The sequence below is a fragment of the Schistocerca nitens genome, chromosome 5, assembly GCF_023898315.1.
Source record: "Schistocerca nitens isolate TAMUIC-IGC-003100 chromosome 5, iqSchNite1.1, whole genome shotgun sequence".
NCBI lineage: Eukaryota > Metazoa > Arthropoda > Insecta > Orthoptera > Acrididae > Schistocerca > Schistocerca nitens.
Window position 1 is genome coordinate 666376549 of NC_064618.1, and position 72089 is coordinate 666448637.

Here is a 72089-nt window from a genome sequence, read left to right on the forward strand (position 1 = left end):
CACTCAGCTAAAGGCTCTAAATTTTATCGATTGTTCAATAAAACGAAAACTCCGTCCACAGGCTCTGGTAGGGGCATCGATACCGACCGGCACCCGTGTCATCCTACGCCAATAGCGTCATTAAATGCGGTACGACGTGGTACCAGCACAACGATCTCCCGGTTGTTGACAGTTTTCGTGACTTGGAGCCGCTTCTGTCCGTTCAAGTAGCTCTTCAGTTGGCTTCAGGAGCCTGATTGCTCCTCGTTCCAGTCCTCCCACCAAGGAAATATCCATGGTGGTACCGGGAATCGAACCAGGGCCGCCTGCACGCCAGGCAGCCGCACTGACCACTCAGCTAAGGAGGTGGACTCGACTGTTCGGTACAGTGGAAAATCGTGAGAGTTCACTGAGAGACTTACTGTACAGACTGTTTTTTTTTTGTTTTTTTTTTTTGTTTTTTTTTGTGGTGCTCGACTGCGCGGCCATCAGCGCCCGTATAAAATCCCAGTATTTTACACAGCCCAATTTTGACACAGTCAAATCTATCCACTATCATGAATGATGATGATGATGATGATGAAATGATGAGGATAACACAAACACCCAGTTGCCGGGCAGAGAAAGCCCCCAACCCGGACGGGAATCGAACGCCGTGATCCAAAGACCCTCAGCTGTGCACCTGACTAGTGTTATACAACATACAGACTATCTTTTTGGAACTTAGTGTTACCAGTCACAATTTGTTTCATTTCCACTAAGCGCTTCAGTGATTTGAAGATTACTCATTAGGTGGTTTTATGTCATTTAGCACAAATTTTATGTGTGGTGTTTACGGCTTTGGGGTATCGTTGGCACTGTCGATTTATTTATTGATTTATCCGACCTTAGACGGTTCAGCATGGAAGTATCGGACATGTCAGCACATTGCAGAAATAATACTTACATACACAAGCGGCAGGAAGATGACCATTGCCTTATCAATGGAATCATCCCTGCATTCACCTTAGCAATTTAAGAAAAGCATTATGAAGGACAGTAAAGTGGCTCACATATCTCTGAGTAGGAGATATTTTGCTCGTTCTACATGGAGGACCCACAGTCGTAAGCGTTACATATGATAATCGCTGTTAGTTTGTAGGTCTCCAAAATTAGCTCTTGTTGTCAACACACATTTGTATACACTCCTGGAAATGGAAAAAAGAACACATTGACACCGGTGTGTCAGACCCACCATACTTGCTCCGGACACTGCGAGAGGGCTGTACAAGCAATGATCACACGCACGGCACAGCGGACACACCAGGAACCGCGGTGTTGGCCGTCGAATGGCGCTAGCTGCGCAGCATTTGTGCACCGCCGCCGTCAGTGTCAGCCAGTTTGCCGTGGCATACGGAGCTCCATCGCAGTCTTTAACACTGGTAGCATGCCGCGACAGCGTGGACGTGAACCGTATGTGCAGTTGACGGACTTTGAGCGAGGGCGTATAGTGGGCATGCGGGAGGCCGGGTGGACGTACCGCCGAATTGCTCAACACGTGGGGCGTGAGGTCTCCACAGTACATCGATGTTGTCGCCAGTGGTCGGCGGAAGGTGCACGTGCCCGTCGACCTGGGACCGGACCGCAGCGACGCACGGATGCACGCCAAGACCGTAGGATCCTACGCAGTGCCGTAGGGGACCGAACCGCCACTTCCCAGCAAATTAGGGACACTGTTGCTCCTGGGGTATCGGCGAGGACCATTCGCAACCGTCTCCATGAAGCTGGGCTACGGTCCCGCACACCGTTAGGCCGTCTTCCGCTCACGCCCCAACATCGTGCAGCCCGCCTCCAGTGGTGTCGCGACAGGCGTGAATGGAGGGACGAATGGAGACGTGTCGTCTTCAGCGATGAGAGTCGCTTCTGCCTTGGTGCCAATGATGGTCGTATGCGTGTTTGGCGCCGTGCAGGTGAGCGCCACAATCAGGACTGCATACGACCGAGGCACACAGGGCCAACACCCGGCATCATGGTGTGGGGAGCGATCTCCTACACTGGCCGTACACCACTGGTGATCGTCGAGGGGACACTGAATAGTGCACGGTACATCCAAACCGTCATCGAACCCATCGTTCTACCATTCCTAGACCGGCAAGGGAACTTGCTGTTCCAACGGGACAATGCACTTCCGCATGTATCCCGTGCCACCCAACGTGCTCTAGAAGGTGTAAGTCAACTACCCTGGCCAGCAAGATCTCCGGATCTGTCCCCCATTGAGCATGTTTGGGACTGGATGAAGCGTCGTCTCACGCGGTCTGCACGTCCAGTACGAACGCTGGTCCAACTGAGGCGCCAGGTGGAAATGGCATGGCAAGCCGTTCCACAGGACTACATCCAGCATCTCTACGATCGTCTCCATGGGAGAATAGCAGCCTGCATTGCTGCGAAAGGTGGATATACACTGTACTAGTGCCGACATTGTGCATGCTCTGTTGCCTGTGTCTATGTGCCTGTGGTTCTGTCAGTGTGATCATGTGATGTATCTGACCCCAGGAATGTGTCAATAAAGTTTCCCCTTCCTGGGACAATGAATTCACGGTGTTCTTATTTCAATTTCCAGGAGTGTATATATGGGGAGGGTACTGTAACTACACACAACTTTCAAATAGGAGTTTGGAGTAAGCCCTTATAGGGCATTATGACAAGATTCGAATAGTCCTCCTCTGTAATGTAAAATTTTCGTTTAATAGACTATTAATTCTACCCCAAAAGCTGTTCCATAATCTATTAGTGCAAGGAACTGGAAGTAAGAATTGTTTCACTTTCTGGGGACCATACTTTGTAAATTATTATGGTCTTTCCTTTTTAAGTAGCAGAAAATGCACACAAAACACTGTTTTAATAAATGGCTCATAGTGTGGTTAATGTCTTTGATTGCACAGAAGAACAAAAATTTAAAACTAAAAGTAAAAATACCTCAAGTTCTCAGAGGGTCTATTTTCTGTGGGCAAAGATGGCATCTAAAACTAACGAAGGCAAAGAACATTTACAACAACAGTGTTGCCAACAGTGTTAAGAAAAGAGTTTTTTGGAGCAAGTCTCACTGCGTTCTTTTGAGACTTGTCCCAAAATAGTTTATTTGTTTCAGTCAACTCAAAAGCTGTTGAATCATTACAAAACCATTCCTGTAAGGTGCTAAGATGTGAGTGGTAAAATGTTTCCAGAAGTGGTTCGAGCGTATGCTAAACTGTATAAAGGTGAATAGTTTTAGAAGCAAAGGCTGTTTTTCCTTTACTTTACTGAAAAAATTTATAATCGCCGCCACATATAAAAGGATATTACGTGTAGTGTAATTATATACATGTGTATATGTAACTTGTCTGTGTGTGTGTGTGTGTCTAATTGTAAATGAATGATATGTGTGTAGCGCAACTCTATCGCGTTGCACAAAACTGTCTTTTTAAAGAGACAATGGTTAATCATTTTTATCACAGATCTTCTTACAATCTTTTAAACTGTAAAAATATTAACACGGACTTATTACACGCAACACTTCGTTGTGCTAAATAAATGATAATAATTATTTCCTTTTACTACAGTTACATTATTGCGCAGATAGTTTATTGCACACCAAAGCAATAACAGTATATGAATATGTCTCAGGGGTTGAACCCTTGGGGTTCTTTTGTATGTATATTTATTAGTAGCACACTGGTTTGTTAATTTTAATTGCCTGAAGGATATTTAGTAACAGCTTTCTCTGTAATGGTGTCTATGTGAAAAATAACGTACTCGATATTAGTATCCCAGGACGGCAAAATTTGCAGCAGAAAATGAAAATAATGACGGAGATGCTTTACTACTTGAATACGTATTCTCAATAATTTCAGAGCCAGAAGAGCCGTAATTACCAAAAGTAGTTTTACCTACCGTAATAGCGGACAACTATAAGGTAAGATCGTAACTAATAAAACTTTTAATAACTGCAGGAAAGGACACAAATCTTCTACAACTAAAGTAGTTGCAATAGTAACAAACAACATTTTGCATTTTTTGCATTCTGAAAACGATTAGATAAATTACCATTTGTTACACTTATTACAAACCTCTTAATGCGGAATGTAGGAAGAGTGCGTCTTGCTAGATCAGCGGTACAACTCTAGAAGGTACTATATCTTCTCTTTTATCAGGCAAATGAAAATTATCAGAGTACATACTGTCTTCTTTAGTTATAGAGTATAGAGATAGTAAATCATACTTATTGTCTTTCTCCTTTTCACTAGATATACTTCAGATGAAAAGAGGCCATTGTTTTTCACATATTACAGGGAAATATTACGTTCTTTTTTCAAATATATTCACAAGGAAAAATACTCCAGGCGACACTTAGCCCCCTTGACTGTTTAAGACATTTACATGAAATGTTATGGCTTAACAGGCCACATACGTCGAACTGGCACAAGTTCATTTCGTATATTACATATAGTCGCATCAGTTTTCATAAACGAGTACAGTGAATTGTAAAAGCAGGTTTTATATTACTTGAGTTTGAAAGGATAGATAACTTTTGTATTTTGTTTAGTGTAAAAGAGGTTTTTGGTCATTGCAGAACGTATTTATATTATTGCTGTTGGTTACCAGAGATTTGTTTTATAATGATGTACGTTGGTGAAGTAGGGTGTATTATCGGAAATCACTGAGTCGGGTTTACCGACGGACAGGAAGTAATCAGAGATGACCTTGTTCAGAATGGAAGTGGAACTTGCGGACTTGACAGGATATAATTTAATACGTTTACTGAAAATGTCGTACAATGCTACATGATACTTTACCTCTTCTATAGCTATGGGTAAGGGACTTGTAACAAGGGCAGCTAATTGTAAGGGTGTCGTGGGTAAATACGATGTCATTCAGTTTCTGAGCATACACTGTTGGGCTTTGGTTTCTGACAAATGACACAGGTTCAGATTAACTGTTGTACACGCCTCTTTAAGTTTGGTTTATAACAATAGCTGGCTATTTTGCTTGGACGTTTGTTATTATCGAAATGGCCCCGGCATTGGTATGTATACCTGATACAATCGTCTAAATTTCCTGTTGGTATACAGACGCACCAGTTGTATGTGTTTATGTCCTGTCGGAAGGATAACACTTCTTCCTGCAATTGATGCTGTAGGTTAAATACGCTCATGGGATCCGCTCTTTTACGTTTCGCCACAGTGGATCTGCGTCTTGCAGTTGTATTATGTTCCTACACACGTTTAAGAATCGCTGTCTGTAAGCGGCGTCTTTTATCAACAGTACTCGGAATTCTGTCGATAGATCAACCATATCTGCAAGCTCCAGCAAACCCTATGGAAGGTGAGACAATGCGGCTACAACGACGTCGTCCTGCCCATTGATGTAGCGAATTTCGAAATCATAATCCTGGAGCGCCAACGTCCAACTTGACAGTCGTGTATGCAATAATCGGCATGATAGGAGGAAACCTAAAGTTTGGTGGTCACAAAAGACCTTCACATGCTTTCCATACGTGATAATGGTACTTTTTGAAGGCCCACACAATCGCCAATGATTGCAACTCTATCACTGTGTAGGCCCTTTCACATCCTGACAGCACTCTGCTTGCAAACCCGATAATTCGCACTCCCATCTTGCCCGACGATTCGTGGGTCTGCAAAACACAAGCAACTAAACCGTAAAATGAGGCATCTGTTGCAAGAAAAAACAATCTTTTGTCACATCGAGGAGTTGTAGGATGTCAGAATTTACAAGTGATTGTTTGATTTTATCAATTTTTTATTTCATGTCATCTTTACACCCATTCATCCAACACCAACGCGCATTCTTCTTTAGAAGACTCAGTAGTGCCTCACTATTGAGTAACTGCCCGGGGCGAAATGCCAAAGAAAGAAGCAAGTTCCATAAGAGCTTTGAGTTGCCTCTTGTTTCTTCGGTGCGCTAACTGTTTTATTGTGTCCATTTTTCCCGGTTTACGTTCAAAATGGTTCACCTAGGGATGTTTAGGAGTGAAGAAATCTCGAGTTCGGACGTGTGACACAAGTGACACCCAGTCACCTGGCCACGTTCGAAGTCCGTGAGTTCCGCGGAGCGCCCCATTCTGCTCTCTCACGAAGTCTAATGACTACTGAGATCGCTGATATGGAGTGCCTGGCAGTAGGCAGCAGCACAATGCACCTTATATGAAAAACGTATGTTTTTGGGGGTGTTCAAATAGTTCTCAGAACTATGGGACTTAACTTCTGAGGTCATCAGTCCCCTAGAACTTAGAACTACTTAAACCTAACTAACCTAAGGACATCACACACATCCATGCCCGAGGCAGGATTCGAACCTGCGACCGTAGCGGTCGCGCGGTTCCAGACTGTAGCGCCTAGAACCGCTCGGCCACCTCGGCCGGCCCTGTTCACGTACTATACCTTGGGGCGAAATAACATATTTTATTTCATGCTCTCTGAACTTAGGTTTCTTTAGGTAGGCGGTTACACCAATGTCCGCAAACCTAGCCAACACTTTGCCAATGAGTTCTAAGTGTTCCTGCCAAGTGGCAGTCACAGTAAGCCGATCGTTGACACAAACTGTTGCACGATCTAACAGCTCAGGTCTCAGCACTGTACCGAGCGCGGCGATAAACACACCTGCGCTTACATTCAAACCAAAGGGCAGAACTCTAAACTGGTAACTTCTATCAGCGAATACGAAAGTAGTACACTTCTTCCATCATTCGGACATCTTGATTTGCCAGTATGATGCCGTAGATCGATAGAGGTAAGGTACTGGTTCCGAAGAATTTCTGGAGCTGTTGTTCCAGGTTCTCAGGTCTTTTCCTGACGGGCAAAATGATTTTATTGATGTTTCGTCCATCCAGCACCAAGCGAATGCTATCGTCAGGCTTAGTTAGTCACAGCTAACAGCGGGCTGCTATACGGTGAGAAAGAAGTCTTGATCACATCCCAGTCTGGCATTTGTCGTAACTTCTTCGTCACTGGCTCTTTCTGAGACCACCTACCAGAATACGTGGCACGACTATAGGTTTGATGTTCGTACACTTGCATGTATCCTCGTATCACACCTGGTTTTTCCGAAAATAATTCCTTGTAATGGTGGAGTAAGCTTACTAGCTCATTCTGTTGCTCGGCACTTACGTAATGCGATTCTGCTTCTTTATCCTGCGCTAAATTATCCACATTATGTGCAACATTTATTTCGCAATGTCCTTCCTCTGGTCGCTTATTGTGCAAAAACAAAATAGTCGTTCATACGCATTTCACCGTGACACCATGGCAGTATTTAGCACGAATATCCAATTGTTTTCACAAGATCCAGTACAATCTTTTCTCCACGGTTTGTTATGCAAATAAGCCCACGTGAGAGATCGATCTGTCTGTCCTTCTCGCACGTAAGGTCCTATCCCAGGATCACAGGAACTATTTACTGATATAAAATAGCAACAAATGGCTCTTTTTCCGACAACGACCTTAGCCTGGACCCGGTGTTTTATCACTTGGCTTTTAGCACTAATAGCCCCACAACCTTACAATTTTGTACGGGGAGTATAGGTAAACGATTGACCTGGCTCATTCGTTTGAAGAATCTGTAACCCACAACTGAAATAGACACTCCTGTGTCTGTAACTAATTGCACATCAACACCGTTGATAGACCTGCTATCAGCGGCTTGTACCGCATACCACTTGGTCTTTCGTACAATTACGGGTTTCCTGAGCCATCTCTTGCCTCAGGTAATCACTGTCATTGTATCGCAACATGGCTAAGTGTCGTTGTGTTGTGCCTTCATTCTGTCCAGCGACCGACTGATGAAGGCCTATAGGTGTCGCCCACAGTTTGACGCCTACGATTGTGAACTCTGTTCAGCTTCCATTACATCCACAACGCGTGCACTGTGTAACTGTGTCTGATTCGGTGATGCACATGTTTACGACGACTACTGCCTGTGTTGCAGTTGACTACTGTCTGGCATCGGTACCGCCGACATCTGATTAATGTGCATTTTTTGTGGCTGCCGTGGTGGCGGCGCTGTATTTTGCATCCAACCACTAGTCCCGGGATTCTGCCATGCGCCGTTTGCAGTCCTCATATTTTTATTACGGTTGTTGATATCAAAACCGTTATTATTTCGTCTTTTTCTGTTATAGTTGTTGGTGCAACTGTTATGGTAGTTTCCATTGTTGTTATTGGTATCTTGGTAGTTATTACCATTGCCACTAGATTTTGGACGTTGTTTCCGGTGTTATTTTGCCTGAAACTACCGTTTCTGTAGTTATCACCATTGCAGTAACTGTTTATTGTTCCAGTTATTGTCGTTCGAATCCTCGGCGTCCTCCTGTATGAAGTCCAAGAAATGGATAAGAAATGGATAACGGACAGGAAATTCTCCACGTCAGTGTCACGAACATCGACTAATTTCTCTCGTAATTTTATGGAAAGAGGAGGTTCAACCCAGTGTCTGGTCATATTAATATGTTTCTCAAAGTATTTTCTGAGATTTCCCTCTTTGCAATTGTTTAATTCGGGGCTGTATACAAGCTTCCTAAGACGTTCCTGCACACATGTGGACCAGAAACGTTCTAAAAAGCATTTCTCAAATTCCAGAAATGTGTTGAATGTCTCTGCAACTTGGGGTGCCCATAGTGATGCATCTCCTGTTACATGTGAGATGACAATCTGAATATTCTTCCTTCGTGTCCATGATCACTTCGGAAATTCTGTATGGATACCATTTGGTAGATGTTCTTTTTGTCATCATTGAAAGTTGGAAACTGGCTACGTTTGATCAAACTTTCCTCTTGCATTAAGCTTGTCCAAAAGGGTATGTCTGGTTCCGTGTAAGTCATACTTCGGTTTGCCTCACAGCCGGTGTTATAATACGGCAGCATTTCATCCATAGTCAGTAGTTCATACACAGGCGGTGCTACAAGCGTATTACCATACTGGGGAACAGTGTGGCTTACATCATTTCACTCTGCTTTGTTTTCATTTGCCTGCCAAATTCTCCGACCTACGTCTGTCGGTTACCTTGCCACATCGGGAGGTAGAATGAATGATTTCTCTAATACTAGTTAGCTCCTCACGTGTCATGGCATGTTTCACCTGTGCCAAAAGCTACCTCTAATGTGGCATTCTTTCTATACCTCCCTCTGGATAGTCTCTCTCATCTATGTACACAGTCTGTCTACAGCTGAAGTGACTTTTTTCACTTACCCTTCTGCAGGGTCATGAGATACTTTCATTTCCTCCAGATCTGCCATCACTTTTTTCACTTCATCAGGCAAGTCTTTGCAGTTAATCTGCAAAGTATTTATGTCTTCGCAAATACTTTCTAGATCCTAGATCCTACGTAACTTTATCGTGAGCATCTAAATTTAGTCTTGATACTAACTCCTCATCTCGAGCAGCGAGTGCTTGATTTAGTTGTTTGATCAGTCCTTCTCCCTACACTCCTGCTTAACATCTCGCTCTTTTCCTAATAAAGCCTGTTTTCTATCTCGTTCCTTTTCAAATTCGATCAGGAGTTGTTTTTCCCTAAGAGCCTGTCGTTCTTCACGCTCTTTTTCTAATGTAGCCTGTGTGGCTTCACGCTCGTTTTCTCTTACATCCACTTTTTGTAACAGTATAATAATTAAACCTGTTCCTGGTACATTCTGCTTAGAGGAACAGCTGGCGCTGCCTCCTTCACAGAAATATCGTTAACATTTTTACTACTGTACGTCCTGTTCCGAATCCGAAATGCTTTTGTCTATGTTTTGGGTTTCTGCTTCCCATGTGGGAATTACAGTTGTCGGCAAAGTCTGAATCATTGGCGCATCTGTTCCCTGCACACTGTTACACCGCTCAGCGTCAGGGATTTCCTTTCGCTTTGGCCTAACCATTGTGCTAAGCTTTTATTAAACTTCACATGCAAGAACATAAAATACACAAAATACAAATAAGAATTTATAACTAAACAAACAAATATTTGCAAAAAATTGTTTATCGGCTGCTCCTAAAGCCGCTGCAGCAGTGAAAGACTGTCTCGCAGCTGATTTTTTGCACGTGACTGGTGCTGCGTTTATCTATGGCCAGTTCAAAAAATATTCTATGCGCATTCAGCGTAAGCTTACTGGCAAACGACATGAAAGTGAGCACACGCATATATGTTCTTACCTGTGATAGCTTCTCTGAATAATACTGTGATATAGTTTAGTATAAGTGGTCAACTCCAATTTATTTATTATTATTGACGTATGTGCCCGATAGGACCACGCGAGATACAATCAATCACCGTCGCTTTTGAGGGTTGGCGTTCCGTTGTGTCCAAATTTGTTTCATCCTTTCAGAATAAGTCTCTTTCTTTCATCAGACCACAGTGTTCCAATCCGTTTTCTAATTTCCCTGTGACCACCTTTCCAATCAAAAATATTTTGTCTGAATGTTTTTCTATCTGTAACGTCTGCCTGAGATACGGCTACTTCAAGATCCTCCTTAATCTCAGCGACCCATTTAATTGGTTCAGTTTTGGCCTTACTTCCGTTTTCGTAGAATTTAGAATTCTGCGATTTGTTTTTTAGCCTAGTGGATGGCATTCTTTTAATGTACCCATAAAATTTAAGTCTCCGTTTTCTCATGTCACCATGAATGTCTATCTATTCTTCTATTTCCTTATTACTTCTCAGCATATAAGTTTCTTCATCAGTAATTTTGGGGCCTACTATTTTCCTAACAATCTTTCTTTCTTTATTTTATATTTCTTCAATGTCCCTGTATCTATTTAAAATTAAAGTTTCTGCTCCACAAAGGCATCCAGGTTTGATTACAGTGCTGTTATGCCTAAGTTTGCTGAATTTAGAAAGTAATACTTTTTATTATAAGCATTTTGTGTTAATCTGAATGTAGTTGCCGTTTGCTGTCAGGCAAATTTCGTTTGCAACTTTTTCCAGATCGTTTTCTTGTGTGATTTCCCACAAGTATTGAAATGGACGAAAGCTTTTTATTTTCCATATTTTGTGTTCAAAATATTTGTGCTTGCTTTTTACATGTCATATATTTCGTTTTTTTCGACTGATATTTGTAGTCCTACTTTTTCCGCAACTTCTTTAGGAATTTCAATTTGTTTTTGAGTTGTGGTAATATTCCTAGTTAAAATTACCAGATCTTCAGCAAAGGCGTGACAATCTTCTCTAATATTACTTGTACCTAACGTTCTTTACAGACGATTGGAAAAACTGGTAGAAGCCGACCTCGGGGAAGATCAGTTTGGATTCCGTAGAAATATTGGAACACGTGAGGCAATACTGACCCTACGACTTATCTTAGAAAATAGATTAAGGGAAGGCAAACCTACGTTTCTAGCATTTTTAGACTTGGAGAAAGCTTTTGAAAATGTTGATTGGAATACTCTCTTTCAAATTCTGAAGGTGGCTGGGGTAAAATACAGGGAGCGAAAAGCTATTTACCATTTGTACAGAAACCAGATGGCAGAGTCGAGGGGCATGAAAGGGAAGCAAGCAGTAAAGGAAGCAAAAGAAAAATTTGGAGTAGGTATTAACATCGATGGAGAAGAAATAAAAACTTTAAGGTTCGAAGATCCTCCTTAATCTCAGCGACCCATTTAATTGGTTCAGTTTTGGCCTTACTTCCGTTTTCGTAGAATTTAGAATTCTGCGATTTGTTTTTTAGCCTAGTGGATGGCATTCTTTTAATGTACCCATAAAATTTAAGTCTCCGTTTTCTCATGTCACCATGAATGTCTATCTATTCTTCTATTTCCTTATTACTTCTCAGCATATAAGTTTCTTCATCAGTAATTTTGGGGCCTACTATTTTCCTAACAATCTTTCTTTCTTTATTTTATATTTCTTCAATGTCCCTGTATCTATTTAAAATTAAAGTTTCTGCTCCACAAAGGCATCCAGGTTTGATTACAGTGCTGTTATGCCTAAGTTTGCTGAATTTAGAAAGTAATACTTTTTATTATAAGCATTTTGTGTTAATCTGAATGTAGTTGCCGTTTGCTGTCAGGCAAATTTCGTTTGCAACTTTTTCCAGATCGTTTTCTTGTGTGATTTCCCACAAGTATTGAAATGGACGAAAGCTTTTTATTTTCCATATTTTGTGTTCAAAATATTTGTGCTTGCTTTTTACATGTCATATATTTCGTTTTTTTCGACTGATATTTGTAGTCCTACTTTTTCCGCAACTTCTTTAGGAATTTCAATTTGTTTTTGAGTTGTGGTAATATTCCTAGTTAAAATTACCAGATCTTCAGCAAAGGCGTGACAATCTTCTCTAATATTACTTGTACCTAACGTTCTTTACAGACGATTGGAAAAACTGGTAGAAGCCGACCTCGGGGAAGATCAGTTTGGATTCCGTAGAAATATTGGAACACGTGAGGCAATACTGACCCTACGACTTATCTTAGAAAATAGATTAAGGGAAGGCAAACCTACGTTTCTAGCATTTTTAGACTTGGAGAAAGCTTTTGAAAATGTTGATTGGAATACTCTCTTTCAAATTCTGAAGGTGGCTGGGGTAAAATACAGGGAGCGAAAAGCTATTTACCATTTGTACAGAAACCAGATGGCAGAGTCGAGGGGCATGAAAGGGAAGCAAGCAGTAAAGGAAGCAAAAGAAAAATTTGGAGTAGGTATTAACATCGATGGAGAAGAAATAAAAACTTTAAGGTTCGAAGATCCTCCTTAATCTCAGCGACCCATTTAATTGGTTCAGTTTTGGCCTTACTTCCGTTTTCGTAGAATTTAGAATTCTGCGATTTGTTTTTTAGCCTAGTGGATGGCATTCTTTTAATGTACCCATAAAATTTAAGTCTCCGTTTTCTCATGTCACCATGAATGTCTATCTATTCTTCTATTTCCTTATTACTTCTCAGCATATAAGTTTCTTCATCAGTAATTTTGGGGCCTACTATTTTCCTAACAATCTTTCTTTCTTTATTTTATATTTCTTCAATGTCCCTGTATCTATTTAAAATTAAAGTTTCTGCTCCACAAAGGCATCCAGGTTTGATTACAGTGCTGTTATGCCTAAGTTTGCTGAATTTAGAAAGTAATACTTTTTATTATAAGCATTTTGTGTTAATCTGAATGTAGTTGCCGTTTGCTGTCAGGCAAATTTCGTTTGCAACTTTTTCCAGATCGTTTTCTTGTGTGATTTCCCACAAGTATTGAAATGGACGAAAGCTTTTTATTTTCCATATTTTGTGTTCAAAATATTTGTGCTTGCTTTTTACATGTCATATATTTCGTTTTTTTCGACTGATATTTGTAGTCCTACTTTTTCCGCAACTTCTTTAGGAATTTCAATTTGTTTTTGAGTTGTGGTAATATTCCTAGTTAAAATTACCAGATCTTCAGCAAAGGCGTGACAATCTTCTCTAATATTACTTGTACCTAACGTTCTTTACAGACGATTGGAAAAACTGGTAGAAGCCGACCTCGGGGAAGATCAGTTTGGATTCCGTAGAAATATTGGAACACGTGAGGCAATACTGACCCTACGACTTATCTTAGAAAATAGATTAAGGGAAGGCAAACCTACGTTTCTAGCATTTTTAGACTTGGAGAAAGCTTTTGAAAATGTTGATTGGAATACTCTCTTTCAAATTCTGAAGGTGGCTGGGGTAAAATACAGGGAGCGAAAAGCTATTTACCATTTGTACAGAAACCAGATGGCAGAGTCGAGGGGCATGAAAGGGAAGCAAGCAGTAAAGGAAGCAAAAGAAAAATTTGGAGTAGGTATTAACATCGATGGAGAAGAAATAAAAACTTTAAGGTTCGCCGATGACATTGTAATTCTGTCAGAGACAGCAAAGGACTTGGAAGAGCAGTTGAACGGAATGGACAGTGTCTTGAAGGGAGGATATGAGATGAACATCAACAAAAGAAAAACGAGAGTAATGGAATGTAGTCTAATTAAGTCGGGTGATGCTGAGGGAATTAGATTAGGAAATGAGACACTGAAAGTAGTAAAGGAGTTTTGCTATTTGGGGAGCAAAATAACTCATGATTGTCGAAGTAGAGAGGATATAAAATGTAGACTGGCAATGGCAAGGAAATCGTTTCTGAAGAAGGGAAATTTGTTAACATCGAGTATAGATTTAATTGTCAGGAAGTCTTTTCTGAAAGTATTTGTATGAAGTGTAGCCATGTATGGAAGTGAAACGTGGACAATCAATAGTTTAGACAAAAAGAGAATAGAAGCTTTCGAAATTTGGTACTACAGAATAATAATTAAGATTAGATGGGTATATCACATAACTAATGAGGAGGTATTGAATAGAATTGTGGAGAAGAGAAATTTGTGGCACAACTTGACTAGTAGAAGGGATCGGTTGGTAGGTATTATTCTGAGGCATCAAGGGATCACCAATTTAGTATTGGAGGGCAGCGCCGAGGTTAAAAATCGTAGAGGGAGACCAAGAGATGAATACACTAAACAGATTCAGAAGGATGTAGGTTGCAGTAGGTACTGGGAGATGAAGAAGCTTGCACAGGATGGAGTAGCATGGAGAGCTGCATCAAACCAGTCTCTGGACTGAATACCACAACAACAACAACGTTACTGATTGATCTATATTTTGACTCGACTTTTTCTCTCGCCGTTCTGTTATTACCATTTCCAAAACACTGTTAAGCAGTGATTGAGACAGTCCATCTCTCTGTCTAAAACCATTCTATATATCAAATGGTTCAGTGATTTCTCCCATGAATTTAACTTTACAGCTACTGTCGGTTAACGTTTCCTTAATCCGTGTTAGAGTGTTACTACGTAGCCCCAGCTCCTTTAAAATTTGGAAGAGAGATTCACTATCAACCGAGTCGTAGACATTTTTAAAATCCGCAGATGTACATAGAATATTGCTGCTAGAAATCCTTTGGTGCCTAAGGATTAGTTTTAAATTAAGGATTTGTTCCGGACAGAATCTGTTTTGTTTAAAGCCTACTTGGTATTCACCAATTTTTGGTTCAAAATGTTCTTGGGCTTGATCAAGTAAACATTGCAATAGACTTTTGTATGTTATTAACATTGGTTCTAACCCCTTTTTTATGCAATGGATGAATTAGGGCATTTTTCCAGTCATCGGGTATTTTTCTGTTTGCCAGACATGTCCTATTAGTTGAGTGATCTCTTTTATAGTGTTAGAGCGAGTTGATTTTTGTAATTCTGGAATTACACCGTCATCTCTGCATGCTTTAATGTTTTTAGGTCTCTTAATTTGTTTAGTTATTTTCGTTTTGTCAGGTTCTTTAGAATTAGGGTTGGTGTTATTAGTTTGCTGAAGTTGGGAGTTATTTGCTGCTTCTGAATAGCTTAATAGTTTTTCAAAAAAATTAGCAAGTACCTTACAATTTTCCTGGTTGTTACCAGCCAAACTGCCAGTTTCATTTCTGAAGCAAAGAATTTGATGTTGGTAACATGTTAGGTTTGTTTTGAATGTTTTATAAAAGTTTCTTGTATTGTTTTTTTGAAGTCTTTATCGATTTATAAATGTTGGACTTTTCCATAGTTTCTTTAAATCTGTCGGGTTAATTCAGATGTTTCTTTTCTTAGAGTTAGAAAGGCGGTATATACATTTTCAGACTTGCTGCTGTTCCAATTTTTTAATGTCTCATGCGTAGACTTAACTGCTGTTTCACAATCCGCATTCTAACAAGGGTGTTTTTATTTCTTTCGAAGCGGAATTAAATTTTGTGCTGTTCTGATGAATTTTTCTTTTAGGCTTTATCAATTGTATGATTGCTTTTTATCAAGTCCGCTTATTAAAGTTAGGGTTACTTTAGCAGTGTTAAGTTTTGGGATGACATTTTTTGTTTTGAGGAGTTTTGAGGTTGAAGTTTTACTTTTATTCGCGTTAAATAATGGGCAGAACCAATATTAGCCCCTTTCCTAACTTAGAAATTTACATGATCGATATGAAATTCCCCAATAAATGTATTGGGTGCCCGCCAAGGGTACTTTTTAAAATGTGTCTACATGATTTTAAGGTTAAAATTTTTGCACGCTTCTACAAGTCTTTGGTCATTTTGGTTTGTCCATGTATGGGCAGGAAATCCACCCAGTGCTTTTTTTTATATTTTTTCTCTTTACCTAATTGAGCATTAAAATCACGCATTAAAATTTTACCATGGTTTGATGGAATTTTCTAGTTTCTAACGTTTTCCAAGCTTCATTAATTTCTTCAGGTTTTTTACGGTTATCTCCATTGACTGGCATGTGGACGTTACTTAACATGTAAGCTTTATTTGTGCATTTGAGAGAAATTGTCACTAGTCTACTATTAATGGTTTTTACCTCCATTACTGAATTTAAAATATTTTTGGAGACTGCAAAAGCAACTTCCAGATGTGGTGTATTATAATTTATTAAGAATTCTTTTACCACGTTTACTTTTAAAAAGACAGAAATCCGAGGTGTTATTGTCCGTCATTTGTGTTTTTGGAGTGCCAAAATTTAAATCTTCTCTTCTTTTAATATATCGTCCAATTTATGAAATTTACTTGGTTGAAAAAGTGTTTGTATGTTAAGTGTTGCAGAAAATGTATTTGTTTGGTTTCAGTTAGCCAGAGGTCTCCGACCTCCTCTGTTCAGTCACACTGCATATTAACCTGGCCGCCCCATAATCCGAAAGACCAGTTGAGTCAGTAATACTGGCGGTGGATTGACCACCTGGGCTAATACCGTGTTTATCAAAATGATCCATGATGAAAGTCTAAGAAACCGACCTTGCCTAAGATAATGGACATGTCACAGGTGGTGGATAGTGAACGTTCCATCAGATATAATGGATAGCTGCGGATACGGAATAAGCAGTCCCGGACCAAGGCAAAACAAAACCAAATCCACTTTGCGTCTGTCTAGTAGTAAGCGGCAAAGTGGTTAGCATCTGTTCACTATTGGTGCGGTTGAATTTTATACGAGTATTCTGGAACTAACCCTTCCAGTCTTAACACTCTGAGCTCAGTCAATGAGTATACTCAACCTCCCCCCCCCCCCCCCCCCCCCACCCACCCACCCACCGATTCCAGCTACAGTCGTTGTGGAGAATTTTGATAATCACAACTCCAGTCTATTAGATGATTTCGTTTTATTTCCTTTACTCTTGTTCCTCTCTGTTCAATTGCATGTCGAGGCACATTAAAAGAAAATACATATTTATTAGTATCATACAACTTATGACTATATACATACCAAATTCTGATAAAATTTGTTTATCTGGTCCCACATTATGGAGAGTCGGGAATTAATGATCTGTGCAACGTATTGCACAATGCTGTCTTTTGGCAGATAATGGTTAACTACTTTTATCACAGATCTTCTTACAATTCTTTAAACTGTAAGAATGTTAACACTGACTTATTAGACCCTTCACTTCAGTGTGCTAAATAACTGATTATAATTATTTCCTTTTACTGAAGTTACTTTATTGGACACCAAAGCAAAAACGATGTATTAACTTGATTATTTTTGTCTCAGTTGTTGAAACCTTAAGGTTCTTTTGTATGTTTGTTTATTAGTAGACACAGGTTTGTTAATTTTAATCGCCTGAAGCGTATTTAGTTATAGCTTTGTCTGTAATGGCCGTTACGTGAAATATAACGTATTCGACATTAGTGGCCCAGTACGGCAAAATTTGCAGCAGAAAATGAAAATAATGATGGAGATGCTTCATTACTTTCATAAATGCATAAAAGGAATACTTATCCTCAATAATTCCTGGGATAGACGAGTCGTAATTACTAAAAATAGTTGTACCGACCTTAATGGCGGACAACAATAGGGTAACATTGTAAGTAATAAATCTTATAATAACTGCAGGAAATGACACAAATCTTCTATAAATAAAACATGATTTCAACAGTAATAATGAACAATTCGTATTCTGAAAACGATTTAGATAGATTAAAAATTATTACACTTATTACAGACCTCTTAATATGGAACGTAGGAACAATGCATCTTGCTATGTCAGCGGTACAACTCGAAAAAGTAGAATGTCTTCTCTTTTATCAGACAAATGACAGTTAGCAGAGTATGTATTCTTTTGTTTAGTCATTGTCTACACAGACGATAAATCATGCTTATAGTCTTTGTACTTTTCACTCGATGCACTTCACCTGAAAAAATGTCAATGTTTCTCACATGTTACAGGAAAATATTAAGTCCTTTTTTAAGTAAAATCAAAAGGAAAAATACGCCAGTAGACGGTACAGACGAGATGATACCACCGGAGGAGACACGAATGACTCAGTAAGATTCAATGCGACACTGCGAGAACAGGTGTTACCGGTGCTGCAGCTACTTGCGAAGTCGTTCATGTACAAGTCGATGGATTCAGCTGCGGTGACGACGTCTTTGGTGGTCGTGTGATAGATAGCCCTACCGGGCTGCATAATCGAACGGGAGCGACCAGGAGCAGACATAAATCTTTCGCACTTTGCGGCCTTTCTGGCCCACAAAACGTGAGGGCGGCCAAGTTGTCGCCGATAAGAGCCGCGCCCGCTGGCGCTGCCTGCGTTATCGCACTGCAAACCGCCGTCCCCTGTAATGCCTTCCGGAGGATAGCAGGGTGAGGGCAGAGAAGTGTGGTGCTAAGAGGCGGATTTCCGGCATTCTGCCCTCCCCCCACCCCCTCTCTCTATGTGTGTGTGTGTGTGGAAGCCAGGTGCTGTGTAAATGGAGAGGGGTGACTGCTCCGACTACCGCTATCTACGCTCGGTATCAGTGGTTAAATGCGACCGACTGTTAGACTTTATCCAGGCGAGTACATTTCGTTTGAAACACAAGCTGCCTTGCGCACAAGAGAGTAACAGAGTGACACTTCCGTCGGAAGTCTCTCCGTTAACAACAGAATTTATAGTCACAGTTGAAGTTTTTGTGTAGGGTGAAAGCACAGGCAGACACAATTAGAAGCCTGCCAGACTCGCGTTCTGCGTTGATGCTTTTAACGAAACATGTAGACAATAACTTCAGCAATTACTTGATGTATCGAACAGTAGAGCAAGCAGCAGCACTTTCTGCATCTACATCCGTACTCCGCAAGCCACCTGACGGTGTGTGGCGGAGGGTACCTCTATCGGTTCTCCCTTTTTTTCCGTCGTGGTAAAAAGATCATCATCTTACTGTTGGGGGTGCTGCGGCGTAGGAGCTAATAAAGTTGCCGACTGAAACGCGTACGTCTCATATATATTCAGTACCAGCGATAGCGAGGCATGACAGAATCTCTGACCAGAGAGTTATTTATCGTTGCTAGTCTGCGCTTGACCGCGCGAGAGTTCAGTTGCACTCTGTCTGCAGTAGTAGCCAGTCGCAGTAGTGTGTGTGGAGTCGGCAGTTGGGAGTAGTCAGTTGCGAGTAGTCAGTTGCGAGTTGCACTCAGTCGGCAGCACTAGTAGCGAGTGGACGGTAGTACTGAGCGGGCGTCGGCATGCGTCGGCGGCGTGGTCTCCTTCCATCTCTGGTCACGATTCAGGACGAGGTATATTGTTATCGAAGGTAATGAAGCAGCATTGCGCTCAGCTAATAACATATGTTAAATGTAATTAATTTGTTCAAGAATTGCCCCAATAATAATTTTTCTACAAAGTAACCCTTTTTAAAGAAGAAGATTCATTTCAAGTTAAATAATATTTCCTATGCATTCCCTCTAAGAATCAAAATTAAACATGGGCCAGCATTGCATGGAGCTGTGCTATAATATAAGAGCAGATATTGATGCAGTTTTACTGAGGTAAGAATTTTGGTTTTTGTGTTCAGGTTTAATTATTGCACAGGGCCGAAGGTCAGCGCAGCTGCCCTTATAAAATTTATCAGGTTCATCTTAACGTTAATTTAGTGGGGACTTAACATTTTTGCACATTTTTATTATCATTGAGTTTTATTACTGTGGGAAGCTAACATTTGGCAATATTTGCATTTTTATTCAATTATTTTCATTTAAAATTTGTGTGGGGAGGTTACACTTGGCGACGCGTACGTCTCATATATATTCAGTACCAGCGATGGCGAGGCATGACAGAATCTCTGACCAGAGAGTTATTTATCGTTGCTAGTCTGCGCTTGACCGCGCGAGAGTTCAGTTGCACTCTGTCTGCAGTAGTAGCCAGTCGCAGTAGTGTGTGTGGAGTCGGCAGTTGGGAGTAGTCAGTTGCGAGTAGTCAGTTGCGAGTTGCACTCAGTCGGCAGCACTAGTAGCGAGTGGACGGTTGTACTGAGCGGGCGTCGGCATGCGTCGGCGGCGTGGTCTCCTTCCATCTCTGGTCACGATTCAGGACGAGGTATATTGTTATCGAAGGTAATGAAGCAGCATTGCGCTCAGCTAATAACACGTTAATTGTAATTAATTTGTTCAAGAATTGCCCTAATAATAATTTTTCTACAAAGTAACCCTTTTTAAAGAAAAAGATTCATTTCAAGTTAAATAATATTTCCTATGCATTCCCTCTAAGAATCAAAATTAAACATGGGCCAGCTTTGCACGGAGCTATGCCATAATATAAGAGCAGATATTGATGCAGTTTTACTGAGGTAAGAATTTTGGTTTCTGTGTTCAGGTTTAATTATTGCACAGGGCCGAAGGTCAGCGCAGCTGCCCTTATAAAATTTATCAGGTTCATCTTAACGTTAATTTAGTGGGGACTTAACATTTTTGTACATTTTTATTATCATTGAGTTTTACTACTGTGGGAAGCTAACATTTGGCAATATTTGCATTTTTATACAATTATTTTCATTTAAAATTTGTGCGGGGAGGTTACACGACACGCAAGAGGCATTGTACAGTATGACAAATACAGCATGGCTCCGTATATACGAGCCATGGAACCACTACTGGAAACCCACCAATAGTAACCTAAATTCGTAAAATGCTGTATATTGACCAAGTACTTGCAAATGTGCCCCCAAGGCTCTAACTGCATCGTGAGTTGAAATAAAAATCGCGATTAGTGGCCGAAGGCGGTTTGTTTTTTATTTTTCGAAAATCACACAGTCGTGATAGCAGTGGATAAAATGAAGGGAATGATGAGTTCGATGAAGTAAGGTGTTTTTTTAGCCAGGAGTGTTGTATGCATGCAAGAGGTAGGCAGTGGCTATGAGAACAGTGAGCTTCAGGATCTAAGATAAGAACTTGTCTAAAAGGTTGTTGGTCAACAATCCCGACGTTTTGGAGGAAGATATCTGGATAGGATAAACTCGAATCGTAAGCATAAGCAAACCACCACCTTAACTCCGTTACGGGAAAAAAATACTTGGAAGGAATGGAAGCATTAACAGTGGAGTTGTTAGAATATGTTGTTGTGGTCTTCAGTCCTGAGACTGGTTCGATGCAGCTCTCCATGCTACTCTATCCTGTGCAATATTCTTCATCTCCCAGTACCTACTGCAGCCTACATCCTTCTGAATCTGCTTAGTGTATTCATCTCTTGGTCTCCCTCTACGATTTTTACCCTCCACGCTGCACTCCAGTACTGAATTGGTGATCCCTTGATGCCTCAGAACATGTCCTACAAACCGATCCCTTCTTCTAGTCAAGCTGTGCCACAAATTTCTCTTCTCCCAAATCCTATTGAATACCTTGTCATTCGTTATGTGATCTACCCATCTAATCTTCAGCATTCTTCTGTAGCACCACATTTCGAAAGCTTCTATTCTCTTCTTGTTTAAACTATTTATCGTCCATGTTTCACTTCCATACATGGCTACTCTCCATACAAATACTTTCAGAAACGACTTCCTGACACTTAAATCAATACTCGATGTTAACAAATTTCTCTTCTTCAGAAACGCATTCCTTGCCATTGCCATTCTACATTTTATATCCTCTCTACTTCGATCATCATCTGTTATTTTGCTCCCCAAATAGCAAAACTCCTTTACTACTTTAAGTGTCTGATTTCCTAATCTAATTCCCTCAGAATCACCCGACTTAATTCGTCTACATTCCTGTTTAATCCTCATCGGCACCAATGACCCTGGTAACACAGCAGAGAATCACAACTGGGAAATAGCTACCTGTTTGTTGTAAGCCATATCATGTATCCAGTCACCTGCAACCAGTGATGGAGAAGTTTGATCACCAATTACAAGCCGGTATTTTTGAAGAGAGGGCTAATCCCTGTGTAGTAAGTTGTGGCGGCTTTCATCCTGGCGGCTTTAATTTTGGCAGCATGGCACTCCCCTGGCGCCACTAGCTACTTGGGTCGCGAGCTAGGGTTTCTGATCGAGGCGTGTGTTATTGGTTTGGCGGGGCCGTGACGGTCAGTCAGCTGGAGGGAACGTGGCTGGCAGTTCGTTGCTTTTTGGGGAACCCAGTTGTCCGGTACGGGGCTCGGGAATCCGCGAGTGGTTAAACCGGTCGCAGGCAAGCCTTGCCGGCTCGCTTTAGGTCTGGTAGCGGCGGGCTGCGGGAAGAGCAGCGGACGTTGCGTGCAACCTGGTCGGCATATTTGTCTTGTAATTTAAAAGTAATTTTAAGGAGTGTTAAGCTTGTAACTTGCAGGTGTAGTCGCTTCCGCGATAAGCTAAAATTTCCTACATCTTAGGCGTGCTCGTCTGCAGCCTTATTTGCGCAGGTTGCTGTTCCCTTCTCGTGTGTGTTGGCAGGGTAACTTTGGCAGCAGACGATGCGTTCCTGTTCCCCGGGCCCAGAGCAGAGACGTGTTTTGTTTCTGCTGCGGCGGCACTTCCATCGTCGCACGACGTCTGGGTTCGCCCAAAGGCTGGTGCTTTTACCAGCAGTATCGTGGTGGCTCAAGTTAAGTTGATTGTTTGATCCGTACCACGGCGGAGAGTCGCCGATTAATCGGGAAATAATAATCTCCCCTGTTTGGCGAATTCAGTAATCTTGTGAGGTTAAAAGCGTGTTCTGTGAGCCTAAAGTTCCTCCTCACTATACCTGCTCTTACTTGTTTCAATCATTCACCCTTATTGCTACTTCTGAAGTGCGTTAAGTTTTAAGGCCTTTTATTTATCAGTATGAACTGTGAGCCTTTCCTTTTATCCACAGTCAATTGCTAACCCTGCTAGTTGTGAAACCAGCCTGCTAGCTTCCTGTTAGCTATAATAGCCACCTGTTGTAGTTCTCAGCTTATCTTGTACTTTGGGCAATTGTATATTTATTTAAGGGTCATTGTCAATGTTTCTGCTGATGTGTTCCAGTTGCGGGTAACATTTAAAATCCTCCCAGCTTGTCTTGCATTTTGGGCAATTATATGTTTATTTAAGGGTCATTGTCAATGTTTCTGCTGCTGCATACAAGTTGGGAGTCACATTTAAACCGTACGCCTTTCTAGCTTTGCTTGTATTTGGGGGATTGTGTATTTTATTGCTTAAGGGATTTTATTAAGGCTTATAGATTGTTAAGGGGTTTCCAACAACCACAATCAGCGGCGTTACTTTTTGTCCTTTTTGTATTTTGTATGGGCGTTATCCACTTGCCTACCGTGTCACCAAGGCTTGGGATTTATTAGTACATTTAGTGGCAGCCATTGTAGTCTATTTTACCGATAAAGTTCAGTTTGTTGACCCCGCTTGCAGCCACGACCATTTGGTGTGACTTCTTACTTGTATTTAGGGACTGTATACTCCAGCTTTCAAGCCCTGTTCTTAGGTTTTAGGTTTGTTAAAATTTATTAATGAACTGATGCTGTTCGAGTTATTTAAATTATTGTGAACGTCGATATTCTTTTTAACAAGGTTTTTAATTTGTAGTCATAATGATGTTAAGCAATAAAGTGCATTCCATGAAACAACAAATGACAAAATATGTGGGTCCACCTTCCATGGGTTTTTCCTTAAAATTACCCCAACCCTTTTTTTTGAGGTATCAGGTAGCACTGGTGGTCACAAGTACTGGTGGAATGAAAACTTGTCGTTTTTGCAGTCATTACATATATCTTGTACAGAAAGCAGATGGCAGTTATAAGAGTCGAGGGGCATGAAAGGGAAGCAGTGGTTGGGAAGGAAGTGAGACAGAGTTGTGGCCTATCTCCGATGTTATTCAATCTGTATATTGAGTAAGCAATAAAGGAAACAAAAGAAAAGTTCGGAATAGGTATTAAAATCCATAGAGAAGAAATAAAAACTTTGAGGTTCGCCGATGACATTGTAATTCTGTCAGAGACAGCAAAGGACTTGGAAGAGCAGTTGAACGGAATGGACAGTGTCTTGCAAGGAGGGTATAAGATGAACATCAACAAAAGCAAAACGAGGATAATGAAATGTAGTCGAATTAAGTCGGGCGATGCTGCGGGAATTAGATTAGGAAATGAGACACTTAAAGTAGTAAAGGAGTTTTGCTATTTAGGGAGGAAAATAACTGATGATGGTCGAAGTAGAGAGGATATAAAATGTAGACTGGCAATGGCAAGGAAAGCGTTTCTGAAGAAGAGAAATTTGTTAACATCGAGTATTGATTTAAGTGTCAGGAAGTCGTTTCTGAAAGTATTTGTGTGGAGTGTAGCCATGTATGGAAGTGGAACGTGGACGATAAATAGTTTAGACAAAAGAGAATAGAAGCTTTCAAAATGTGGTGCTACAGAAGACTGCTGAAGGTTAGATGGGTAGATCACATAACTAATGAGGAGGTATTGAATAGAATTGGGGAGGAGAGGAGTTCGTGGCACAACGTAACGAGAAGAAGGGATCGGTTGGTAGGACATGTTCTGAGGCATCAAGGGATCACCAATTTAGTACTGGAGGGCAGCGTGGAGGGTAAAAATCGTAGAGGGAGACCAAGAGATGAATACACTAAGCAGATTCAGAAGGATGCAGGCTGCAGTAGGTACTGGGAGATGAAGAGGCTTGCATGGGTTAGAGTATCATGGAGAGCTGCATCAAACCAGTCTCAGGACTGAAGACCACAACAACAACAACATATATCTTAATAACTGTATGGTCACAGTCACTTATACAACCCCAGGTATAGAGAAAACTTTGGAAAATTTGGGACAATGCAAATGTTTTTGCTCCATAGATCTGTGGAGCTCTTATCAGTCAAAAGTAGCACCAGAGCGCCAGGCAAAAATTGGATTTACTGTTCCTTCATGGCATTACAAAGATCGTTACATGCTATTTGTATTAGAGAACGCTTAGCCAAATTTCAACAACGTTCTATATATGGTGTTTCGCGAAGTTTAAGAATGAGGTAGTAGTGGTGTAAGTGGTGCATTTGGATAACATAACTGAGTCTGCACAGGTTGAGGAAGAACGCATGTTACTGTTACAGGAGGTGTTTAAGAGCATGTGTGTAGAACACTTAACTCTGAGTATAGAGAGTATCACTATGCACAGCACAAAATATAGTATTTAGACCACACTGATTAGTTGTGATGGAGTTTAGACCGATCCTGGATAAGTAAAGGACAGACAAGATTTTCCAGCGCGTTGTATGGAGGTGGAGTTACAGTGTTTTAGGGACTTAGCAAATTGTTATTGAAAATTTGTCAGAGTATTTGCAGAAATAATATAATCTCTCATTCACTTATTGAAGAAAGTAGTGAAGTTCCATTGGTTACCAGAGAGTGGAGATGCATTCAGTAAATTAAAAGAAGTGGTCACAAATGGTCCTGTGTTGATTTTTCCAAACTACGACTAGCAATTCATCTTGTTAAGTGATGCCTATTTGCTATACATTAAGTCAAGAAGCAAACAGAGCAGAGCATCTAGTAGTCTATGCCCCACAACAGTTAAAGCAGAGAGAGATTATCCTACCACGAAGAAGGAAATGCTGAGCCTCATTTATAGGGTAATATGTTTTGATGTTACTTATATGGTATCGAATTCAAGGTAATAATGGAGCACACAGTATTAAAATGGGTATTAGGGCTTAAAGATCCACTGAGCAGATCAACACAGCGGAGACCAAAGCATGGTAAACTCAAATTCGAGATAATCTATCGACCTGATGAGAATTTTGGGAATGGAGTTGGCGTGAGTAGAAAGGTTGTTCTGTTGGGAAGAGTATGTCACAGTACTGTAGAGTGGCAAACAGAAAAAACAGGTGATGAGGTCTGGAAGCTTTACGAAATGCAGTCACAGTTCATTGTGCACAGTGGAATGCAACAAAATGAAACACAGACATAATGTTGTAGTTCGAGCCATGATGTGGGAGGAAGTATTGAGACAGATACATAACCATGAGTTAGGTTATGGGCATCGAACAACCATGGAATAGCATGTGGCCAAACAGTGCTGATGGCGCACACATAAACAGGATGCGGAGCAATATATGGAGAACTGTGTACTGCGTGCACAGAGGACTGGACTGAGCCATCCGCTTATTCCACTGCAAATATTACCAGAGGGTAATAAGCCATTTGAAATTTTTGATATGGACGCCCCAGCTCCTTTTACAGAATCGCTGGCTTAGACTAATTATGTACTGACAATAATAGATCTTTTTTCGCATGAAGATATCTTCGCAGGGAAGATATTTAGTCATGGGAATGGTAGGTATACCAGTTCAGTGAGCTGACACAGCGGCGCGGGTCATGGTAAATAACTGGTTGTTGAAGTTCGGTGTTCCAGACATGTTGATTACAGATCAGGGCACAAATTTTATATCAGAATTAATGATACAGTTTTCTATTTTATTACATATTCATAAGTTATGGATGAGTACATTACATCCACATGTGGCTGGGAGAACAGAGAAAGTTCATCAGACAGCAGGGAAGATACACTCCGGGAAATGGAAAAAAGAACACATTGACACCGGTGTGTCAGACCCACCATACTTGCTCCGGACACTGCGAGAGGGCTGTACAAACAATGATCACACGCACGGCACAGCGGACACACCAGGAACCGCGGTGTTGGCCGTCGAATGGCGCTAGCTGCGCAGCATTTGTGCACCGCCGCCGACAGTGTCAGCCAGTTTGCCGTGGCATACGGAGCTCCATCGCAGTCTTTAACACTGGTAGCATGCCGCGACAGCTTGGATGTGAACCGTATGTGCAGTTGACGGACTTTGAGCGAGGGCGTATAGTGGGCATGCGGGAGGCCGGGTGGACGTACCGCCGAATTGCTCAACACGTGGGGCGTGATGTCTCCACAGTACATCGATGTTGTCGCCAGTGGTCGGCGGAAGGTGCACGTGCCCGTAGACCTGGGACTGGACCGCAGCGACGCACGGATGCACGCCAAGACCGTAGGATCCTACGCAGTGCCGTAGGGGACCGCACCGCCACTTCCCAGCAAATTAGGGACACTGTTGCTCCTGGGGTATCGGCGAGGACCATTCGCAACCGTCTCCATGAAGCTGGGCTACGGTCCCGCACACCGTTAGGCCGTCTTCCGCTCACGCCCCAACATCGTGCAGCCCGCCTCCAGTGGTGTCGCGACAGGCGTGAATGGAGGGACGAATGGAGACGTGTCGTCTTCAGCGATGAGAGTCGCTTCTGCCTTGGTGCCAATGATGGTCGTATGCGTGTTTGTCGCCGTGCAGGTGAGCGCCACAATCAGGACTGCATACGACCGAGGCACACAGGGCCAACACCCGGCATCATGGTGTGGGGAGCGATCTTCTACACTGGCCGTACACCACTGGTGATCGTCGAGGGGACACTGAATAGTGCACGGTACATCCAAACCGTCATCGAACCCATCGTTCTACCATTCCTAGACCGGCAAGGGAACTTGCTGTTCCAACAGGACAATGCACGTCCGCATGTATCCCGTGCCACCCAACGTGCTCTAGAAGGTGTGAGTCAACTACCCTGGCCAGCAAGATCTCCGGATCTGTCCCCCATTGAGCATGTTTGGGACTGGATGAAGCGTCGTCTCACGCGGTCTGCACGTCCAGCACGAACGCTGGTCCAACTGAGGCGCCAGGTGGAAATGGCATGGCAAGCCGTTCCACAGGACTACATCCAGCATCTCTACGATCGTCTCCATGGGAGAATAGCAGCCTGCATTGCTGCGAAAGGTGGATATACACTGTACTAGTGCCGACATTGTGCATGCTCTGTTGCCTGTGTCTATGTGCCTGTGGTTCTGTCGGTGTGATCATGTGATGTATCTGACCCCAGGAATGTGTTAATAAAGTTTCCCCTTCCTGGGACAATGAATTCACGGTGTTCTTATTTCAATTTCCAGGAGTGTATTTAGTCAGGATGTAAATCGTTATCATAATGACATGGATATATGCTGTTGCATCACATAACTCTAAGGTTCACGAAAACTCCGGCTGTCACTGCATGAGGTCGTATATGGACGGAATACTGTCACCATTTGAAGTAGTGAATCTGTAAGCAGGTAAGAATAGTCGGTACAGAATTTTAGAAGAACTTCGTGGGAGGTATGGAAACAAGTTCAGAAAGCCAATAAAAAGGCACTTGAATGTCAAGCACAATGGGCTGACAGAATGCGAACTTACGTGACTTCGATGTGGGATAAAGGGTGATGTTAATAAGGGATAGACAAAGAAATTTTTCACTGATTATCGAGGTCCATAGTAAATGATTAAATGACTTCCCCAGTGAATGTGAAATCACAGCTTTCCAGTCGTACCACAGTCGACTATGTTGGGTTCACCATCCTTTATGGGGTGCACCAGATGCCTTACCACTTTTACCAGTGCCAGTCCAGAAAAGGGGGAGGGGTTAGGAAGGCGAAGATAATAAAGCAGGCAGCACAGACTACGCCTGCACAACCTACGTGCTCTTTGCTTTATGCATTTAGACGTAGGGTTCAGCCGATGTAGAGAGGAAGGGACAGTGCACCGGAAGTGTTTGGGGTTTATTATATTTATTCTTGTATGAAGGGTTTTGTCTAGTTGGATGCTTATTTATATGAGTATGTATTTTGATGGTAGTATCTTGGATTGTGGAGGTAGCTCTATCTCTGCATGTTACTGACTGATGGTCAGCTGTTAATAAATGATGGGTACAATGCTAAGTTACAGTTTATAATGTGTAGATGGGCTTCATTCTTGTTGTGTGTAAACAATAATATTCGGAGAAATGATGCGGGTTTTTGTTTGAATTGATATAGTTAGTGCAGTAATTTGGGACTTTGGTTTTTGCTTTGCAAAGAACTTCAGATGACAGAAGTGTGTTTGCATTGTCAGATGGATAGACTGTAAACGAAAGTTAACTAGGAGTATTTGCTGGTTATGGATTTATGTATAGAAATAGGAGAGGAAGTAATTTGCAGTTGAGACATGGTATGTTAACTTGGTACCGATTTTAGGATTCCAGCATAGAAAACAGGGTTTAAAATCCTGAATCTAACCTGCCATTAATGGAGTCCACATCTCGGATCCCATAATATCTTGTAACTGTTTCTTAGTCAGCTCTCAAATGCAGAATGACTGTGACGTAAGCATGAGTACTCATGAATCATCGCGGCTCGCTAACTACATGTTTCTGTTTAATGTTAACTGTTCATTACGACTAGCGTCCGCCCCCGGTAGCTGAGTGGTCAGCGCGACAGACTGTCAATCCAAAGGGCCCGGGTTCGATTCCTGGCTGGGTCGGAGATTTTCTCCGCTCAGGGACTGCGTGTTGTGTTGTCCTAATCATCATCATTTCATCCCCATCGACATGCAAGTCGCCTAAGTGGCGTCAAATCGAAAGACTTGCACCAGGAGGGCGTATACCCGACGGGAGGCCCTCGTCACTCGCCATTATTATTATTATTATTACGACTAACACTACAAATTCAACTGAATGTAGAATAAGGATGCTGAAAACAACAGAAAATAGTTTGTGTGAGATTCTTCTTGCCTGAACATCTCTCTTTGTGCAACAAATTTTGCAGATAAAGGCTCTGTGTTCCATCAGGGTTATAAAATAGTGAAGGAATATGACTTCAATCGGAAACTACTAAGATATATACTGGTGCTGAAAATCCTGTGAACGAACACAGTTGAATTGCTTGAGCGTTACAAGACTTTTCGTGGAGCTCACTAATGCAGCAAGATGTTGGTTCTGACGTCGAGGGGCAGAGTGGTATCGTACGGGTGTACAAGCCCAGTAAGGTGTTTAAGGCTGCCGCAGTTATGTTGAGAAACAGGGTTTTGTAGCAAAAGAGTGAGGAATAATATGGTGTACTGGAATTCTAAATAAAACCAACCTGCTTTGACCAAAAAAGTGTTGCATCACTTACTGAACGTCCCTCATTTCATTCTGTCCTCCATCTTCTCGTATATTGTGCTACTCTTTTCAAATATATCTACCATTGTATTGCATGGAACTGGGGACCTAGAAACGACGGAGAGGTTTCGTCCCCACCGTAGCCCTCATTGGTACACAACCCCACAACAGGCTACAGCTGTCCACTCACCCCACCGCCGCCCCACACCGAACCTAGGGTTATTGTGCTGTTCGGCCCCCGGTGGACCCCCCAAGGAAAAGTCTCACACCAGACGAGTGTGACCCCAATGTTTGCGTGGTAGAGGAATTATGGTGTACGCGTACATGGAGAAAGTGTTTGCGCAGCAGTCGCCGACATTAGCTGAGGCGGAATAAGGGGAACCAGCCTGCATTCGCCGAGGCAGATGACAAACCGCTTTAAAAACTATCGACAGACTGGCCGGCACACCGGAACTGGACACTAATCCGCGGGGCGGATTCGTACCGGGGACCGGCACGCCTTCCCGCCCGGAAAGCAGTGCGTTAGACCGCGGCTAACCGGGCGGGCAGTATCTACCATACCTTATATCCGTAGTAAGTTCTACTCATTGTCCACCCGCTACCGTTCCTTCCAGCGTTGTACTTGAAACATTTCACGTGAGAAGTGTACAACGTGTTGATCTACATGACTGACGAATATTTGTGTGAAACATGGAGGGACATAAAGCACTGATAGGAACTGAATTTGTAACCAGGTTGCGTTGGAAGAGCATCAATTGCTTAGTATAAGAAAAAAGGTCCGACTTTCTCATATTGAGGAAAAGAATGGTTCATCAGAAATGCAGTGCTACCACAGATGTTAAATCTAAGTGGGCAGATTAAGAATGATACTAAGTACCAAAACGACTAGATGAGGAAAGACTTCAATGGGAGACCCTTACCAGAAGGAAAGACGGGTTATTGAAACATTTGGTATAGCTTCCAGGAATATTTAATTTGGGCTGGAAGGAACGACAGGGATGGGCAAAGAACAGAACTTCTAATGGATGTAAGGTATAGTACGTATTTACATATACGAAAAGATTAGCACAATATAGGAGAAGATGGAGAACGGAATGAAACGTGAGAGACGTTTAGTAAGCGACGCAACGCATTTGTTTTGCTGAAAACAGATTGATTTTATTTAGAATTCCAACACACCATATTATTCCTCACTCTTTTGTCTACAAAAACCTTGTTTTTCAACATAATTTCTGTCCAGTACGACGGCCTCACGCCACCTTGCTGGGGAAGCTTGTACTGTATATACGTATGGTACCGGTCTACTGCTTGATGTCAGAGCCAACGTCTTGCTGCATCAATAAGCTCCACGATCAGCCTCGTAACGCGCAAGCAATTCCTGACAGATGCTCCTTCGTTGCTCTTTATGGTCTTCTGTTAGGCTCTGAGGAACCCAGCGAGCAGACACCGTTGAGTACCCCAACTGATGGACGGGTGTGTCAGTACTACAATAGAGACGTTCGGTTGGGCAGCGAGGTGTTTGGTAGAAATCCGTCGATCACCTCGAAGGACAGTGTACGCACGTCCTAACATTCCTTCACTGCCAGTTCTCCGTAGACACTCTGCAAGCACGAATATCTGCGATGCTCTGGTTTTCCGCCAAAAGAAACTCAGTGATAGCACTGTGGTTGGAACGCACCTACGCTACGAACGCCGTTTTCAAGGCTCCGTATAGGGCCGCCCCCTGTCGGAACTTCATGAAGCTATAAGAGGTGAAGTGGAAATATTCCACGATGTCCTACCACAAATTTAGCATTTTTCAACCGAAACTGACCGAAAAAAAAAGTGTTGTCTTACTTATCGAACGCCCCTCGTAAGCCGAAAGGATGACTAAAATAAAATAAAAAATGTCACGGTTTGATAATGGAGGACAACCCACACACACACTTGCATCATGATTACACTGTTTAAATAATTAGAGTGGGCTGTTGTGTAGGTCAGAATGTCATGTCCCGCCTGTTGAGCAAACATCTTCTTCTTCTTCATCTTCATCACTTTCTGTATTAGTCCAGTTGTGGCCTGTTACGGTTCCCACTTTGTTCTTTGCCTGCCAGGACTTCTTTTACCTTTTAGTGTGAAGTTCGTCTGACTTCGAAGTCTCCCTAGAACCATTCTTTGCAGATTTTTTTTTTATTTCTTCTCCAGTTCATCCAATTTTTCATTCACACTACAGATTTTCAACTCTTCGAATATACTCATTTCGTATGTTGTCTATTTTTTTGCGTCATTTCGCTACTCTAAGAAATTTCATTTCTATTGCTTGTATTTATTCCCCTTGTCTTTTTTTCCGTACCATGATTTATAGGGAGTGCAAATATTTTATGAAATTTCAATGGTATTAGTTTCCATATTTTGTGCTTTAAAGATTTGTTCTTTGTTCCACAGACATTTCCATATCCATTGAACTTAATCTGCATATCTTCTTCGTATTCATACAATATTTTACGTCCAAGGTAGGTAAAGTATTTTCTCTGTTAACTAGTATACGATTTCTGTTTTCCAGATTGCTGTTGTTTCTGTACAGGGTGTTACAAAAAGGTACGGCCAAACTTTCAGGAAACATTCCTCACACACAAATAAAGAAAAGATGTTATGTGGACATGTGTCCGGAAACGCTTAATTTCCATTTTAGAGCTCATTTTAGTTTGTTCTTCAACCTACGCTCACGGTACCAAATGCAGAGACTCTTCGTGCTCGTATTGTGGACGGCTGTGATACAATACGCCATTCTCCAGGGCTGCATCAGCGCATCAGGGATTCCATGCGACGGAGGGTGGATGCATGTATCCTCGCTAACGGAGGACATTTTGAACATTTCCTGTAACAAAGTGATCGAAGGTACGCTGGTACGTTCTGTTGCTTTGTGTTTCCATTCCATGACTAATATGATTTGAAGAGAAGTAATAGAATGAGCTCTAACATGGAAAGTAAGCGTTTCCGGACACTTGTCCACATATCATATTTTCTTTCTTTGTGTGTGAGGAATGTTTCCTGAAAGTTTGGTCGTACCTTTTTGTTACACCCTGTATACAGACTTTTCGTAGCTAATATAAGCTGTAAAGGGAAAAATCTGTGCTCCATTGTTCTCCAAAAGACTGGCGATGTGGCTCCCATCTTCGAGTTTAGTAGTGAAAGATATGCCTCTCATTAAATTAGTACTGGGTATTAGAGCAGCACTTCCTTTCCACTCGATATTGCTGTTATATCACTAATGGTTGACATTTGAGCGAGAGAGGATTTATATTCCTAGCAACTCCTCGTTAGTACCTCACTGAGGGAACATTTAAAGCTTAAATAAGCTTAATTGGAGTGAGCCGTAAAGCCAGGAGCGCTTGCCGTTCGTTCCACCCGCGCCGCAAAATAACGCCTCTGTTCGCCTTCGCAGTCGGGGAGAGACAGCTGCGCTTTCCATTACATTAATATGAAAAGCTCTCTGTGTAGTGAGTGGTGATCGAGACTATGAATTCAGTTGACAGCCTCTGTGTTTTATAGCTGGAGCTACTTCACATAGGCACTGTCAGGGCTCACATGCTGCTCGTATATAAGACTCAATACAACGTTCTGATACTTTTTTTTATTATAACATCAGTTCCTCGTTTTCAGAATTGAAAAAGCATCTGCCTGGAGTTTTCTAGGCGATGGAAGAATGCATATTTCCAGAAATAGATTGTTTGAGATGAACGTTGAGTTCTGTGACATTCTTTCAGACGAGCCTCTTCAGTTTTGGCCGATCCATCAGGTTTACGACTGATTTTAAACAGTATTGCGATCAGTGGCGTCCATCTCCTTACCCGAGCGATCAGAGTGATACTTTTCAAAGGTTTCCGGTTCAAATGGTTCAAATGGCTCTGAGCACTATGGGACTTAACATCTGAGGCCATCAGTCCCCTAGAACTTAGAACTACTTAAACCTAACTAACCTAAGGACATCGCACACATCCATGCCCAAGGCAGGATTCGAACCTGCGACGGTAGTGGTCTTGAGGTTCCACACTGAAGGACTTAAAACGGCTCGGCCACAGCGGCCGGCCGACCCAGGTTTGGTCTCAGTTCTGCCAGGGATTTTCAGTAGAATGAGGACCGGAACGGTGTGCATTAAGTCTCAGAGAGCGAATAAGGACAGAAATGCGTTTTTTTACAGTATCAACAAATCATCTTCACAATAAATCGTCTGATACCGATATATCGAATATAAAATATCCATTTATGTCATATATCATATTCTTGATAAACCAAAAAGAGTAATTTTGTTTGAAAAAATAGTCACAGCATTGTGGCTACGGGGCTCCAGCACACTTTGACCAATCTTGAAGCCTCGTGGTATCGTCTCTGCGTGATAGTTCCCTAGCCATGATGTAGCAAGCCACACCTCTTTTTGCACGACGTGACAAGGGTCATCCCTTGTCAATGATATGTTTATAACGTCACAATACAGGCCCATTTTTATAAGATGTTAAGTTGACGGGAAATTCTCATGCCTTTGAAGATTTTGCTCTTTGATTGGCAGCTACAGGTATTGGCAAGTAGAGGGGCGTTTCTGATCGGTCACGTTTCGTAGCACAGGACAAAGAGCTTCTAATTTTGCTGTTTGTGTTCAGTGTTTGCGGGGATGCGTTCGGTTTTGTCGTCGTAGGTCATTAGCTACGATAATGTGAACTCTGTAGCCACTCTGCAAGAGGAACACAGATGGTTGGTACTGTCGCCTAGAAATTACTTCCTGCCTGCAGGCACCTTCAGGTATTTTCTCCGAAAAAAAAACCCTGCTCCGTTGAAGTAGATTTAGTGGCGGTGAAGCTGACTGTATAGAAGAGAAGTACATTCTGTAAACAAGTAGACATATTCTGAAACAAACTTCAAGAACATCTAACGTGATTTAGTGCTTTTCAGTAGTTGTTTATGTAATAATACAATGGAGTTATTCCTCATTGCTGACGTTCAGAGTCCTCAAAAATGTGAACGCGGTCATGCAAAGGGAGAGGCAGGACCATCAGTAGGAAGAAAAAAACATTTTTTTCCCATTTTACCAGTATTACACTTTCAAAACTCGCACTCGCCATTATGTAGGCGCCCCGGTGGTCCCGGTCGCCTGCGGTGGACTGGAGGCCGAGCGGTGACCTCTCCAGTCGTCAGGATGCTAGGAAATGACTGTGAACGCGTCAGAAACGCCAAAGAAACATTATTAATTCATTGCACCTTTATTCCTGCCGAGTACAATGTAGCCTGCTTAACACACGCTGCGTGACTCGTAACGATGACACCAGCTCCGGGCCGCACCAGTCTTGCTAGCGCAGCGCCGCGTGCTTGACGTAGCGGGGGAATGTCCTTACTTCGTACTTCGGCCGCGCGTGGCTGGCCGGCCAGCTCGGCTGCGGACAGCAGGCTCCGGGTTGGAGTCCCGGCGCTGTCGGCACGAGAAGCGTTCTCGTAGTGCGGAGTGTACCCTATCCCACCCCGTCTTCTTCCCTGCTCCTCCTGGTGGCTCGTCCGCGGTGGACGGGCGGAACGGGCTGCAGTCCCCCAGCGTCGTCGGCTCACCCAGTTGTGACGGCGGATGCACAGGGCCTAGGCCCCGCACGATCTCGATGACGGCTCACTGATGTGGTCAGCATTGGCGGCGAGCGAGTCTGCCACGATGTGTGCTAATCCTGGGTTGATGATTGACAGTAGCAGCAGACAGGACCAGAGCTGGTACTGTCCCCTCACGTCTGCTGCTGGATGGGCCGCCCTTACTGCAACATCTCCTTAATAAAGATTAACAAGTCGATCACCGAGCTGAGCGCTACGCAGCGACCCAGTACACATCTAACTTCAAGTCTAACTACAAGTCTAACTGCGACTGCCCTGTTGCCATCAAAGGTGGCGTATTTAAAGGAAGCACGAGCGACGTCCTGACGTCATGCTCGTTTGTAATGACCGCATTCGTGCCACTTATACCGCTGATTCATCTGTTGTACTCGCCCCTTAGGTGTTCTTGCGACAGAGTTACGTGTTGTTACTGCAGACTTACGCGAAGTTGCCGAATGCTGTACAGCTGACGCTATACCTCTGTCTTACACTCTACGAAAGTCTCCGTCTAACACAAACTCGCGTGCTAAGCAATTCTCTCTCGCCTGTTGTGTGTAACTAGGCCATTGCTCCTGCGTGACGACACATTCCGATATATGTGCAATTCTCTTACCTCTTGGCTAACCTACTGCCTCTGGCTCTCGGCATAGGCAACGAAACTTTGACAATATTCCACTTTTCCAACTCTTTACTATTCCGCGACACTACGATTACAAATTGACTGAGGAGATACAAATTACGTCAGAAAAATTAATTTAATAACCTGTTCGTAAAGCAGATTATTGAAAACAAAAATGTTTAATTAAAGTGTCTTGATATGAAAAGAATATACTCATCACACCGTAGGATATGTTGTCATTAGATGGCTAACAGTTGATGCATATAGTGCTTCAACTATTCGACAAAATTTAGAATGCGAAATCGAGTGAATAAATTCTTCCTAAGTGTGTCATCATGAAAAATCTTGTTGTAAAATCATGTTGTAATCTCGTCAGCTGAAGGGATTATAACATCCTTATTACAATACGCTATAGAAATTGGTACGGATGTGTGCTTTTGGAACAAAGGTAGCCAAAATGAAGCCTTTGTAAGTTCCTTCAAAGCCTACAGCCAACCATTCCGTATATGTAATAAATTTCTGTGTTTCTGTTATGTTTTTCATTTATTTTCTACACTTTTTTGAGAGCTGTCTTTGTCTCTGCTCGCACTAAAAAAGTCGGTTTGATGTTGGATATGCAATGGAGTTCCATCTCTGCAGTGGTAACGGGAGGTTAGCATCAAACTTCGTCCTTCATCAGAGAGGATATTTTTCTGTTCTCCTACGTACTATTGCCAGCCCGGTTTCCTTTCCTTTTGCTGATTCTTTACAGCCGGTAGGTTGCTTGCTCAAGATGAATGAACTAATCATATGCCGTGCTGGGCTAGCAATTCTGGTAAAAATTTGGTTTCTGGTCCCCAAGGCTCGTGCTCCATCACTGATTGGTTCTCAGCGGCCTCTCCGCTCTGCGGAGGAGGATGAACTGATTCATGCTTTAGGTAGAAAGAGAAGGGGCTATTTTAGGACACTGTTGTTCCAGCCGTCGGTGGGTGAGTATCGTGTGCTGAGAGCACCATCTACTTAGGCCATTCGCCGGCCGCTGTGGCCGAGCGGTTCTAGGCGCTTCAGTCTGGAACCGCGTCCCTGCTACGGTCGCAGTTTCAAATCCTACCTCGGGCATGGATGTGTGTGATATCCTTAGGTTAGTTAGGTTTAAGTAGTTCTAAGTTCTTCGGGACTGATGACCTCAGATGTTAAGTCCCATAGTGCTTGGAGCTATTTGAACCATTTGAACCTAGGCAATTAGTGGTGTGTTTTGTGTCAGAAAACAGTCTGTGTTGATAGTATCGGCATGATCAGCTGCCCCTTTCTCTGCAATGAACCTTGTTATTTGAACTTAATGTGTGAAATTTTGTTGATAATTTGAGTACTGCAATTTGCAAGTAGAGGCCCCATTGTTAATAGCAGGTATCAGCGTTAATCTCAGTGCTCAGATGTAGCTCCTTCCTTGCTTTCAATTTATCCGTTATGTTATAACATTTTTTTTCGAAATCCATTCAAGTGAATCGTTATAGCCATTTATTAGCGGTTCATAAACCGGTTACCCCATGTGTGCAGTTAGAAAGTCTATCTAACGCATTATTTCTTTTCCTCTTGCTGCTCGTTCATTATTCATTCTACTTACAGTAATGAGAAAAGCTAGTGATGGTATTTCTTAAAGGGTATGCTCTACTTTAGTCAGAAGGCGCTGCTGTTTCTTTTCTCCTTGTATCCTCCTTCTTATTAAGTCTTCCTTTGATAGGTGGCGTGTGGTACATTCTTGCAGATCCCGTGACCTATTGTGTTATCGGCAATGCATGCACAGAGGACAAGGCTCCTAACGTTCCCATTTTCTCAGATTCGATTCCCGCCGTTACGTCCGCCATCTTACCGAATTTTGACCGCCAGGTACACGTAAATTTCAAGCAGTCGTGTGTAAAGGACTCCATTTTTCAATCATAAAGTTGTTAGCCCCTCATAGTAATTTTGTTGTTCCAGTACATAAATAATACCTTTTATAGAGATGATCATTTCTCTCGTTTTAAGTTCAGAAAATTTACCCCCTAACCATAGAGTGGATAAGTCCCACAAGTAAGAACCTCAAACCCTGGTGAAGCCCTACATGATTTTCCGTTACTTGAGTAAATACCTCGCTGGGACAAAAGGAAACTCGCTTCCTTTTCGCAAGTCTTGTGAATGAAAAGTCAGTCTTGACCAAGGCCTGATTCTCCTTTGCTCACTCCACGAGCGAGAAAGTGAATAAAATTTACCTTTCCTCCATAATAAGTCCCGCGTACGTTATTACTCAGGAATCTATGTGGCCAATGTCCAAACGAATTACGTTCCTATAGCTTCTCTTTTGTGCTCTGAATGCTTTCTGGGAAACTTATTCTTTCTGGCTGCAGTTCTGCTGTCTTTCAGGCATTGCATTTTTTTTTAAACATGCGACATCCCCCACCTTAAGGAAAAATTTTTAGTGACTACAAATTTTTATTCAAGGTTTCCATAATTTTTTATTACATTAATTGGGAAACATGCATACTTCCTTTACAATAATGCTCAAAAGGACACAGGTAACTGCTTTACAATTGTTCTTGACAGAAATACACATAAAGCAATCTTTTCGAGCAAGAGAAACATTTACATTTTTGCAATTCACATTCAGTATCATCGTTACATATTCTAATACATGGAATAGGATACATGTTAACAGTGTCAAGCATTTAGTCAACTTTATAATGAATTACACTTGATAATCTATGTATATCTCATAATATAAATACAATTTTAGTTCGTGAAAGAAAAAACACTTCAGACTAGTTATTTCACCTTTCTACCAGAGATATCATTCTTCAGAGTTTGTCTGTTTTTCTCTTAACACGTTGATGAACACCACTTCTAACTTCACTTCTATCGTGTCTAAAAGGCCTAGACATCTGTCAAAAATTATCTCTCCACTGTCTCTAGATCTGCTTCACGTAGGACAGTACCTGACTATATACCTCTTTGGGCACTGATTTACAATAGCATTTCTAACTCATGTTTCTCTGCAACAATCGTTACCCATTGTTTTGTACTAAAATTTAAAACAGTCTCAGCAACGTTTATAATATCAGCATACACAATATAATATTACTGTAATTACGTCGATTAATAATCAACATCGCCGGCCGCAGACTTCCGGCATAAGAAGTCACCCTCATTCTGGTAACGGCCATCTCAAAGAGGCCAGAGAAGTGGACAGAGGTTCAGAGCACTCTCTTGTACTTGGGATGGGACTCTGCCTCTAAAGGCGGAAGAATCAGCAATGATCAACGACATGAGGAAGCAGGAGGCAATGGAAACCACTGCACATAACGTGTATTCACAGGACGTGTGGCCTGTAATTGAAAAAAGTGTCATCATGAGATCTCCATTGGCAAAAGATTCCAGAATTGTCCCCCATCTCCGGAAAGGGAATGCCAAAGCGGAGGTGACCATGAGGTAAAAATTGAATGACGTTCTACTAGTCGAGGCTTGGAATATCAGAAGCTTGAACGTCGTAAGGAAGCTAGAAAATCTGAAAAGGGAAACGCAAAGGCTCAACCTAGATATAGTAGGGGACAGTCAAGTGCAAAGGAAAGAAGAGAGGATTTATGGTCAGATGAGTATATGGTAATTTCAAGAGCAGCAGAAAATGGTGTAACAGGAGCAGGATTCGTTATAAACAGGAAGCTAGGACAGAGAGTGTATTACTGTCAACAGTTTAGTGATAGGGTTGTTCTTATCAGAATCGACAGCAAACTAGCACCGAAAACGATAGCCCAGGTATACATGTCAACGTCGCAAACTGAAGACGAAGAGAGAGAGAATGTATATGAGGATATTGAAAGCGTAATACAGTACGAAAGGGAGGTGAAAATATAATAGCCATGGGGGCCTGGAATGCAGTTGTATAGGAAGGAGTAGAAGAAACGGTTACAGGAGAATATAGGCTTCGGAAAAGGAACGAGAAAGAAGGAAAGCTAATTGAGCTCTGTAATAAATTTCAGCCAGTAATAGCGAATACTCTGTTCAAGAATCACAAGAGGAAGAGGTATACTTGGAAAACGCCAGGTGATACGGGAAGACTTCAGTTAAATTACATCACGGTCAGGCACAGATTTCGAAATCAGATACTGGATTGTCAGGCTTACCCTGGAGCAGATGTAGACTCAGATCACACTGCAGTAGTGATGAAGTGTACGCTGAAGTTTACGAAATTAGTCAGGAAGAACCAGTCCTCAAAGAAGTAGGATACAGAAGTACTAAGGAATAACGAGATACGCTTGGAATTCTCTTAGGTAATACAGCAATAAGGAATTGGTCAGTAGGCGGTACAGCTGAATAGGAATGGTCATCTCTAAAAAGGACAATCACAGAAGTTGGAAAGAAAGATACAGGTACAAATAACTGCGAAGAAACCATGCGTAACAGAAGAAATACTTCACGCTATTTTGTCGAAAGACGACATGTTGAGAAACGTGGCTGTTGTACTTAAGGTTTATAATTTATATAAAAACAGTTATCAGCCACATGTATGGTTTAAAAAGGTTTATTATCTTCAGACCATGACCGGTTTCGGATTTTTCTTTACAAATCCATCTTCAGATGGCAGATTAGAAGCATTCTTAGTTGGACCTAGTTTTGTTTGTGTTATTCGTTTGCTGGACTGGGAAAGAAAAGAAATATTTTTGTTGTCATATCGGTAATGATATTTTTACGAAAGATTTACTTCTTTTACAAGATCTAATTGCTCATGAGATGGTTTTTATAAACATTAGTAAACTTGCAGGTTAGTGTACTTACGAGCTGTGTAGTTCTGCCTGACGAAATATTCGTGCGTTTATGTTTTCGAACGCAAGCTTAATACACTTTTCAATATGCACTATGTGAGTGCTATACCAGTCAATGGACGTCACTTTCAACCTCATCATTTTAATTACACACGCAGCACACACGAATAACGTTTACAAAATGTGGCCCAGCTTCATATTACAAACGAGAACAATATTTGCAAAGAGTTTACAGTCATAACGATGTTAACTTACAGATGCTGTATAGTCGATATGGGTACAGTAAAATATCTCTTTGCTAGTGTATGAAATTAATCTGAAACGGAATAAATAAAATTACATACAAATAAGATTACAAACATTATATGTAGTACAGAATTACTGTGTGTTACTAATTAGTTGTTACAATAGTAGGAGATGAATTCTAATATATGACATTATATGCAATACACATGTTTTCATTATGCAATTTTTCAATGACATATAAGCAGTTTTTGGGGCCTGCATACTGAATGTTTTTGACGGAATATCAGGCATAAGTTATTTTAAAAAATTGAAAGCTTCTTCAAAATTATTTAGGAAGTGGGTGTTAACTGACTCTGTCTGTTCATTCAAAATGAGATCAGGGAACCTGTTTTTATGTGTATGAATCTCAATCTCCTCTAGGAGATTCAATGTGAAACCTTTGTCTTTGAGGTGTAATATCTGCAGATTGTTTTATATATTCTCAACTGTATGATTGTTTTCTGCAAGATGGGTGGCAACAGCAGATTTGCTTAGGTTTTTCAGACGTAGGGCATCAAGGTGTTCCTTGAATCTTGTTTCAAAAGCTCTACCTGTTTGACCAATGTAGAATTTAGGACAGTTGTTACACTTGAGTTTATAAATTCCAGATCTTTTATGGGGTATGCTATTGTGTGGGAGTGAGTGTATGACTCTTTGTTGGAGTTTGTTATTGGTAGAGAAACTGATTTTGACATTCTTCTTGTTGGATAAGTTGGAAATTTTATACGAAAGTTTGCCTATTGTAACAACTAATTAGTAACCCACAGTAATTCTGTACTACATATAATGTTTGTAATCTTATTTGTATGTAATTTTATTTATTCCGTTTTAGATTAATTTCATACAATAGCAAAGAGATATTTTACTGTACCCATATCGACTATACAGCATCTGTAAGTTAACATCGTAATGACTGTAAGCTCTTTGCAAATATTGTTCTCGTTTGTAATGTGAAACTGGGCCACGTTTTGTAAACGTTATTCGTGTGTGCTGCGTATGTAATTAAAATAATGACGTTGAAAGTGACGTCCATTGACTGGAATAGCACTCACATAGTGCATATTGAAAAGTGTATTAAGCTTGCGTTCGAAAACATAAACGCACGAATATTTCGTCAGGCAGAACTACACAGCTCGTAAGTACACTAACCTGCAAGTTTACTAATGTTTATAAAAACCATCTCTTGAGCAATTAGATCTTGTAAAAGAAGTAAATCTTTCGTAAAAATACCATTACCGATATGACAACAAAAATATTTCTTTTCTTTCCCAGTGCAGCAAACGAATAACACAAACAAAACTAGATCCAACTAAGAATGCTTCTAATCTGCCATCTGAAGATGGATTTGTAAAGAAAAATCCGAAACCGGTCATGGTCTGAAGATAATAAACCTTTTTAAACCATACATGTGGCTGATAGCTGTTTTTTATATAAATTATAAACCAGAAATACTTCAGTTGATCTATGAAAGAGGAAGTACAGTTCAGGAATACAGAAATACAAGTCGATGAGCAGTGAAATAATTAGGAAGCGCATGGAAGCTAAGACGAAATGGCTGCGTGAAAAATAAGAAGTAATCGAAAAAGAAATGGTTGGCGGAAGGACTGACTCAGCATATAGGAAAGTCAAAACAACTTTCAGCGAAATTAAAAGCAAAAGTGGTAATATTAAGTATGCAACGGCCATTTCACTGCTAAGTGCAGAGGAGAGACGCATAGGTGAAAAGAGTACATTTAGGGCCTGTACGAGGGGAAAGATTCGTATGATTTGATAGAAGAAGAAACAAGAGTCGATTTAGAAGAGATAGGAGATCCAGAATTAGAATCAGAGCCGGCGAGTGTGGCCGAGCGGTTCTAGGCGCTTCATTCTGGAACCGCGCCACCGCTAAGGTCGCAGGTTCGAATCCTGCCTCGGGCATGGATGTGTGTAATGTCCTTAGGTTAGTTAGGTTTAAGTAGTTCTAAGTTCTAGGGGACTGATGACCTCAGATGTTAAGTCCCATAGTGCTCAGAGCCATTTGAACCATTTTTAGAATAAGAATTTAAGAGAAATTTGGAGAATTTAAAATCAAATAAAGCAGAAGGGATAGATAACATTCCATCAGAATTTCTAAAATCATTGGGGGAAGTGGCAACAAAACGACTATTCACGTTAGTGGGTAGAATGTATGAGTTTGGCGACATACCATCTCACTTTCGGAAAAATATCATCCACACATTTCCGAAGACTGCAAGGGCTGAGAAGTACTTAACAGCTCATACATACAAATTTCTGACAAGAAGAATATACGGAAGAATAGAAAAGAAGATGAGGATGTGTTTGATGACGATCAGTTTGGCTTTAGGAAGGGCATTGTCATACGAGAGACAATTCTGACATTGCGGTTGATAATGGAAGCCAGACTAAAGAAAAATCAAGACACGTTCAAAGGATTTGCCGGCCTGGAAATAGCGTTCGACAATGTCAAATGATGCAAGATGTTCGAAATTCTGAGAAAAACAGTGGTAAACTATAGGGAGAGACGGGTAATATACGAGGGTTGGAACTTAAATAGTGGCAATTATTTATTCACAACCGATACAAAAGAGTTAAAATTTTGCACCTGTTATTGTCCTTCAAAGTGGTCACCAGCGTTGGGTAGAATCCGTTGCCAGCGATGTGGAAGGCCTAGAATACCGTTAGCAGAGCCTGTTCTGTTGATGGCGCGAATGGAGCGGTCTACTGTCTGTCGAATCTCTGGAACGGTTCTGAAGCGAATGCCTCTATGTGGTTCCTTAATCTTCGGAATCAAATTAAAGTCACAAGGACTTAAGTCCGGGGAGTATGGTCGATGGCATAGTACTTCCCAGTCCCAACGACCGAACAGAGCAGCCACAGCTTGCGCTGTATACACACGTGCACTGTCGTGCAAAATGATGGGTGGCTTGCGCAAAGTTGGTCTCAGGTGATGCTCCAAAAACGAACATTAATACTGTGCATTGACAGTCTGCCGCGGAGGAACGTAATGCGTTAGGATAACACCATCGCCGGCCGGAGTGGCCGTGCGGTTCTAGGCGCTACAGTCTGGAGCCGAGCGACCGCTACGGTCGCAGGTTCGAATCCTGCCTCGGGTATCGAAGTGTGTGATGTCCTTAGGTTAGTTAGGTTTAATTAGTTCTAAGTTCTAGGCGACTGATGACCTCAGAAGTTAAGTCGCATAGTGCTCAGAGCCATTTGAACCATTTGATAACACCATCACAGTCGTACACGAGAATCACCATAACTTTAGACTGCTCCATTAGCACCATCAACAGAACAGGCTCTGCTAACGGCATACTACGCCTTTTACAACGTTGGCAATGGTTTCTACGCAATGTTGGTGGCTACTTTGAAGGACAGTAACAGGTGCGAACATGTAACACTTTTGTATCGGTTGTGAATAAATAGTTGCCCTATTTAAATTCCAACCCTCATAGAATATGTACAAGAGCCAAGAGGGACTAATAAGGGTTGACGGCCAAGAACGAAGTGCTCGGATTAAAAAGAGTGTAAGACAAGAGTGTAGTCTTTCGCTCCTATGTTCAATCTGTACATCGAAGACGCAATGATGGAAATAAAGAAAACTTCAGAAGTGTAATTAAAATTGAAGGTGAAAGTGTATCAGTGGTACGATCCGCTGATGACATTGCTATCCTGAGCGAAAGTGAAGAAGAATTACATGATGGAATGAACAGTCTACTGCCAATATGGATTAGACTAAATCGAAGGAAGATAAAAGTAATGAGAAGTAGCGGAAAAGAGAACAGCGAGAAACTAAACATCAGGACTGATGGGCGCGAAGCAGATGAAGTTCAGGAACTCTACTACCTACACACAAAATAACCAATGACAGAAGGAACAAGGAGCACATCAAAAGCAGACTAATATTGGCAAAAAGAGCTTTCCTGACTAAGAGAAGTCTACCAGCATCAAACGTGCGCCTTAATTTGAGGAGGAAATTTCTGAGAATGTGTGTTTGGTGTGCAGCATTGTACGGTAGTGAAACATTGACTGTGGGAAAATCGGAGCAGAAGAAAATCTAAGCATTTGAGATTCGGGGCTGCAGACGAATGTCGAAAACTAGGTGGACTGATAAGGTAAGGTATGAGGAGGTCCTGCGCAGTATTGGAGAGAAAATGAATAAGCTGAAAACACTGACAAGGAGAAATGATTTACATGGTAATAGAGGGAGCAGTAGAGAGCAAAAACTGTGGAGGAAGACAGAGAATGGAATATACCCAGCAAATAATTGGAGACGTAGGTTGCAAGTGCTACTCTGAAATGAAGATATTGGCACAGGAGAGAAATTTGTGATGGGATGCATCAAACCAGTCGGAAGATTGATGACTGATGACTTCACCAACCATAAAACCCCAGAAAGAGAAATGACTTAACGAGAAGTTGCTAAAGGCACCTCTCTCCTGGTATTCAGTCTCACTCTGTAGATCATGCAACTTATGCCCAGCCGTTATTATGTCATCTAACTGCCTAATTGTAGGCTGTATTCGCAGTTCCAGTTGAAGTTCACTTATATTCTTCCTCTCATAATCCACTAAGCAACAGTCTATTTCCATGATAAGTTCGGCATAACATCACTACTGGGGAGATTTGTTCGTATTATTTGTTCAGACTGTATCACCATCTGAGTCGGATACACACGACATTTACCGTAACCTTCTAAGACGTCTATCTTGACCTTGAAATACGTGGCATCATCTTCGACTTGGGTTCCGGACAGAATCTTACTAACCTCGGCCATGAAGTTTAAGACACGTCGTTTCTCTATACGGTATTCATGCCGTGCCAATTGCCCAATCAGACCCAGTGCCTTTTCTATTTTTACTATGTACCATTTTAACGTAAGTTCGCACTATTACACTGTGGTGCACTCATTTTCGACAATGCCAATCTGACTGTATAATATCCAGCTGCTCGCCTCACAAGAACCTCAAGGCGCTCAAATTTCAATTAAGTTAAAATAACTCATAATTTTCCACATTACACTGTAAATTTTTACCCGACTCATATTGTCATAATACAGTACCAGTGACGAGTAGAACTTCGGTACTTAAATGTACGGTTGTTGTCTGGTGTACTCAACCCCAATGAGCAGTAGGATAACAACGACGAAGCAGTATGACTCGACATTTGGAATCAGAAAACTTCCTTCAGTCTGTTTGCATGAACTGTAAAATATTGATTTCTTGAGACATTAGGCCCCTTTATTCGTACGGATCTCACCATTGTGTATGTAACTTAGGTGCTTCGCCTTGTCATATGCTCTCTTCAAACGACAGAACCTTATTCTGGGTCCTATCATAATATTCCTTATTTTTTGTCTTAGAGTGCACGTGTAACGACAACTGTACATATAATAATTTTTTGTCTTTATGAATTTAGATAAATTAATGTAAGCAATGTTTTGAACTTCTTTTTCGGTTCGTATCGTGATGTTAAAGAAACTGTGAGTAACTTTTGAAATGAATATTATTATTTATGTTGGATTTCAAATAATGTGGTAATCAAAGGGAAGTGTATTTAATGTTAAAACTATTGTAAGATGTGAAAATTGTAATTTATACACTTGGTCCATACGTAGGTAATGCATTAGGATATGTGTAGTAGAAAACCTGTGGTGAATACCCTACCTGTAGGGGAGCGGGAAAAGGTGGAGGCAGGCGAGCGTGGGAAGACGCACACTGGCGCGGTTCGGCACAACGGGCTCAGTAGAACAGTCGGAGGCGAGTAACAGTCGGAGTTGTGAATCGGTCAGAGGAACACGTACTGTACCGAGGCGGCTACCCAGGAAAAGTGGATTCCATTGAGCCTCGGATGCACCGATTCCGACGACTACTTGGCATGGCTATATTCTGAGGCACAAAATTGGAAAGATTACGACGCTAAGAAGATGGAAAGTGCCGACGTAGTGTGAGCCTTAGCCGTGCTTGCATGTGTGCCGTGCTGCCCGCTATCTCGCTGCCCGCCAACCGCCGCACCGACTTGCACAGGTCAAACATTTATTTCATCTTTAGAAGTGTATCTGTGTGGACCAGTGTCGAAAATGTTTCTAACTGTTCAATAATAACGTGACTTTTACCAGAATTGCCTTAGCCATGACTTATCCTGATCACTGACCTAGACAGGATCCTTACCTCGTATTGTGCAACCCGAGTATCCTGAAAGTTTAAAAATTAGTGTTAATAAGAATTATTAGCAGACAAACCTATGCTATAAAGAAGTTTAAAAGTTCTGTGTGTTATTGCAAATGTTGGTAAAGAACAAAAGTATGACTAAATTGGAAGAGAGGTTTTTGAATTGAGTTAGCGATGTTATTTAATTAATCTGAGACAGAAATAATGACAGTTAAATTATTCAGAAGTAAGATAAAAGAGTAGTTATCCATAGATAGATAATGTTGAGTGTTAATTTGCCTTTTAGTACTTAACAGTTTCAGTATAACGACCATAACAGTTCCAGGCCCCCCCCCCCCTTCTCTTGTCCATTCTTTCAAACCTTGAAATGTGCTGATCAGATTTGACCAGTAAAGTTAAGTTCTATATTGAACCTAAGGGTATTAGTGTTGTTTTCCAATTTTAATAGTGACATTGTATGTGTGCTTTCAAAACTGTTCATTCTAGGACAATCTATGCCCGATTTCAGTCTGATCAATATACAAAATGCCGTTCGTAGTAATGATTGCTGTGTGGTGTTGTGTAAATTTAGCTCGTTCAAATTAATACAAAAAGAGAAAGCTTTAGTTCAGTGGATTTTTCTGGTTCCAAACTTTGCCATATAACGCATCATTACTACGTGTTACTATGCTTGTACATGCACCCACTTGTACAAGGAAAAGCTCACTCATTGCCTAAGTAGGCTGGCGACCGAATTATTAATTATAGGTAGCATCTACTGTGTATACTTCTTGTCCATGTGAACGAGCAATTATACTTTACATTTGCTTGATGCATCACTGTAGTTATTGACTGAGTACAAGTCCGATCTTGCTTCTATTAGGTACACGCGGTCAACTTATGTACTAAAATCCTTGTTTATAAGGTGAAGCCCGTAAACTTATTACAGAACAGGCTTTATACAGCTAACGTACGTCCGAGTAGGGCGGTAGCGTTACACACGTCCTGCGTTCTTGCACGGTGGTGCGTTTCTTTCATGCACTGCTTTAGCTGTGCCACACAATCATCCAAATTATACCTCTCTGCAGCCGGATTTTTCTGTAGTATCCTTGGAAAGTTGCACGTTCTTCCAAAGAGCAATTCATGTGGCGCGTAACCTGTCACATTATGCGGGGTTGTGTTATACACAAAAACCGCCAGTGGAACCCAATTGTCCCAGTTTGTCTGCGCTCTATTTAGTAGTGTCGCAACATCTCTGTCAATGTTCGATGCGACCTCTCTAACGCTCCGCTTGTTTGAGGGTGTAACTTGTTGTCTGTGCCGGCCGCTATGGCCGATCGGCACTAGGCGCTTCAGTCCGGAACCGCGCTGCTGCTACGGTCGCCGGTCGAATCCTGCCTCGGGCATGGAGGTGTGTGATGTCCTTAGGTTAGTTAGGTTTAAGTAGTTCTAAGTCTAGGGGACTGATGACCTCAGGTGTTAAGTCCCATAGTGCATAGAGCCATTTGAACCATTTGTTGTCTGTATCTTCTCGATACACAACAGTTTACATGCTCTTCTCATAGTCTCAGTCATAAAATTTTTTCCCATGTCACTTAACAATACTGACGGTATTCAATGCCTCAGTATAACCTTCGCAACTAGCATCCTTGCTACTTTCAACGGGTTCATCTACCATAAACTTCGTCAGCACATCCTGAAACGTAAGTATATACTTGTTCCCTTTGTCTGTTTTATTTACTGACCGACAGTGTCAATGTCACACATTTCGAAAACGTGCTCAGGTGTCTCCGTGATCTCTAGATGCAAGTGTTTCTTAGTAAGCTTATTCTTTTGACAACTTTCGCATTTCCAGATATATTCTTCTATATGTCTCTTCATACCGTTTCATACTCGGAACTTCTTTACTCGCTCGTAGCTTATTCCTATGCGCTGGTATCCTCCAGTGGGAGCATTTTCCTTCCATCTTTCCCAACTCAGATGTCTTTCGTTTCCAGATATACTTTTCTATATCCTTGGTGCAGTTTTCTCATTCCTGAGTAATATCTTTTACTGTTCTCGGATCAGCTGTTTTGTGTCCTGTGTCCCTATCGGCGGTGTCTGCCAACTGCAACTGTGAGCCAACAGCCCCAGTGTCATTGCCTGGCTGTGGGTACCTGACTCGCGCCAAGGCCTCCGTTTCCACCGTGTCTTGACCTAGGTTACTGTCACATTTCGATCGTGCACCAGCCGCCCCGACCTCTCTCGCCTGCGAGAGTGCGTCGGCGACTTGACTTTTTTTCTTTTATTTTACACGTCTAGTTCCTTAGGACCAAATTGAGGAGCAAACCTCCAAGGTCATAGAAAGTGTCAGTACATGAAATTACAAAATAAATGTAATAACAGATAAAATGTTTAAGAACCAATTTTAAATTTTTGTGGTAGCTTATTGAAAATGGATGCAGCAGTATGCTGCACGCCTTTCTCTACAAGAGTCAAGGAAGTGCGATCCAAATGTAGATTGGATTTTTGCCTAGTATTAAGGGGCTCCGGAAAGGCTCAAAATCATGAAAAGTTCAATTTTTACTTTTTTGCGTTTTCTGAATCTGCAGACTATTACCTTTTAATAGATATATAATTTATTCAATTCCGAAGACTACAACTATTTTTAAATTTTTTTTGAAATGTGTTCTACATGGGCGTGACCCACTGTGGCGCTGTTAAACTGCTGTCAAATGGTGTTATTATTAACGTCCGTGTTCATCAGGTACATTTTAGTGATGTGAGATAAAGTATGTGTTGTGGCTTACCTGTGATGGTTCAATATATATTGGTGGTGTGATTGTCGATTGTTTCATGTTTATTTACTCTGTCGTTATCTCGAAAATATTCGTAATTAATTCTGTTTCTTGAGTCTCTGTTTTGTTGAAGTATAATAATGAGTAAAAGTAAAGTTATTAGAAATCCTCTGAAGGCTTTTAAGAAAAGGAGAAATGTTGGAAAGCCAAAGGTATTTAGAAATATGGGAATGAAGATAGGTTCTAACATGGTACGAGCGATGCTTGCTTTAGACAAGGAACGCCTTCGGGCTGCAGACAGGGCTGTAAAGAGTCTAGAAATACAAGCAAGAGTAAACAGGAGGAGGAACAAGAGGAAGCTGGAGGAGGAGTTTGCAGAGGATGAAGATAATCCATCCTATGGACCTGGAATGCACTAAAAAGTTAATCCAATCTTTGTCGCTCGATTCCCAAAACTTTTATTTTCTCATACTAATTACATGTTTTCTAAGGATCTTCCAAACATATTTGTTTCAAACTTTCAGTAAATGTTACACAGTACCTTCTGCATAATTTAACACAGCCTTTTTCCAAAAAAACTGTATATTTTTGAATATATAAATAAAAAATTGCAAAAAAATGTTGTGAATTTTCATTACAATTGAAAAAAAATCATCTTCAATAACTGAACTAAAATTTTGTAAAACCCCTGTGTGAAGTTGTAGCCCATATTCCAATAAATAATCTGTAAAAAGTTCAACTTCCTACCTCAAATACTTTGTGAGGAAAGATGTAATTTATAAGCGTTATTTTAACATAGCAAGTATAGGGCGTTCCGGAGCCCCTTAACTTAGTGGAAGCTGCTAATTCTTGGGAATAAGCTGATATTGTTAACAAGAAACGACCGTAAAGAATATATACACTCCTGGAAATTGAAATAAGAACACCGTGAATTCATTGTCCCAGGAAGGGGAAACTTTATTGACACATTCCTGGGGTCAGATACATCACATGATCACACCGACAGAACCACAGGCACATAGACACAGGCAACAGAGCATGCACAATGTCGGCACTAGTACAGTGTATATCCACCTTTCGCAGCAATGCAGGCTGCTATTCTCCCATGGAGACGATCGTAGAGATGCTGGATGTAGTCCTGTGGAACGGCTTGCCATGCCATTTCCAGCTGGCGCCTCAGTTGGACCAGCGTTATGCTGGACGTGCAGACCGCGTGAGACGACGCTCCATCCAGTCCCAAACATGCTCAATGGGGGACAGATCCGGAGATCTTGCTGGCCAGGGTAGTTGACTTACACCTTCTAGAGCACCTTGGGTGGCACGGGATACATGCGGACGTGCATTGTCCTGTTAGAACAACAAGTTCCCTTGCCGGTCTAGGAATGGTAGAACGATGGGTTCGATGACGGTTTGGATGTACCGTGCACTATTCAGTGTCCCCTCGACGATCACCAGTGGTGTACGGCCAGTGTAGGAGATCGCTCCCCACACCATGATGCCGGGTGTTGGCCCTGTGTGCCTCGGTCGTATGCAGTCCTGATTGTGGCGCTCACCTGCACGGCGCCAAACACGCATACGACCATCATTGGCACCAAGGCAGAAGCGACTCTCATCGCTGAAGACGACACGTCTCTATTCGTCCCTCCATTCACGCCTGTCGCGACACCACTGGAGGCGGGCTGCACGATGTTGGGGCGTGAGCGGAAGACGGCCTAACGGTGTGCGGGACCGTAGCCCAGCTTCATGGAGACGGTTGCGAATGGTCCTCGCCGATACCCCAGGAGCAACAGTGTCCCTAATTTGCTGGGAAGTGGCGGTGCGGTCCCCTACGGCACTGCGTAGGATCCTACGGTCTCGGCGTGCATCCGTGCGTCGCTGCGGTCCGGTCCCAGGTCGACGGGCACGTGCACCTTCCGCCGACCACTGGCGACAACATCGATGTACTGTGGAGACATCACGCCCCACGTGTTGAGCAATTCGGCGGTACGTCCACCCGGCCTCCCGCATGCCCACTATACGCCCTCGCTCAAAGTCCGTCAACTGCACATACGGTTCACGTCCACGCTGTCGCGGCATGCTACCAGTGTTAAAGACTGCGATGGAGCTCCGTATGCCACGGCAAACTGGCTGACACTGACGGCGGCGGTGCACAAATGCTGCGCAGCTAGCGCCATTCGACGGCCAACACCGCGGTTCCTGGTGTGTCCGCTGTGCCGTGCGTGTGATCATTGCTTGTACAGCCCTCTCGCAGTGTCCGGAGCAAGTATGGTGGGTCTGACACACCGGAGTCAATGTGTTCTTTTTTCCATTTCCAGGAGTGTATATTGAGAGGCCAATGTGCGAGTACCCAGAGTAATGGGCAGGGGTCTACAAGAGGTTCACGAACTTACACCTTTTATTGCCCGAACCGCCCGTTTCTGAGCGAAAAATATCCTGTGAGAATGGGAAGAGTTACCCCAAAATATAATACCATACGTCATAAGCGAATTAAAATAAGCAAAGTAGATTACTTTTCGTGTCGAGATATTACTTACTTCTCATACCGTTCGAATAGTAAAAATGGCAGCATTAAGTCTTTGAACAAGATCCTGAACTCGAGCTTTCCACGACAGTTCACAATCTATGATTTCGTTTGCCACTTTGTACAGGATCTGATAGTCATATTCCTCAAGCTTTAAATAAATTTCATCAATCTGGATGACGGATGTAATATACTACCTCCCCATGTTAGGGGCTTACGGTCAGAACTTCCTTCCAAATACAAACGGTCTACAATATTTCACTGCCCAACAGAAGGCCAATATCTCCCTCTCACTTGTACTGTACCTTGTTTCTGTCTTGTTCAACATCCTCGAGGCATATGGGACAGATAACGCCCTTCCAATTCTTTCCTGACTTAAAAACGCTCCAATACTTAACTGTTTAGCGTCCGACGTAATTATGAAGTCCTTTCAAAGTCCGGGTTCTGTAGTATAGGCCGACTGATAGGCTTCTCTTTCAAATGATGAAAGCCGTTTTCTTGCCCGACAGGCCGGCTGTAGCCGTCATTAACTTCTCAAAACTAGTAGGAGATGTTTTAAGAGACATAGGCATTCGTTTACACACGTAATGCTCACATGGCGCACTGAAAGCCGTCTTTTCACGGTCCTGTTCGCCTGGTAAGACGTTTAGAGAAACACTATTGAGAAAATATAGAGATTCTACCGCCGCCAACATAAATTACGCGTAAGGACCACGAACATAAGATAAGATACGAGGTGTACAGACAGTCGCTTTTCCCTCACTTTGTTCGCGAGCGAAACAGGAAAGGAAATAACAAGTAATGGTACATGGTACCCTTCACCACGTATCGTACTGTGGCTTGCGGAGTATCTGTGTAGAGGTAAATGTAGATGTAATTTACGTAGCAGCTTCGAGATTTTGCTGAATTATCTTAGAAAATCCTGTAGCATCCCACAAGGCGCAAATACACCTTTAATTGCTTCGTTGTTTTGGGCTGGGATACTCCTGCATCACCTTCACAGTCTGTGAATCTGTCCTCAAGCCCTGAGCAGATAAATGTGACCCAAACAGCACACCTCCTTCCACCAAAACTTGCACTTGTCCACTTGTAGTTTTAAATTGTGGAATCTGAAGCCTTTCGAATACCCCCGTCAGCCGCACATTAAGATACTCTGAAGAGGACCCAAATATTACCACGTCATCCAAATAGATGAAAAATTAGTCACGTTGTAACCCTGTCAAGACGGAGTTCATTAACTCTGAAATGTACTCGGAGCTGTCTTAAGGCACATGGGCATTCGTTTGTACTCGTAATGCCCATACGGCGCACTGAAAGCCGTCTCTTCACTATCCTGTTAGTCTGGTAAGACTTGAGAATAGCGCTCCGCTAAATCGGGGGTTGAGAAGTATACAATGAATTTAGGGATATCTCCTTAAGTCGTCTGCAGTCCATGGCTATTCGCTGCTTTTGCTTCCCACTGGCATGCATCTTTTTCGGAATTAAAATCAAGAGAAAATTCGAACCACTTTTACTTGGTACTGTAATGTCACGCGGTGGTCTAGCGGTTCTGGCGCTGCAGTCCGGAACCGCGGGACTGCTACGGTCGCAGGTTCGAATCCTGCCTCGGGCATGGGTGTGTGTGATGTCCTTAGGTTAGTTAGGTTTAAGTAGTTCTAAGTTCTAGGGGACTTATGACCTAAGATGTTGAGTCCCATAGTGCTCAGAGCCATTTGAACCATTTTGAACTGTAATGTCATCCTCTAACATCTTTTCAATTTCCTCCTGGAGCACTTCCTTTTGTGTTGGCAGTATTCTGTTGAGTCGCGACCATATCACCCTACCTGCCGCTTCTGGTAGCAATTCAATTTCGTGCCTGACTCTGTCCGTGTAAGATAACGTCTCCAGGCAATAGGAAAATGTCGCTGTATATGGCGCATAAATCTATGATTGCTACCTTCCATTCCGCTTTCAAATGACTTGTTCTCCTTTAGTACACTTATTCTTGATTTCAGCTGTGGTTTATCTTTCCTGACAAGGTTCACACTGCCGCTAGAATATCCGCTCCAGAACAGCTTCCGTTACACATCGTGGGCATTCTACAGACACTCTCTCATCTGTAGTGTTCAGCATACTTGTTAGACATTCTCCTGGTTCTACTTTTACTTACACCTCAGGTAAATACACGCCCCTGGTGAATTCCTGTTTCAGAATGATAGCCTCTCTCATTCCATTTCCATTTATTTTTATTCGACGCACCCGTTCCTCCCGGAGTCCTGATGTTAATGCTGAAACAATCTGTTTGCACTCTTTTTGCTTCTCTCCGGCATTACTTGTTGCCTACCTCTGTTGCGATCCGACAGTTGATGAGTTTCTGTCACAATTCACTCTCTCCTTTCCACATGTTTCTCACTTTGCACTTACGCGTCTCTCGCAAGAGCCATCTATTTTCTTTGAATGTACTATGCGGAGCTCACCCTGTGACTCCGTCTTCCTCTCCAGCTCACACTCTCGCTTCGTCTTTATTCTGAACCGTTCCCCGCGAATCCACAGGCTTCCGGTGGCATAACTAATTACGTCTCTATGTTCTCTGAAACACTCTCAGTCCACCAGCCCGTCAAATGGAATACGCACATCTTCCTCAATTACGTAGGAACGATGCTTCACTAGCTTTCCGTTTCTCGTTCGTTCTTCGAGAGTTACAGTTCTCTCTGTCCTTGGTACCGTATTAGCGATTCTCCGAATACTGCGAGTACGTTCGGCTGGTTTATACTCTCCGCCATTTCCCAAACTACTTCTCCTAACTAGGCTCATTAGCGCATCGCTATCTACGAGAAATCTCAGGCATTTAGTAATGCCATCCTGACACTCCAAGTGTATAAACTCATTATGCCAATGTACAATCGGCTTTATAACCATCTTATCTCAAATAACATACTGTCAAAGTCACAGTTCGGATTTCTAAAGGGTTCTGATATTGAGAAGGCTATCTACACTTACAGTGAAAATGTGCTTAATTCATTAGATAAAAAATTGCAGGCAACTGGTATATTTTGTGATCTCTCAAAGGCATTTGACTGTATAAATCACAATATCTTTTTAAGTAAATTAGAATATTCTAGTGTCACAGGAGATGCAGCAAAATTGTTCAAATTTCATATCTCTGGCAGGAAACAAAGGGTGTTATTAGGAAAGAGACATGTATCAAGTTATCAGGCATCATACAACTGGGAACTAATTACATGTGGGGTCCCACAAGGTTCCATTTTAGGACCCTTAGTTTTTCTTGTGTATATCAATGACCTTTCATCAGTAACATTACCAGATGCCAGGTTCGTTTTGTTTGCTGATGATACAAACATTGCAATAAATAGCAAATCAAGTGTAGCCTTACAAAGATCAGCTATAAAAATATTTGTGGACATTACTCACTGGTTCATAGCCAATTCCATGTCACTAAACTTTGAAAAAACACACTACATGCAGTTCAGAACTTGTGAGGGGTGTCCCACGAGTATATGCCTAAAATATGATGACAAGCAGATAGAAGAAGTGGACAGTGTTAAATTCTTGAGATTACAGCTTGGTAATAAATTCAACTGGGAGGAGCACACCACAGAACTGCTGAAGCGTCTTAACAAATCTCTATTTGCAATGCGAATTGTGTCAGACATAGGGGATATAAAAATGAAAAAGCTGGCATACTACGTTTACTTTCATTCCATAATGTCATGTGGGATTATTTTTTTGGGTAATTCATCAAGCCAAGCTAAAGTTTTCTGGGCACAAAAACGTTCAGTAAGAGATATGTGGTGTGAACTCAAGAACATCCTGCAGAAGCCTGTTTAGGGAACTAGGGATACTAACTACTGCTTCCCAATATATTTATTCTTTAATGAAATTTGTCATTAAAAATATATCACTTTTTCAAACCAACAGCTCAATTCATGGAATCAATACTAGAAATAAGAATAATCTTCACAGGGATTTAAAGTCACTTAGTCTTGTACAAAAAGGTGTGCATTATTCAGGAACACATTTTCAATAACTTGCCAACAGCCATGAAAAGCTTAACAACCAATGAAATTCAGTTTAAGAGAAGGCTAAAGGATTTATTGGTGGCCAACTCCTTCTACTCCATTGATGAATTTCTCAGTAGAACCAACTGATTTGTATGTGTATATATATAAGTACAATATGCCTTCTGCACAATTTCACTGCAGTAATGTGTTCATTGTAAATAAGTATTATGTAGTTGTTTTACACGTTTATTAACTTATAAGTAAATAAATAAAAAAACTTTTTTTATTTTAAATTCAGTGCATTAGTATTTGTAAAATGACTCTTTCATATAGTGTTCATTAAAAAATGACGATCAGTTCCACTTGGGACCTGAGGAATGGTACATTAGCTTATTTGTTTGAGTTGTAAATATTTGTCATGTATTGTTGTTTTTCTGACATGTTCTACATCCTGGAGGACCTCCTCACTACGGATCAATTTGAATGAAAGGAAATCAATCTGATCGAATCTTCGCAGTCGACTGTTAATATCTTTCCAAGTAGGGTGTAAGACGACTGCTAACTTACGCAATTACTTAATTTTCCTGATTTTTACTTATCCTGAGTGGTCCATTTTCGTGCCTTTTGTTGATACATCCGGCCCCACCTTTCTTATTCTTTTATCTGCACGATACTCTCGCCCCATACGGCCTGGCTTTCCTCGTGTGAAACACTTGGTGGTTTTCTTCTCGGTCCGCGGCAACGCACTACCACCTTGGGCCGAGGCTATCGCGCTCTCCTCTGTCAGAGGTTTCTCCATAGCGTCTGCTAACATCAGCTGCTCACCTCGCGCACGAACTGTTGTCTTTATCCTGGCATGGTACATCCCGTGGATAAATACTGCTCGGCTTAATTTCCATGTGAGAGCAAAGGTGCCTTCTAGTTCCGATCCTCTCTGATTGCTTACCTGAAATTGTGCTGCTCTTAAAAGTTAAGTGTCCTTTTCTCTGACTAAAAACTTGCTACATGCTGAGGCCACTATTCTAGTTGTAACAAATTTAAAAATGGTATCACTGAAAGTCTATAGTGAAGGGAAGGCAGGATTCGGTTACGGGGCAGTAATCAGTTACTATTGGTTGCCTTTTACAGTTACACACAAGCCACTGTGATCAAGGCTGAAGGCCTTACACGCCAAGAATGGCAATAAATTAAGAATGTTTAAGAACTCCTTGCAATTACAGTTTACAGGTATTGAACTACTAAAAAGTCAGTGGCCACAAAGACAGCAGAAGGAATCAGATGCCAGGAATGGCAGTAAGTAAGGTTTTAAGGTTTACTGCTAAAATATGAACACTGAATTTTTTTTTCAAAGCAAATGACCACAATCACGGCTTAAGGCCTTAGACGCCAGGAACGGCAAGTATATAAAAAATTTAGAAACCTGCTGTAAAACAGCAAATACAAGCAAAGGTTAATTAAAAGAAACAAGCAACTGACCATCAAATGGGTGAAATAAGATGGTAACCTTGTAACACAACCCTTACACTGCTAGATTTATTCCAGAAGACGACTGGAACTATTAACTAGACATACATAACTTTTAATGTGGGCATTACAAGGTATGGTAATAAATAATACAATAACAAAACACAAGGACCAGTCACAGACAGTGTCCAGGAATCGACCTCTGAGAAGGTCCGGTGACAAACACTTTCGCGAGGGATGAGATAGGCAGCCAAGAGTTGCATTCACTTCACAAGATGATAACTCCGACTAGCGGCAGTCTAACGAATGACTAATGATAATCTTGCTGAAGCTACCTGACGCTCAATAAATCAAATGCAAGAATGGAACAACACGCCAAAGCCGGACTTGCGGACTGCACTACACACCCAGAATACTGTGCTTAGAGCGTCCAGAACAAGAAAGGAATCATGACCACCAGAGTAGAAGAATCACAAACGGCCTACAATCAAGAAAGCTGTCAAAACTACACGCCTTACCGGACAGCAGTGGCAAGGTGAGGAAACGTGCACTGCCGATACATAGACTAATCCCCAGGGCAGGTAACTGGGGCGTTAGCGGCCACCAGGCAGGAGAAAATACCGCTGGCTGAACTTAACAAATTGTAACAAGCTGAACGCAGTAAATAGTAATAATAAGTCGAGGAAAGCTAATCAGATCCGCTTTCCCCGAGCACTCCACTCGCTGCTCTTCGCCTCGGCGACACTACGAGTGGCAACACGAACCTAAGTCACTGGAGAATCGCGAGATGTCACAGTGGAATGTATACCGCAGAGACAGGCTGGACAGTGAAGGGGGAGGCGTGTTTATAGCGATAAGAAGTGCAATAGTATCGAAGGAAATTGACGGAGATCCGAAATGTGAAATGATTTGGGTTAAGGTCACGGTTAAAGCAGACTCAGACATGGTAATTGGATGTCTCTATAGGCCCCCTGGCTCAGCAGCTGTTGTGGCTGAGCACCTGAAGGATAATTTGGAAAATATTTCGAGTAGATTTCCCCACCATGTTATAGTTCTGGGTGGAGATTTTAATTTGCCGGATATAGACTGGGAGACTCAAACGTTCATAACGGGTGGCAGGGACAAAGAATGCAGTGAAATTTTTTTAAGTGCTTTATCTGAAAACTACCTTGAGCAGTTAAACAGAGAACCGTCTCGTGGCGATAACATATTAGACCTTCTAGTGACAAACAGACCCGAACTATTTGAAACAGTTAACGCAGAACAGGGAATCAGCGATCATAAAGCGGTTACTGCATCGATGATTTCAGAGGTAAATAGAAATATTAAAAAGGGTAGGAAGATTTTTCTGTTTAGCAAAAGTGACAAAAAGCAGATTTCAGAGTACCTGACGGCTCAACACAAGAGTTTTGTCTAAAGTACAGATAGTGTTGAGGATCAGTGGACAAAGTTCAAAACCATCGTACATTATGCGTTAGATGAATATGTGCCAAGCAAGATCGTAAGAGATGGAAAAGAGCCACCGTGGTACAACAACCGAGTTAGAAAACTGCTGCGGAAGCAAAGGGAACTTCACAGCAAACATAAACATAGCCAAAGCCTTGCAGACAAACAAAAATTACGCGAAGCGAAATGTAGTGTGAGGAGGGCTATGCGAGAGGCGTTCAATGAATTCGAAAGTAAAGTTCTATGTACTGACTTGTCAGAAAATCCTAAGAAATTTTGGTCTTATGTCAAAGCGGTAGGTGGATCAAAACAAAATGTCCAGACACTCTGTGACCAAAATGGTACTGAAACAGAGGATGACAGACTAAAGGCCGAAATACTAAACGTATTTTTCCAAAGTCGTTTCACAGAGGAAGACTGCACTGTACTTCCTTCTCTAGATTGTCGCACATATGACAAAATGGTAGATATCGAAATAGACGACAGAGGGATAGAGAAACAATTAAAATCGCTCAAAAGAGGAAAGGCCGCTGGACCTGATGGGATACCAGTTCTATTTTACACAGATTACGCGAAGGAACTTGCCCCCCTTCTTGCAGCGGTGTACCGTAGGTCTCTAGAAGAGTGTAGCGTTCCAAAGGATTGGAAAAGGGCACAGGTCATCCCCGTTTTCAAGAAGGGACGTCGAGCAGATGTGCAGAACTATTGACCTATATCTCTAACGTCGATCAGTTGTAGAATTTTGGAACACGTATTATGTTCGAGTATAATGACCTTTCTGGAGACTAGAAATCTACTCTGTAGGAATCAGCATGGGTTTCGAAAAAGACGGTCAGGTGAAACCCAGCTCACGCTATTCGTCCACGAGACTCAGATGGCCATAGACACGGATTCACAGGTAGATGCCGTGTTTCTTGACTTCCGCAAGGCGTTCGATACAGTTCCCCACAGTCGTTTAATGAACAAAGTAAGAGCATATGGACTATCAGACCAATTGTGTGATTGGATTGAGGAGTTCCTAGATAACAGAACGCAGCATGTCATTCTCAATGGAGAGAAGTCTTCCGAAGTAAGAGTGATTTCAGGTGTGCCGCAGGGGAGTGTCATAGGACCGTTGCTATTCACGATATACATAAATGACCTGGTGGATGACATCGGAAGTTCACTGAGGCTTTTTGCAGATGATGCTGTGGTGTATCGAGAGGTTGTAACAATGGAAAATTGTACTGAAATGCAGGAGGATCTGCAGTGAATTGACGCATGGTGCAGGGAATGGCAACTGAATCTCAATGTAGACAAGTGTAATGTGCTGCGAATACATAGAAAGATAGATCCCTTATCATTTAGCTACAAAATAGCAGGTCAGCAACTGGAAGCAGTTAATTCCATAAATTATCTGGGAGTACGCATTAGGAGTGATTTAAAATGGAATGATCATATAAGGTTGATCGTCGGTAAAGCAGATGCCAGACTGAGATTCATTGGAAGAATCCTAAGGAAATGCAATCCGAATACAAAGGAAGTAGGTTACAGTACGCTTGTTCGCCCAATGCTTGAATACTGCTCAGCAGTGTGGGATCCGTACCAGGGTTGATAGAGGAGATAGAGAGGATCCAACGGAGAGCAGCGCGCTTCGTTACAGGATCATTTAGTAATCGCGAAAGCGTTACGGAGATGATAGATAAACTCCAGTGGAAGACTCTGCAGGAGAGACGCTCAATAGCTCGGTACGGGCTTTTGTTAAAGTTTCGAGAACATACCTTTACCGAAGAGTTAAGCTGTATATTGCTCCCTCCTACGTATATCTCGCGAAGAGACCATGAGGATAAAATCAGAGAGATTAGAGCCCACACGGAAGCATAGCGACAATCCTTCTTACCACGAACAATACGAGACTGTAATAGAAGGGAGAACCGATAGAGGTACTCAGGGTACCCTCCGCCACACACCGTCAGGTGACTTGCGGAGTATGGATGTAGATGTAGATGTAGATGGTGGAGGTTTCTCTACTTGAATTGAAATGCACTCATCTTAAAGCCTGCAGGATCTGGTTTACGACGAGGTCGTGCACCCTGGAAACCACAGCCCATGCATCCGGCAGTCTACATCTACATATACATACATAACTCCGCAATCCACCATACGGTGCGTGGCGGAGGGTACCTCGTACCACAACTAGCATCTTCTCTCCCTATTCCACTCCCAAACAGAACGAGGGAAAAATGACTGTCTATATCCCTCTGTACGAACCCAAATCTCTCTTCACGAAAAGAACGCCTCTTTTCCTCTAGTGACTCCCACCCGAGTTCCTGAAGCATTTCCGTAACACTCGCGTGATGATCAAACCTACCAGTAACCAATCTAGTAGCCCGCCTCTGATTTGCTTCTATATCCTCCCTCAATCCGACCTGATAGGGATCCGAAACGCTCGGGCAGTACTCAAGAATAGGTCGTATTAGGGTTTTATAAGCGGTCTCCTTTACAGATGAACCACATCTTCCCAAAATTCTACCAATGAACTGAAGACGAGAATCCGCCTTCCCCACAACTGCTATTACATGCTTGTCCCACTTCATACTGCAATGTTACGTCCAAATATTTAATCAACGTGACTGTGTCAAGCGCTGCACTGCTAATGGAGTATTCAAACATTACAGGTTTCTTTTTCCTATTCATCTGCATTAATTTACATTTATCTATATTTAGAGTTAGCTGCCATTCTTTAACAATCACAAATCCTGTCCAAGTCCTCTTGCATCCTCCATCTTGTATCCAGTCGATTCGCGCCGCCGGCGGTCCTGGCGTGTTTCCGCACTGCGCGGACCTGGCTCCTCCTGAGTCCCCAACCGAACTGCCACACTCACACGACACGGAAAAACAACGACATCGCCCCAAAGATAGGGCAACAGTTACTACATATCGATAACCGCCGCTGCTGCCACTAGCGGACAGGCAACGCTCGCGAAACGAGTGGCGCCAGTCAACGCGAAGAAGCCAAATAACCACAACCATACCAGCTAAAGGATACGGTCTGGCCTCCAACAAAGGGCGGGAACATACAAACAGCACCAACGCGAGCCGCAGCACAGCTCAATCGTGCTGATCTGTGTCTGTACGTTCAAACGCAAGATCACAATTATCAAGGAACTCAATTAGAGTGTTCTTAGTGCCATTAAACGGTTGTGGTAGTGCATCTGACAAAGGAACGAATTGATTACTTTGTGACTCCGGCGTATCAGGGCCTGCACCGGAAACATTATCTCCATCTGGCGACATGCCTGCTAGTCATTTAACTCACTGTTGGAATTCTCAATGCTCCCTTTGCTTTTGTGCAGCGTCTGCTAAGAAGCGTTGCCGTTGCGCCGCAGTCCGTCGTCGCCGCTGTCGCCACTGCCGATATCTGCCTTCCGCTGTCTGACGCCGCCGTCTTCGGCCTCGGGCGTCTGTCTGCGCCGCGGCCTCTGCTCGCTACCCTTACGCCTTGTGTTACCCGCACCGCTGTCTGTCGCCTCTTGTGCTGCTGCACCGTCTCTGCGTCGTTTGCGGCACTGTTCTGCCCGCTGCTGCTACCGCTGCTGCTGGCTGCCCCCGCACCGACGTTTGTTACCTCGCGCCGCTGACTGCAACTGCCGTTGCCGATGCACTACCTAAGCGCGCCTTCTGCGAACCCACGCTGTCCGCCGTGGCCGCTGCCTGTCCTCGCGCTGTCGCCCGCGTCCTCGTGCTGGCCGCTTTCCGGAATACCTCCCTCTACTCCGATCGCCTTCTCCCGCTGCTACTGAGAACTACGAGGGGCGTTCAAATGTCTGTGCAGAAATAAAAACTACCTACATGTTTGGGGTAAACCTGATTTACTTTTCGACATAGTCTCCTTTCAGATTTATACACTTCGTCCAACGCTGTTCTAATTTGTTGATCCCTTCCGAATAACAGGAACTGTCCAAGGCTGCAAAATAGCTATTACACTACTGGCCATTAAAATTGCTACACCACGAAGATGACGTGCTACAGACGCGAAATTTAACCGACAGGAAGAAGATGCTGTCATATGCAAATGATTAGCTTTTCAGAGCATTCACACACGGTTGGCGCCGGAGGCAACACCTACAACGTGCTGACATGAGGAAAGTTTCCAACCGATTTCTCATACACAAACAGCAGTTGACCGGCGCTGCCTGATGAAACGTTGTTGTGATGCCTCGTGTAAGGAGGAGAAATGCGTACCATCACGTTTCCGACTTTGATACAGATCGGATTGTAGCCTTCTGCGATTGCGGTTTATCGTATCGCGACATTGCTGCTCGCGTTGGTCGAGACCCAATTACTGTTAGCAGAATATGGAATCGATGGGTTCGGGAGGGTAATACGGAACCCCGTGCTGGATCTCAACGGCCTCGTATCATTAGCAGTCGAGATGACAGGCATCTTATCCGCATGGCTGTAACGGATCGTGCAGCCACGCCTCGATCCCTGAGTCAACAGATGGGAACGTTTGCAAGACAACAACCATCTGCACGAACAGTTCGACGACGTTTGCAGCAGCAAGGACTATCAGCTCGGAGACCGTAGCTGCGGTTACCCTTGACGCTGCATCACAGACAAGAGCGCCTGCGATGGTGTACTCAACGACGAACCTGGGTGCACGAGTAGCAAAACGTCATATTTTAGGATGAATCCAGGTTCTGTTTACAGTATCACGATGGTCGCATCCGTGTTTGGCGACATCGCGATGGACGCACATTGGAAGCGCGTATTCGTCATCGCCATACTGGCGTATCACTGGGCGTGATGGTATGCGGTGCCATTGGTAACACGTCTCGGTCACGGCACTTTGAACAGTGGACGTTACATTTTAGATGTGCTACGACCCGTGGCTCTACCCTTCATTAGATCCCTGCGGAACCCTACATTTCAGCAGGATAATGCACGACCGCATGTTGCAGGTCCTGTACGGGCCTTTCTGGATACGGAAAATGTTCGACTGCTGCCCTGGCCAGCACATTCTCCAGATCTCTCACCAATTGAAAACTTCTGGTCAATGGTGGTCGAGCAACTGATTCGTCACAATACGCCAGTCACTACTCTTGATGAACTGTGGTATCGTGTTGAAGCTACATGGGCAGCTGTACCTGTACACGCCATCCAAATTCTGTTTGACTCAATGCCCAGGCGTATCAAGGCCATTATTGCGGCCAGAGTTGGTTGTTCTGGGTACTGATTTCTCAGGATATATGCACCCAAATTGCGTGAAAATGTAATCAAATGTCAGTTCTACTATAATATATCTCTCCAATGAATACCTGTTTATCATCTGCATTTCTTCTTGGTGTAGCAATTTTAATGGCCATTGGCGTAGTTACTGCAATCACCTCCTCGTTTGAATAAAATCTTTTGTCCCGCCAGCCATTTCTTCAAATTGAGGAAAAAATAGTAGTCGGAGGGAGCCAATTCTGGAGAATATGGGAAGATGTGATACGAGTTGGAATCCTATTTCCATTAATTTTGTGACCACAACTGTTTAGGTGTGTGCTGGTGCATTGTCGTGATGGAAAAGGACTATCTTGCGGTCCAATCGACGGCGTTTTTCTTGCGCTTCGGTTTTCAAACGGCCCAATAATCATGAAAAATATGCACCTGTGATAGTTTTACCCTTTTCCAGATAGTCGATGTGATTATCCCTTTCGAATCCCAAAAGACAGTCGCCATAACCTTTTCCGGCCGAAGGAATGGTCTTCGCCGTTTTTGGTGAAGATTTCCCCTTGGTAACCCATTGCTTAGATTGCTGTTTGGTCTCATGAGTATAGTAATTTATCCATGTTTCATCTACAGTGACGAAACGACGCTTAAAGTCCTGCGGATTCTTCCTGAAGAGCTGCAAACAATCCTTGCAACACTTCACACGATTCCGTTTTTGGTCAAGAGTGAGCAATCGCGGAACCCATCGTGCGGATCGCTTTCTCATGTCCAAACGTCCATGCAACATATTATGTACCCTAGGAATCTCACGCACCTTAACTCTTCTGTCATCCATTACCATATCATGGATTTTATCAATGATTTCTAGAGTCGTAACCTCCACAGGGCGTCCAGAACGTTCAGCATTACTTGTGCCCATGTGGCCACTCCGAAACTTTTGTAACCACTTATGAACTGTTCTAATCGAAGGTACAGAGTCACCATAATGTTTATCAAGCTTCTCTTTAGTCTCCTGAGGCGTTTTGCCTTTCATAAAGTATTGGTTAGTCACCAAACGAAATTATTTTTCGTCCACTTTTTGCTAATGACTCGACTCCCTTGATTCACACGAACGCCAAACACAAAGAAACTGACCAATATGGCTGAAACTTGGTGTGCGTTCTTTCCAGAGATGCTACTAACTGAACATTACCTCGATACGCAACAGTGGTACCATCTCTCGGACTTTACACGGACTTTTCAAACGCCTCTCACAGATCCAAGGTTTCAGGCCCTACAACAAATACAGGGTTATTACAAATGATTGAAGCGATTTCACAGCTCTACAATAACTTTATTATTTGAGATATTTTCACAATGCTTTGCACACACATACAAAAACTCAAAAAGTTTTTTTAGGCATTCACAAATGTTCGATATGTGCCCCTTTAGTGATTCGGCAGACATGAAGCCGATAATCAAGTTCCTCGGCGCAGCATGTCCCCATCAATGAGTTCGAAAGCATCGTTGATGCGAGCTCGCAGTTCTGGCACGTTTCTTGGTAGAGGAGGCTTAAACACTGAATCTTTCACATAACCCCACAGAAAGAAATCGCATGGGGTTAAGTCGGGAGAGCGTGGAGGCCATGACATGAATTGCTGATCACGATCTCCACCACGACCGATCCATCGGTTTTCCAATCTCCTGTTTAAGAAATGCCGAACATCATGGTGGAAGTGCGGTGGAGCACCATCCTGTTGAAAGATGAAGTCGGCGCTGTCGATCTCCAGTTGTGGCATGAGCTAATTTTCCAGCAAGTCCAGATACACGTGTCCTGTAACGTTTTTTTCGCAGAAGAAAAATGGGCCATAAACTTTAAACTGTGAGACTGCACAAAACACGTTAACTTTTGGTGAACTGCGAATTTGCTGCACGAATGCGTGAGGATTCTCTACCGCCCAGATTCGCACATTGTGTCTGTTCACTTCACCATTAAGAAAAAATGTTGCTTCATCACTGAAAACAAGTTTCGCACTGGACGCATCCTCTTCCATGAGCTGTTGCAACCGCGCCGAAAATTCAAAGCGTTTGACTTTGTCATCGGGTGACAAGGCTTGTAGCAATTGTAAACGGTAAGGCTTCTGCTTTAGCCTTTTCCGTAAGATTTTCCAAACCGTCGGCTGTGGTACGTTTAGCTCCCTGCTTGCTTTATTCGTCGACTTCCGCGGGCTACGCCTGAAACTTGCCCGCACGCGTTCAACCGTTTCTTCGCTCACTGCAGGCCGACCCGTTGATTTCCCCTTACAGAGGCATCCAGAAGCTTTAAACTGCGCATACCATCGCCGAATGGAGTTGGCAGTTGGTGGATCTTTGTTGAACTTCGTCCTGAAGTGTCGTTGCACTGTTATGACTGACTGATGTGAGTGCATTTCAAGCACGACATACGCTTTCTCGGCTCCTGTCGCTATTTTGTCTCACTGCGCTTTCGAGCGCTCTGGCGGCAGAAAACTGAAGTGCGGCTTCAGCCGAACAAAACTTTATGAGTTTTTCTACGTATCTCTAGTGTGTCGTGACCATACGTCAATCAATGGAGCTACAGTGAATTTATGAAATCGCTTCAATCATTTGTAATAGCCCTGTAATACAGAACGCGCGATTTTAATGTACACCCAAAACTATGTTAACAAAATTAAAGGAGATGCCGTACCTAAATTAACAATAGATGGCGTACTAGGAAAATTGGAAGGGACTGCAAGAGTTCGTTAAATGCAACATGAGTAACACAGTTCAGCAACCTTAAGCTACAATACATATGACGGCTTGATCAGCACAGACAAATGCCAGACAGTTTCATAGAAAGAATCTGAAGGAAATGTAATTTACCCACGAAAAAAGTGGCTTACGAAACACTCTTTCTACAGATTTTTGAGTATTGTTCATCAGTCTGGGACACTTATCAGATAGGACTAATACAGAGATAGAGAGGAACCAGCGAAGAGCGGCGCATTTCGTCGCGGGATCGTTTAGTCGGCGCGAGTTCTTTACAGAAATGCTTAGCAAATTACAGTGGCAGACGCTAAAAGAGGGGCGGTGTACAAAACTGAGAGTTTTATCTTTGAAATTCCGAGAGAGTTCGGTCCGGGAAGAGTCGGAAGAAACATTACGTCCTCCTACATATGTCTCGGAAATAAACACAACGAGGAAATTCTTGAAATTAGAGCTACTACAGATGTTCCTCCACAGTCATAACTCAAACTCTCCCTTCACGAATGGAGCAGGGAGAGTGGAGTCAGTTAGTAGTACCAGAAGTACCCTTCGCCATACTACGTCAGATGGCTTGAGGAGTATAGATGTAGATTTAGACTATGGAATGAGGACGCTACTTTAGAAACGAGTTAAAGATCGATGTGTGGAGTAATCCGCACGAAACACTGATATAGGAAAGGGGAACTCCGATTCTTCTTCCCACAATGAAATCTGAAGATGCGTCGGTTACCCGGGGATCCAGATGCTAACCTTTTCCACAGGCGACGTAGGTACGGCTTACTCAGTGAATACTCTAATAATGTCGTAACTGCACCAGTTCGTGAAGACGAAGTCGTCCTGGGTATAATAAAACTGAAAAACAGAATGGATCCAGGACCAGGTAATGTCATGCTGAAGTTCTCAGACAGACGAAACACCAAACTGTTCTACACTAACGGAAAAAAAATTAAATTAAAAAAAATAAAAAAATCAGATAAATGAAAGTTGGTAGGCGTGTTTCTACATCTGAAAGATGATGTCTATTCAAATTTCGCGCCAATCGCATAACAGTGGCGCTAGTAGCGCCACTATGAGGATGCAAATCAGGTATGCTTTAAGTACACGCTGTTACGGTTATGAGCGGTACTTTCCTTTGTGACTGGACATGGTGAGCTGTGGTAGTCAAGAAGGCGACGAAGACGCTATTATCAACACCTCACTGAGTTTGAACTAGGTCTTGTAATAGGGTTACGGGAAGCTGGATGTTCCATCTGCGAATTGCAGAAAGACTTGGCAGGAATGTAGCCGCTAGACAGGATTGCTGGCAGTGGTGATCATGAGGATGTATGGTCAGAAGAAGAGCGGACTCCAGACGGACATGTGGCACTGCGGAGAGGGAAGACTATCGTGTTTGGTGTAAGACTCTAGCGCACCGTATTGCATTTGCAGCAGTAATTTGAGCAGCATTTGGCACCACAGTGACACAGCGAACTATTACAATTCGGTTGCTTCAACTACAGTTCCGAGCCAGACGCCCTGTAGCGTGCATTCCACTGACCCCAAACCACCGCCATTTGTGTCAAGCGCGAGCTCATTGGAGGACAGGGTGGGGGTCTGTTGTGTTTTCTGATCAAAGCTGGTTCTGCCTCGGTGGTGAGAAGGAGGCCAGTTGATGGCCTGCAAGAAGCAACCTCTCAGAGTGCTAGACACAGTGGACCTATACATGGAGTTATGGTCTGGGGTGCGATTTCGTATGACAGCAGACGTACTGTCGTAGTCGCCCACACATCCTGACTGTAAATCTGTACATGAATCTGGTGTTTCGACCTGTTGTACTGCCATTCACAAACTGCATTCCGGGGGGGGGGGGGGGGGGGTTCAATTCGACAAAGCTCGCCCACAAGCCTTTGTTGTAACCCAACATGCTCTCAGAATGTGGACATGGTGCCATGGCCTGCTCGATCACGAGATCTGTCTTCTGTCGACCACATGTGGGACACCATTGGAGGATAACTACAGCATCATAATCTACAACCAGCATTAACGGTCCCTGTATTGACCGACCAAGTGCATCAGGAGTAGAACTTCATCCCTCAAAGTGAGATCCGACACTTTTACAACACAAAATGCATGCACGTTCGCATGTTTGTATTCAGCGTTCTGGTGCTTACACCGGTTATTAATGTACCAGCATTTCAGATTTGCAATGGCTTATTTCGCCCTTTCCTCACAAGCGTCTTCTAAACAAACTGCGTGCCTACGGAGTATAGCCTCAGTTGTGCGACTGGATTCGTGATTTCCTGTCAGAAAGGTCACAGTTCGTAGTAATAGACAGAAAGTCATCGAGTAAAACAGAAGTAATATCCGGCGTTCCACAAGGAACGGCATAGGAGACCATCTGAGTAGCCGTCTTAGATTGTTTGCAGATGATGCTGTCATTTACCGTCTTGTAAAGTCATCAGATGATCAAAACGACTTGCAAAATGATTTAGATAAGATATCTGTATAGTGTGAAAAGTGGCTGTTGACCCTGAATAAAGAAAATGCGAAGTTATTCACATGAGTACTAAAAGAAATCAGCTAAATTTCGATTACGCGATAAGTCACAGAAATCTAAGGGCTGTAAATTCAATTAAATACTTAGGGATTACAATTACAAATAACCTAAATTGGAACAATCACATAGATAATGTTGTGGGTAGAGCAAACCAAAGACTTCGATTCACTGGCAGAACACTTAGAACATGCAACAGGTCTACCAAAGAGACTGCTTACACCACACTTGTCCGCCCTATTCTGAAGTATTGCTGTGCGGTGTGGGATCCTCATCAAGTGGGATTGATGGATGACATCAAGAAAGTAGAAAGAAGGGCAGCTCGTTTTGTTATCGCGAGATAGGGGAGATAGTGTCACAGACGTGATGCATGAATTGGAGTGGCAGTCATTAAAATAAAGACTTTTTCGTTGCGACGGGATCTTCTCATGAAATTTCAATCACCAGTTTTCTCCTCCGATTGCGAAAACATTCTGTTGGCACCCACCTATATAGGGAAAAATGATCATCACGATAAAATAAGAGAAATCAGGGTTCGCACACAAAAATTTAAGTGCTCGTTTTTCCCGCGTGCCGTTCGAGGGTGAAACGGTAGAGAGACAGCATGAAGATGGTTCATTGAACTCTCTGCCAGGCACTTTATTGTGAACAGCAGAGTAGTCACGTAGATGTAGATGTAAATTAACCTGTGATCTTGTAATGTTAATCACTTAAATATGTTACCTAGAAAAGTGTATTCCCAAAATTTCATTACTCAACATTAATTATTTTTTAGTCTTGCGATTTTTTCGTCAGTGTATTTATAATAAGAAAGTCCGGTCATAAAGATCTAGCTAACACTAAGAGCTATAGATCAATCTGTCTGAATAGCACTGTTGTGAATGCTCAGGAAAGATACCTTTTCGTGGCCGAGCGGTTCTAGGCGCTACAGTCTGGAACCGCGCGACCGCTACGGTCGTAGGTTCGAATCCTGCCTCGGGCATGGATGTGTGTGATGTCCTTAGGTTAGTTAGGTTTAAGTAGTTCTAAGTTTTAGGCGACTGATGACCTCAGAAGTTAAGTCCCATAGTGCTTAGAGCCTTTTTTTGATACCTTTTCTACAAATTACAATAGCAACACAGCTTCAAGGGCTTAATCAATGGCAGCTTCGCTTTGGGAATGAGAAAGACATTGGGATTTATTTAACAATTTGATCAAAATAAAAGGCATAATTTAAAAAAAAACTTACTACAATATTAACTGACGTCGCGGGAGCATTCGATAATTTATGGAGGATGCATTGTTTGTCCGGATGTAAGAAATACAAGCATCGTCGTGGCTGTGCTACAGCTGTACCGATTACTGTAGAGATAGAGTTGTGGAAGGTCAGCTGGTACACAAAAAGCAATCAAAAGGATTAATAACGGGTGACCGAAGGGATCGATTTACAGGGCAGTGTTTTGGAGTTTTGCAGTCGAACCCTTCTTAAGGCAATTGGTCGAAGATGAACAACTCGATGTGTATGCTGACGATCTATTCGCTGTGGTGTAGGGAAACTAAGACTGCGGTGAAAGTAGTGGGAAGTGGTGTCTTCTTCCAGACGCAGCGAGGATGCGTGGACAATAAATTTACCATAGCTCCACAGAAAAGTACATAACAGTGTTAAAAGACTAACATGCATTTAATAGAAATCCTACTATTACAAAAGTACTTCACCACTAAAGAAACAAACAGACAATACCGTGGGGTCCAGCTGGAATAAAAGCGTTACTTCGCAAAATGCATTCTGACCAGATAATCGCACGGAAGGCAAGCAGCATATGCATAGAATTGCCTTTGCCTCGAGAACTAAGTACAACTGTACAAGGTAACGAATTGTGCGGTGAGGACCATTCACAATGCCAGTT